The sequence below is a fragment of the Pleurodeles waltl genome, chromosome 7 (genome assembly GCF_031143425.1).
Source record: "Pleurodeles waltl isolate 20211129_DDA chromosome 7, aPleWal1.hap1.20221129, whole genome shotgun sequence".
Lineage (NCBI taxonomy): Eukaryota > Metazoa > Chordata > Amphibia > Caudata > Salamandridae > Pleurodeles > Pleurodeles waltl.
The window spans coordinates 1,352,320,792-1,352,392,880 of NC_090446.1; positions in this window are offsets into that span (position 1 = coordinate 1,352,320,792).

The window sequence follows — 72,089 nt, forward strand, 5'->3', positions numbered from 1 at the left end:
CTGTATCATAACTATGAGATTGGTGATGTACAGGACAGCTGAGAAAAGCCACTCCCTGGCGGTGAATGGGAAGCCCCTTGATTTTTCAGTTGTATGGTAAATGCCATCAACAGGAACGGGCCAATGCAGCGATCCAAACATTCTCTTGGTGCTCCAAATCTTTACAAGTACTCTGCACTGTAGAAAGCACAATCCCATTCCTGCTTAAGAACTGGCCACGCACAAAATGAAGAGGGCTCTTCCCCCTATCGAAAGAGGAGGCATATGATCCACTGTAAACTAAAATAATATGGCCCGCTAAACACCATAAGGCATGCCACTAAGGCTTCTGCCTCTCCCATATTGTGGCCATCTGTATAACAAAAAAAAAGGCCAAAATACAATGGGAAAAGCGGGCTCTTATCTTTCACCAAATAGAAGAAACATACCAAAATCAATAAGTACAGACCCATACATTGTTAAAGCAATCACACAGGCCCCCGCATTGTGCAAGGAAGGGGCTCACAACATAAAACAAGAATTTGCTGCGCAATAGGTCTCGCATTTGCGAGAAGTAGAGCTATTGATGTTGTAATTGGCAATGGCCCTCATTACAACCCTGGCGGACGTGGGAGAAGTTGCGGTAATACCGCCAAAAGGCCGGTGGAAAAAAATGGAATTATGACCATGGCGGTTGCCGCCATGGTCATCCGACACTTCTCCGACCGCCAGGGCAGTGACGACCGCTGGGCTGGAGACTTCGGTCTCCAGCCCGGCGGCCGTCACCAGACCGCCAGCGGTATCACGACCCTGCATACCGCCATGGATTTTGGGTGGTTTGGAACCGCCATGAAATCCATGGCGGTAGGCACAATCAGTGCCAGGGAATTCCTTCCCTGGCACTAATAGGGGTCTCCCCAACCCCCGAGTCCTCCACCCACACCCCTCACCCCCTGCCACCCCCCAAAGGTGGCAGGACCCCCCTCCCCACCCCTAGCCCCAACATGCACAGACACACACCCCCTCCCCACTCCCACCCCCAACATGCACAGACACACACCCCTACACGCAGACATATACTGCAACAACACATACCTGCACACATACAAACAGACATGCACACAGACCGACCAGCACACATTTCCCATACACACAACACACCCCGCATGCATACACACACTCACACACCCCCTCTACATACTCACACACACACCCCCATGCACGCACACAACACTCCCCCACCCCACCCTAACGGATGATCAACTTACCTTTTCCGTTGATCCTCTGGGAGGGGACGGGCTCGACGGGGGCTGCTCCACCGCCAGCTCCCCGTCACCAGAACACCGCCACACCGAATCATGGAACGTGATTTGGTGGGTGGTGTTGGGCGGTGTTCTGATGACGGGGCAGTGGAGGTGGAGCAGCCTCCACTTCCCTGCCGACCGCCAGCATGGCTGCTGGCGGCCGGAGGGCTGCCAGCAGTCATAATATGCCACGCGGAAAACCACCTGCACTGGCGGTCTTCAGGTCGAAATGAGGGCCAATGTCTTTTACCCATGTATTTTGGTTTAGAGTGGATGTATGTGGTGTGCAGTGGAATTTTGTGGGTTGGATTGGAATTATTAGTTGTGGAATTGTGTGGGATGGTATTGTGTGATGTGTAGTGGAATTATGTGGTATGGTAAATAGATAGGGGTGAGAGCAGTTGCACAGAAAAGATATAAAGAAAGATAGACAGGGATAAGCAGTTTGTTGGATGGTTGGAGTGGTATGATTTGGCATGGTGTGGAGTAGTATTATGTGGTGTGGCATTATGCGGCATTTTGCAAAGTTTAATTTATATATTATAACAGAGGTGGGAAAGCCAACAAATGAACAGGGAGTTCTGTGCCATACTTAAACCGAAGATTGGCTCTGGCTCTAAATGCCAGTGTTTCAGCCGAGCTATGAAAATATTTGGCATGAACATCATGACACAAAGATCATGTTAGAGTATGATAATATATATTCATAATTTTAAAAAGTATTTTTCTTCTATCATGTTATCACATCAAATTATACCACTGTATTGAGAAGTATTCATTAATAGTGAAAGTTTTAAACAAGCACTGGTAAACATTTCTGTCCCCTTTGAATATGACTGCATTTAACACAAATCCTAATAGGGTTCCTGGGAATCATGTGATTACAAAAAAGAAAATTACTTGAAAGCATGATGATCACTGCACACAGAAGCAGCTCAGTGATTTTTACAAATCCCCTGTACAAAATCTCAGCACATTGTTTAAGGACTTTAACTCATACAAATGTAATAGTCAACAGGAACTCTGAATGGGTGAGTGTGTGATGTGAAACAAGGGCTGGACGGCCACTTCAAGTCACAGCAGAGGGTGATGATGGGGGCAAATCACATGCAACCATGTCTTCACAAGAATCCCAAGCCTTGTTATATCTAAAACAACCTCACCACTGTTCTAATCCGGGGCTCACAATCACTGCCTGCACTGTATCACTGCAGTTGGACATCTCCTGTTGGCGCTTTACCTTGAGTAAAAGCAGGCACTGTGAACCTCTACTTGCGTGACTTTGCCTTTCAGTGTGGAACATTTTGGAGTAGCACGATTCGCCTGCAGAAAAGGGCCTGAATGTTCCCCCTCTTCCAAATAATGTCATATCGCTGCATTGTTTTTAGTAAACATAGAAGTGAAGAGTCCAATTTGATTAATGGAGTGATTAACAAAATAACTCAATTGTTTTGTCGGTTGCTGCTGGAGAATAGAGTTTTTATTGAAAATTGATGACGGGCAACCTTCCCAAATGCCACTTTCGGCCTTACGCTCCTATGCATTTTAGAGAGCCACAATGCTATTTATCGGAAGAAAATATATTAAAAAGACCAACTTTGTGCCCAAGTCAACATTAGAGAGAAGCAGGATTCTGATGTGTGCCCTGTAACAGTATGTTCGTGCTTGGATAGGTCCTCTGATGTTGACAACAGTAAGGTGGACATCTAAGACTTCACAAAGTGCACCAGAAACAGTAAGATGGCATCAGGTGGCTTCTGAAGATGTTTCAGGAACATGAACAAAAAAAGCAGCCATTGTGCATAACATAACAAGATGAGAAGGGGGAGAGTGCTTGGGGATGTCCAAGCAAAACAAGGAAATCTTTTGTATTTTAAGTCCAAAAAAGAAAATAAAGATGTGTTTGAAAACAGCATAAAGACACATAGAAAGTAGCTGCCTGGCTTGGGCATGGAACAGCTTAGCAAGCGGGCGTTGTTTTCAAATTTACAAAGGTCTTACAGGGTACGCTGTTACTATGTGTACTCACTTGTCTGATTCCATCACCCCAAAAGTGTACTGCGTGATTCCGCCCAGGGGGCAGAATGGTGGGTGCATGGTGGGTGTGCGGCAACTGTCCGTAATGTTAAAAAAAAGGTTTGTGAGCAGCGCGATGGCCAAGCATAAAATAAAAGAAAGGCTTGCTAAGCATGCCATCCTTAATGTGGGTGCTGTGCTAATTAAGCCCAAAATACACAAACACTTGAGGGAAATGTGCGTTTAAAATGAAACCCGATGGCCATGAGCCGGGTGCTGCACTGAGCTGGAAATGCTCGTCCAGAATGTAAAGGAGCAGGAAAGAAATAATAAAATAGTCCTTCCAAGAGACAGGTAAAGATTCAAAACACAATGACACAGAAGTTGGCCCCTGCTCCCTGGGTGTAAACGAAATTCAAAAAGGAGGGACAGGGAAGAAGGTTCAGCCATTAGCAAGCAGGTATTTTTAAAGGACACTGACATAGACAAAAGACAAGCAATGGGTGGAGTTGAATCCCACAAAGCATACACAACAGTTCACGAAGCGACAGTGGAAATGCTGACTAGGCTCGATCTAAAAAAAAACTCTACTGTGTCGTCTTGTGACATCTGGTGGGGTGGCGACTCCGGTCCAGGCTAAGTGCACAGCCCCATGACCTCGATTTGGGAGAGCATGTGCAAGAGCACCTGTTGGTTCCTCTGCACCCGAGTAAATCTGGAAAGTACCAGTGGCTACAATAGAACAGTCACCTAGCACTTCCAGTGTAAAATGGCAGCTTCCGCAGAGCTCCGTCTTTACAGGGAAATTTCTGTATATGACAAACCCAAAGTAGGGGGTTAGACATAGCTCAAACCAGTTTTTATTATTATTTAAAGGTACACTCTAAAGAGACATGACATTATGTTGAGCGAATGTAAGCTGTAGTGTTGCATTGTATTGCAGCATTTATATAATTCATATTACCCCCATGTGTGCTTACAGACCCCTTCTAACATGAGGTGAAAATATGGTAAAGCAAAGAAGAAATAATGCTTGCATTGTGGTTAAATGCTAATAAAAACAGATCTGGTGGAGAGTCATTGTGTGCACTGTGAACAGCACCATTGTGACTCTTTGTTTTGGGCAATGTATGAAAACCTCGGCCTCCTACCCAATAAACTCATAAACTCGAAATAAATATCAAGGAAACGATAACCATATTTTCTGGTTGAGGGTTGTGGATGGACTGGCTTTGATCTACAGTGGTGTGTGGGGCAGAAGGGAAGATGAGAAGGTTTCGAGGTTATTCAGCCTTGTATCTTTGATGAGGATCACATGCCAAGATACCAACTGGCGTATCTGTATGCACTATAAAGGCCATCAATTTACACATTTAATAAAATGAGCAATAGGGGAAAATATAATAGAAACAAATATGTTAATGATTAGTACTGATCTTTGTGGATCGATGTGTTTATCAATTGGTAAGGTATTCAAATGAATATTTTTACTCAACAATTTGACTAAGAGGAAGCATCAGTGTGAACAGCTGGGTGCCCTGAAATCTAACAACCGCTCACAAGCCTTGCACCAAAAAAGGTACCATTCATGAACTCTGTTTGTGTTTTTGTTATAAAAACAAGTTTCTGAAATATATGTGCATGCCATTAATGTGGTTCAACTGCTTGAAACTACCGCAATCGCGGCAGTGATTTAAAAGGTACAAATTTGTATAAGGCAGAGTAAACGCAGACTTTTTCCCCAAATTAAGAATCATTCAAATGAGTTATAGAAAATGCACTATTTAAAGCACTTAAAAAAACAGGGGTACATGAAGCGCTATATAAACATGCATTCTTTTTTGTTAGCTTTTCATGTAAACCGAAGAGAGTTCCAAAGTAAGAATCATAGCTCGAGCAAAGTATTTAATTAGCAAGAAAAAAGTGAGCAGCAGGCAGTGGTAGTGGGCAGTAAATATACCTTAATCATGTTGGGAGTGGCGGACAGGCACAAAATTAACTTGAATTAATCTGTGCTTGGTCCCTGCTCCACAGAAAGGAGTGGAACTTATGTTACGTCTGCACTGGCCAATACAGGAGGCAGTAAAGAATGGGAAGCGACAGGCGTGCTCCAAGTTCTTTGTTGTATACAACAAAGTCTCACAAGCAAGACACATGCACTAGCGTATGCACTCACAGGCCCAGAGGTAAAAAAAAAGCAGGATGTGCTGGAGGAGTAATGCCCCTTTAATAGTTGCAGGAGGTGGCACTTGTTTTAGGAAGAAGAAAGTGCGTTTAAAGGGTGTGTCTGGGGTTAGGTGGGGGCTCATTACTGAAATCAATGAGAAAGGGCCCAAGTAAGGGGATGAGGAGGTAATGCTACCCATTCTCTTCCGAGCAATGCTTGCTGAGCAACCTCACCAAGGTCAGCCCTTCTACCAAGGGATAATGAAACTCCTTCTTCCACTAAATCGAAACTACTGAAAAAAATTGAAGGGCGACGCAATTGGGCATTCAAGCGGACACACCCATGTTTAATGGGAAGCACACTACTGTCCTTGCATAGCTCGGCCAAAACAGTGCACACAGTGCAGCAAGCATGGGCATAGATATCAATAGTGCAGCAGGTGCAGTGGCACAAGGAACCAGGGCTGTGAAGGGCCTATTTTTTGCCCTGGTTAGCAAATGTTTGTTACTATCAATCTGGTAAATTTCCTTGCTGGCCCATGGTGCCCTTGCTATGCCACTCGCAGAAAGTGCTCGTGAATCTGGACTTTAAGCACCCCACTTATTTCAGCACTGTTTCATCCTACATCAGGCAAAGCATATCTCCGGTCCACTTCTTCTTCTGCATCTGGCTACTCCCTACCTGATTAAGAGGGACTTGAGGTCCACCAATCAGGAGCCGCTGGTTGTTCCCAGAATCAAAAAAGCTAGGCGTGGAGGGCAGTCTTTTACATAGGTGGCACCTAAGCTGTAGAAATTTCTGCCCAGAAGTCTTAGAGGGGCGAACAACCGCTTGAGCTTTTGAAAATAACTGAAAACATTTCTTTTTCTCGTATCCCCTGTTTAGTCACCCTCTCCACCTGTCAGCTAGTGCTGGGAAACCCAAAGTTTCGGGTAGCCATGCGCTATAAACAAACTGGAAACTGGGACCCACACTTTGTCAGTTCAACTTCTAGATTTCCTGAGCTACAGCGTTGTTGCAGAGAGCACACCACTCTTCCGGTGCTGATCAACCAGGAGCTGTAGCATTCCAGGCTACGGACCCAGCTACAGCTCTGATACTGCACCTCACTCCTAATGCACTGGAACCTTCTATTTCCCAGAACTGGGAACATTTATCTCTACAGCGATCTCTCAGTCCTAACCTTTATAATTCAGTGAAGCAGCCACATACCCCCAATTACGTCAGATCCAAAACAGACATCCAGACCCAGTAGATCTGACAATCCACCTCAATCTTAAAGTGCAACACTCCAGTTGTGTTAACCAATGTTAGATGGAATACCCCCCCGACGCAAGAAGTGTGCTGTACAAATACATATAACATAACAAAACATTAACAATGACCTGCAGAACCCACTCATTTTTAATAAAGATCCACAGATAGCTCTGTCAATGCGCATACACCCTGAATTGCAGTCAGCAAAAAGCTCATTTTCGCGTAATTACTTGCGCCTGCAGAAATCATAATGTCATGACAAGGCTGTCTTCTCTTTTTATGAGTTCACCATTCTCTGCTTATCTGTTGTTTTGTATCTGTTGTGCACTGAACTGTAGTCACAACTGGCCCTCATCCCTTGCACCATCACACCCAGCAAGGGACGCCATTGAGGCAATCTCCTAATTGCAGCTACACTTAGCATAATACGGTTGGAGCCTGCTTCATCTGCCTGCAGGAACCAAATCTATGGTTTGTGCATATTGACGTGTACATAACACGAACTAAAAAAAACAACCCACTGTAATGTTAATGGATGTAATACGATAAGCAGACGTAATACAATAAATACCTCGTTTTGATCAATAAAATGTGTGCCTAAGAATGAACACCAGTAAGGGCTAAAGTGTTACCCTGAAGTTTGGAACTGTTTAATTAGAATTGCGATTTGAAGTGTAGGCCATGCGATAAAGAAAGCTAAGTAAGAAAACCTAAGAACTGAAGAAACAAAAATAAAGTGGCTTACTGTGGGCAAAACAATGGACTGGAATGTGGTTCGAGCAGTTCCCAAAGTCTGAGACTTTCACAAGTAGTCTAAGTATCACTTTTATGTTTTCGTCTTGATAAATTATGGATAAGTATAAGGTAAACTGGGGACACTATCCAACACCTATTGTGTCAGCAATTATAGAAAAGACTTCACAAAATGCTGAGCCATATTTCTGAAGGTCCTAGCCACCTTGCGCCACATTAGCTTAATTTTTTTTTTTGTAATGTGACGTTAGGTTGGCAAAAACACTGCACCATATTTACAAAGGGGCGTAACGCATGCATGTTTTAAATAATTATACATTAAATTACTCAATTTTACTTAATTATAATTAAACATGTATTTGATGGGTTAATTCACTGGAATATCATATGTTTTTAGTTTTAGGGTAAAAGATTTTTTAGGATACTTTTCATTTTACAATAAAATATGTTTTTGTACTTTTTAAAGAATTTTTACATTTTGCTACTTTTCCCGATGCTTTACCTTAGGTAACACAGCACCCTGATGGCAGAGACCTAAACCAATGTGTTACACTTACTAGCAGTAATTTTACATTATTGCATCCTTTTCTGGCAAGCTGCACCCTATGTTTTGAGGGGACCGTGACATATAAGTCTGCACCTGATAGTACATTTACGTTTGTCAATGGTGAGTAGCAAAAAGTTTAAAGTTAAAAGTAGATGCGGTAGTACATCTACACGAGTAAATCTACATGTGCAAACTTACCTCTGCAGACATGTATTATGTGTCTTACTGGGAGACAAGACATAATTCAAGGCATAGAAATTTAACAAGCATTGGCAAAGCCAATCGGTCTTGGCCATCAAACATATTGGCTTTGCCAATATATTTTTCCCTGAAACGGCCATGCCAGATATATGCGCTTCCACAGCTGCCATCTTTTAATGCATTGTATTATATTTTTTAATCAAGCCCATTCAAAGATGATGACCAATGATACAAAAGCATCTACAGCACACATCCAAGAGGAAAAAAGCACTGGCAAAGCCCATCCAAGACCTATTGGTTTTGCCAATGCTTGTTCGTTCAGAAAACAAAAAGAGACACTGCTCGGTTGTTGGATGGTTGGAGTGGTATGATTTGGCATGGTGTGGAGCAGTATTATGTGGTGTGGCATTATGTGGCATTTTGCAAGTTTAATTTATATATTATAATAGAGGTGGGGAAGCCAACAAATGAACAGGGAGTTCTGTGCCATACTCAAACCAAAGGTTGGCTCTGGCTCTAAATGCCAGTGGTTCAGCCGAGCTATGAAAATATTTGGCATGAACATCATGACACAAATATCATGTTAGAGTATGATAATATATATTCATAATTTAAAAAAATATTTTTCTTCTATCATGTTAGCACATCAAATTATACCACTGCATTGAGAAGTATTCATTAATAGTGAAAGTTTTAAACACGCACTGGTAAACATTGCTGTCCCCGTTGACCATGACTGCTTTTAACACAAATCCTAATAGGGTTCCTGGGAATCATGTGATTACAAAAAAGAAAATTACTTGAAAGCATGATTATCACTGCACACAGAAGCAGCTCAGTGATTTTTACAAATCCCCTGTACAAAATCTCAGCACACTGTTTAAGGACTTTAACTCAAAAAAATTAAATAGTCAACAGGAACTCTGAATGGGTGAGTGTGTGATGTGAAACAAGGGCTGGACGGCCACGTCAAGTCACAGCAGAGGGTGATGATGGGGGCAAATCACATGCAACCATGTCTTCACAAGAATCCCAAGCCTTGTCATATCTAAAACAACCTCACAACTGTTCTAATCCGGGGCTCACAGTCACTGCCTGCACTGCATTACTGCAGTTGGACATCTCCTGTTGGCGCTTTACCTTGAGTAAAAGCAGGCACTGTGAATCTCTCCTTGCGTGACTTTGCCTTTCAGTGTGGAACATTTTGGAGTAGCATGATTCGCTTGCAGAAAAGGGTCTGAATGTTCCCCCTCTTCCAAATAATGTCATATCGCTGCATTGTTTTTAGTAAACATAGAAGTGAAGAGTCCAATTTGATTAATGGAGTGATTAACAAAATAACTCAATTGTTTTGTCGGTTGCTGCTGGAGAATAGAATTTTTGTTGAAAATTGATGACTGGCAACCTTCCCAAATACCACTTTCAGCCTTACGCTCCTATGCATTTTAGAGAGCCACAATGCTATTTATCGGAAGAAAATATATTAAAAAGACCAACTTTGTGCCCAAGTCCACATTAGACAGAAGCAGGATTCTGATGTGTGCCCTGTAACAGTATGTTAGTGCTTGGATAGATCCTCTGATGTTGACAACAGTAAGGTGGACATCTAAGACTTCACAAAGTGCACCAGAAACAGTAAGATGGCATCAGGTGGCTTCCGAAGATGTTTCAGGAACATGAGCAAAAAAAGCAGCCGTTGTGCATAACATAACAAGATGAGAAGGGGGAGAGTGCTTGGGGATGTCCAAGCAAAACAAGGAAATCTTTTGTATTTTAAGTCCAAAAACGAAAATAAAAATGCGTTTGAAAATAGCATAAAGACACGTAGAAAGTAGCTGCCTGGCTTGGGCATGGAACAGCTTAGCAAGCGTGCTTTGTTTTCAAATTCACAAAGGTTTTACAGGGCACGCAGTTACTCTGTGTCCTCACTTGTCTGATTCCATCTCCCCAAAAGTGTACTGCGTGATTCCGTCCAGGGGGCAGAATGGTGGGTGTATGGTGGGTGCGTGGCAACTGTCCGTAATGTAAAAATAAAAGGTTTGTGAGCAGCGCGGTAGCCAAGCATAAAATAAAAGAAAGGCTTGCAAAGCATGCCATCCTTAATGTGGGTGCTGTGCTAATTAAGCCCAAAATACACAAACACTTGAGGGAAATGTGCGGTTAAAATGAAACCTGATGGCCATGAGCCAGGTGCTGCACTGAGCTGGAAATGCTCGTCCAGAATGTAAAGGAGCAGGAAAGAAATAATAAAATAGTCCTTCCAGGAGAGAGGTAAAGATTCAAAACACAATGACACAGAAGTTGGCCCCTGCTCCCTGGGTGTAAACGAAATTCAAAAAGGAGGGACAGGAAAGAAGGTTCAGCCGTTAGCAAGCAGGTATTTTTAAAGGGCACTGACATAGACAAATGACAAGCATTGGGTGGAGTTGAATCCCACAAAGCATACACAACAGTTCACGAAGCGACAGTGGAAGTGCTGACTGGGCTCGATCTAAAAAAAAACTCTACTGTGTTGTCTTGTGACTTCTTGTGGGGTGGCGACTCCGATCCAGGCTAAGTGCACAGCCCCATGGCCTCGATTTGGGGGAGCATTTCCAAGAGCACATGTTGGTTCCTCTGCAGCCCTGAGTAAATCTGGAAAGTACCACAGATCGGAAACCCCATCCTATGGGTCCAATAGAACAGTCACCTAGCACTTCCAGTGTAAAATGGCAGCTTCCGCAGAGCTCCGTCTTTACAGGGAAATTTCTGTATATGACAAACCCAAAGTAGGGGGTTAGACATAGCTCAAACCAGTTTTTATTGTTAGTTAAAGGTACACTCTAAAGAGACATGACATTATGTGGAGCGAATGTAAGCTGTAGTGTTGCATTGTATTGCAGCATTTATATAATTCATATTACCCCCATGTGTGCTTACAGACCCCTTCTAACATGAGGTGAAAATATGGTAAAGCAAAGAAGAAATAATGCTTGCATTGTGGTTAAATGCTAATAAAAACAGATCTGGTGGAGAGTCATTGTGTGCACTGTGAACAGCGCCATTCTGACTCGTTGTTTTTGGCAATGATTGAAAACCTCGGCCTCCTACCCAATAAACTCATAAACTCGAAATAAATATCAATGAAACGATAACCATATTTTCTGGTTGAGGGTTGTGGATGGACTGGCTTTGATCTACAGTGGTGTGTGGGGCAGAAGGGAAGTTGAGAAGGTTTCGAGGTTATTCAGCTTTGAAGCTTTGATGAGGATCATGTGCAAGATACCAACTGGCGTATTTGTATGCACTATAAAGGCCATCAATTTACACATTTAAATAAAATGAGCAATAGGGGAAAATATAATAGAAACAAATATGTTAATGATTAGTACTGATCTTTGTGGATTGATGTGTTTATCAATTGGTAAGGTATTCGAATGAATATTTTTACACAACAATTTGACTAAGAGGAAGCATCAGTGTGAACAGCTGGGTGCCCTGAAATCTAACAACCACTCACAACCCTTGCACCAAAAAAGGTACCATCCATGAACTCTGTTTGTGTTCTTATTAAAAAAACAAGTTTCTGAAATATATGTGCATGCCATTAATGTGGTTCAACTGCTTGAAACTACCGCAATCACGGCAGTGATTTAAAAGGCACAAATTTGTATAAGGCAGAGTAAACGCAGACTTTTTCCCCAAACTAAGCATCATTCAAATGAGTTATAGAATATGCACTATTTAAAGCACTTAAAAAAGCAGGGGTACACGAAGCACTATATAAACATGCATTCTTTTTTGTTAGCTTTTCATGTAAACCGTAGAGAGTTCCAAAGTAAGAATCATAGCTCGAGCAAAGTATTTAATTAGCAAGAAAAAAGTGAGCAGCAGGCAGTGGCAGTAGGCGGTAAATATACCTTAATCACGTTGGGAGTAGCGGACAGGCACAATATTAACTTGAATTAATCTGTGCTTGGTCCCTGCTCCACAGAAAGGAGTGGAACTTATGTTACGTCTGCACTGGCCAGTTCAGGAGGCAGTAAAGAATGGGAAGCGACAGGCGTGCTCCAAGTTCTTAGTTATATACAACAAAGTCTCACAAGCAAGACACATGCACTAGCGTATGCACTCACAGGCCCAGACGTAAAAAAAGCAGGATGTGCTGGAGGAGTAATGCCCCTTTAATAGTTGCAGGAGGTGGCACTTGTTTTAGGAAGAAGAAAGTGCGTGTAAGGGGTGTGTCTGGTTTAAGTTGGGGCCTCATTACTGAAATCAATGAGAAAGGGCCCAAGTAAGGGTATGAGGAGGTAATGCTACCCATTCTCTTCCGAGCAATGCCTGCTGAGCAACCTCACCAAGGTCAGCCCTTCTACCAGATAGCTCTGTCAATGCACGTAAACCCTGAATTGCAGTCAGCAAAAAACTCATTTTCGCTTAATTACTTGTGCCTGCAGAAATCATAATGTCATGACAAGGCTGTCTTATCTTTTTATGAGTTAACCATTCTCTGCTTATTTGTTGTTTTGTATCTGTTGTGCACTGAACTGAAGCCACAACTGGCCCTCATCCCTTGCACCATCACATCCAGCAAGGGACGCCAGAGAGGCAATGTCCTAATTGTAGCTACACTTAGCATAATACGGTTGGAGCCTGCTTCATCTTGCCTGCAGGAACCAAATCTATGGTTTGTGCATATTGACGTGTACATAACACGAACTAAAAAAAAAAAAACCACTGTAATTTTAATGGATGGAATACGATAAGCAGACGTAATGCAATAAATACCTCGTTTTGATCAATAAAATGTGTGCCTAAGAATGAACACCATTAAGGGCTAAAGTGTTACCCTGAAGTTTGGAACTGTTTAATTAGAATTGCGATTTGAAGTGTAGGCCATGCGATAAAGAAAGCTAAGTAAGAAAACTTAAGAACTGAAGAAACAAAAATAAAGTGGCTTGCTGTGGGCAAAGCAATGGACTGGAATGTGGTTCGAGCATTTCCCAAAGTCTGAGACTTTCACAAGTAGTCTAAGTATCACTTTTATGTTTTTGTCTTGATAAATTATGGATAAGTATAAGGCAAACTGGGGACACTATCCAACACCTATTGTGTCAGCAATTATAGAAAAGACTTCACAAAATGCTAAGAGCCATATTTATGAAGGTCCTAGCCACCTTGCGCCACTTTAGCGTAATTTTCTTTTATTGTAATGTGGCGTTAGGTTGGCAAAAACACTGCACCATATTTACAAAGGGGTGCAACGCATGCATGTTTTAAATAATTATACATTAAATTACTCTATTTTACTTAATTATAATTAAACATGTATTTGATGGGTGAATGCACTGGAATATCATGTGTTTTTAGTTTTAGAGTAAAAGGTTTTTTAGGATACTTTTCATTTTACATTAAAATATGTTTTGTACTTTTTAAAGAATGTTTACATTGTGCTACTTTTCCCGATGCGTTACCTTAGGTAACACAGCACCCTGATGGCAGGGACCTAAACCAATGTAACAATGTACACCAGTAATTTTATATTCTTGCATCCTTTTCTGGCAAGCTGCACCCTATGTTTTGAGGGGACCGTGACATATAAGTCTGCACCTGATAGTACATTTACGTTTGTCAATGGTGAGTAGCAAAAAGTTTAAAGTTAAAAGTAGATGCGGTAGTACATTTACACATGAGTAAATCTACATGTGCAAACTTACCTCTGCGGACATGTATTATGTGTCTTACTGGGAGACAAGACATAATTCAAGGCATAGAAATTTAACAAGCCTTGGCAAAGCCAATCGGTCTTGGCCATCAAACATATTGGCTTTGCCAATATATTTTTCCCTGAAACGGCCATGCCAGATATATGCGCTTCCACAGCTGCCATCTTTTAATGCATTGTATTTTATTTTTTAATCAAGCCCATTCAAAGATGATGACCAATGATACAAAAGCATCTACTGCACACATCCAAGAGGAAAAAAGCACTGGCAAAGCCCATCCAAGACCTATTGGTTTTGCCAATGCTTGTTCGTTCAGAAAACAAAAAGAGACACTGCTCGGACTGCGTTGGGCTGCAAGATAAAGTTGAGCTAGTACCATTTTCCTCCATCTGTGTTTGTGACTATCTGGACTTGGAACCAAGATGTACAACTCCTGATCCATTTGAGCTTGACACAATTTGTTATTGAAAACTGCAAATTATACAGCAAATGGTGGAATATTTGGTTAGCATGGTATTGTGTGTGAGGAGGTTGCTCGCAATCCCTCAACGAGTTGAGATCTATTTTCCTAATTCATAAATTTTAACCCATTCATGTATTATGCATGAGAGGAACAGTTGAACCTATCAGTGGAATCTGCATATATCTGTGTCATATGCTGAAGCCTGCATGTTTGTGTGAATATATCCAATATTATATGCCTGTTCATCTTTTTGTGTTTTGCTGTCAGCATTGTTGTCATGTGCACCTGTGGTATATGTCCTAAATGTTAAGGTTTTTATATTGTTTTGTCCAGCAGTAATGGATAGAATATCCAGTGGTGAAAGAAGAATTTTGTGCCAGAGGGGATGAAACAGGGGGCACTTGTTTAGAGTACTTCTATAGCTTGATAAATTATAAGCTTATGTGTATATTTGAATATATTTATTCAACTCCCCTGCACAGGGAGCCAAACGGGTGGGAAACTAAGTTTGTTTTGGCAAGCTTAGTTGGTAACACACTCTATACTATTCCATGACATACTGATGGTATAGAGCACATAAATACTTTTTCAGAGCACAAGGTAGCAATTTCCTGGAAACACAGATATGTGACCAGGATATGCCTCGCCGAGAATATTTTTATCACTGAAATCTAATACTATCAACAAATCCAAGGGACTGCAATGGGCACCAGGTTTACCCCCAACTGAGCAAATTTGGTCATGGGCTTGTGGGAGAAGTAGGTGTTCGGGACACCCCAGATGCAGCAATGCACTAACAATATTGTAGTTTGGCTATGTTATATAGACAATGTGCTCTTTATTTGGAAAGGACAGGAAAAGGAACTCAGGACATTTTTGGTTACTATCAACAACAATCAACTGAATCTTAAATTCAGTATGAGTTTCAGTACAGAGAACTTATAGTTCCTTGATTTAATACTATTGACAGTTTGACTCTTGAAACACCATTATTCAGGAAAAACACACCTAGAAACTTTATTTTGCATGCTAAGAGCAATTATCTGCCAAATTATAGGTGGAGGAGTATCCCATATAATTACTTTTTGAGCCCCAAGGGAAACTGTAGCTCAAATGAGACTGAAGTCAAAACCTGAACAAAATGACTTAGAGATTTAAAAATAGTGGCTATTCCAAGAAAATGCTGAAAAAAGCATTAGTCAAGGTTGATGAAAGCAGCTGTGAAACTTTACTGTCTAGAAATCGATCTAGAAATATGAATGAGACACACAAAGGACAGTAACCTACCTGATGTATTACTACCTACACTACACAGTCAGGACAGCTAAGAAATTTACTTCATAAACATTGTCTTATTATTGACTATTCGACTCTCGAAACACCATTATTCAGGAAAAACACATATAGGAACTTGATTTTGCATGCCAAGAGGAATCATCCACCAAATTATAGGTGGAGGGGTATCCAATATGATGACGTTTTGAGAACCGAAGGAAACTGTAGCTCCAATGAGACACAAGTCAAAACCTTGAAAAAATGACTTAGAGATTCAAAAATAGTAGCTATTCTGAGAAAAGCATTAGTCAAGGTTGAAGAATGCATCTGTGAAACATTACTGTTTGGAAATTGATCTAGAAATATGAATGAGACACACAAAGGACAGTAACCTACCTGATTTATTACTACCTACACAACACAGTCAGGACAGCTAAGAAATGTAATTCATAAACATTAGGGTATTTTACAGCATGATGAGTTGCTAACAGGAGCTATACAACCGGGTGCACCAATAAAATATAGAAAGAATGTCTCACTTTGGGACTGATTAGCACAAAGCTATTTGAGTCCAATGCAAAAATCTGGACTATGTACCACTCCTGATTTTAATACATGTAACTATAAGGCATCCCAATACAGTACATCAGCCAAAGACTTCCATTTGCAGTTGATTAATCAAAAACGTAACATTTAAAAATATATATCCTGCAAAATCAGATTTGTAATTTATGTGATATCATGCCCATGCAGCAAATGGTATACAGGAAGCACCACCTTTCCCATTAAAAAAACTCATCCTGGAGCACATTTGTGCCATTACTGACAAATATATCATTTGCAGTACTGCACAACATTTTAATGAGATGCATAATGGCTACTGGACAAACTAGTAGTATTTTGGGATTGACTCTATCCAAAAGAACCCCTGAAGGAGGGATAGAATCACAACACTCCATAGACTAGCATCCATGTACATAGTTTAAGCTGGATGCAAAATGCACAGGGGTATGAAGCAGGGAGAGGAGTTATATGTCCATCTATAATACAGCCACCTCTTACGGGCTACAAATGTGATTTTCATGATGAATTTATGATTATTTATTTGTGTGTTAGAGAGTTCTCAATGTCAATGCTGAGAAAAATTATACAATGCTCATTAAGGACTACTTACTTTACATAAGGACATTTCACCACTTCAAATATTTCTAAGTATTAACCCTGGCCCCCTGTGCCACATGGCTTCATAACATGATTGTGAAGAAGTTGTAATGACATTCATAGTCTTTCTTTGTTGCTCATTGGATATTTTGACCAATGCTAAGGACTGATCATTTCATTTATTTGAGCATAAGTTGTTTTTTAAATTTTTTAATATTTACTTCTTGGACTCAATATTGCACATGATGGATTTTCAGTGTCCAATTTGAAACAATCACAGTCACCACTGGGCGGTTGTAGTTAGGTCAACATTCCCATTAGGAATGCTTTTTTGTGTAGCTAATAACTTTGGCACTGTTTGCTGAATCTTCACGAAGCTTACTAAAAAGTGCTTTGTTTTACCAAGTTTATGCATAGAAAGTTTCGAGGTCATCTGTCAAGCGGAGGCAGAGGGAAAAAGGTGGTCCCAAAACACAAAATGCCTATGCATTTTCCATAGACTTCTCTAGGAAGGGCTATAACACAACTGCGGAGCAAAATTACACCAAATTTAGCAAAAACTATGGGGGTCATTTTGACTCTACCGCCGCAGTGACGGCTGCCAAAAGACCGTCGCCGTGGCTACTAGATGCCGCCAAATTATGACCACAGCCAGATTTCCGCCAGAAGGATGTCGGAAACCCGGCTGTGGCCATGCCTGTGGATGATGGTAAGGTGGCACTGCTGCCACCAGCAGCGCCATTCCATTAGACCACCGCCGACCGTATCATGACACATGATACGGCCTTGCGGTGTTCTGCTGGCAGACGCTGCTGCTGGCAGCAGCACCCCGTCCTGTCTCCTGCTGGAGGACCCCTCACAACAGGTAAGTCGGGTGCTCTGACAGGGGAGGGGGTGGGGGGTGTTGTATGTGTGTGTGGGTGTGTGTGTGTATGTCTGTGCGTGCGTGAATGCGGATATGTGTTGCATGTTGTATGTGTGTGCATGTATGCATGTGTGAGTGTGTGTATGTTGTGATGTGTGAATGCGTGTGTGCTTGTATGTAAGTGTGTGTGGATGTGTGTGAATGAATGTGTGCGTGCATGGATGAATGTGGGAACAAGTGTGTGAATGCGTGTGTGAATTAAGGTGAATGCATGGAGGGGGGTCTAGTGAGAGGTGCAACGAGCCCAACTGTCAAACTGACCCAGACAGGGAATCCACAAACAGGCAGAGTCACAGAAATGGTTTAAGCAAGAAAATGCTCACTTTCTAAAAGTGGCATTTTCAAACACACAATCTAAAAATCAACTTTACTAAAAGATGTATTTTTTAATTGGGAGCTCAGAGACCCCAAACTCCACATGTCTATCCGCTCCCAAACGGAATCTACACTTTAATCATATTTAAAGGTAGCCCCCATGTTAACCTATGAGAGGGACAGGCCTTGCAACAGTGAAAAACTAATTTATCAGTATTTCGCTGTCAGGACATATAAACCACATTACTATATGTCCAACCTCAACCATACACTGCACCCTGCCCTTGGGGCTACCTAGGGCCTACCTTAGGGATGTCTTACATGTAAGTAAAAGGAAGGTTTATGCCTGGCAAGTGGATACACTTGCCAAGTTGAATTTACAGTTTAAAACTACACACACAGACACTGCAGTGGCAGGTCTGAGACATGATTACAGAGCTCCTTATGTGGGTGGCACAACCAGTGCTGCAGGCCCACTAGTAGCCTTTGACTTACAGGCCTTGGGCACCTCTAGTGCACTATACTAGGGTCTTACTAGTAAATAAAATATGCCAATAATGGATAAACCAATGACATAAACATTTTGTATAGGACCACTTGCACTTTAGCACTGGTTAGCAGTAGTAAAGTGTCCAGAGTAACAAAAACAGCAAAAACAGAGTCCAACACACATCAACAACCTGGGAAATAGAGGCAAAAAGTTAAGGGAGACCACACCAAGGATGCAAAGTCTAACATTCCCTATTTCTGCAGAATCATTGTCATGTCTGTATTATAATACTTTTGTAGTCAGAGCTTAACATCTATTATCTGTGATATTGTTAAGTTTTTTGATCAAAGACATAGATACAACATCTAAGGTGACAGTCATCTTCGTCAGATGTTGATTCCCCATTATGTCAAGGATAAATAACAACCAATGTAAATTTTGAATCAAAAGAGTGCAGTCTAGGTTGCAATCTTTTTATCCATTATACAACATGTTAAATATATACTTTGATGTTCATAATCTAGATCACTCATTCCAATTTCTGCTAAGATTTAGGATATAATGACTGCCATTGATTCACAGAGAGGTCCTTCATCCCAGATTATCACATAAAATTCTGAGAGAGATAATCTCACATACTGCCAGCATACATCACTCTGCGTAGATGATCCATCTCACCTGAAGCTGATTGAGCCCAATCCCAGAAGAAGATCGTCCCTTTCTGCAGGGTTGTCCCCAAACTTCCTATTTTTCTGTCCATCTTTTTGTTGGCTTTAGGGCTCTGAGCACCTTACTACTGCTAACCAGTGCAAAAGTGCATGTGCTTCTCCCCTTAAACATGGTAACATTGATGTATCCATAACTGGCATACCTAACTGACCTGGTCAGTGTCTGCGTGCTCCCCTCTGCGCAGCTCCACCTGTTGCTGCTGCTGCTTCTGATGCGATCAAACTGAGAGTCTGCCTGACTGTAAATTTGAGGTCCACCTCCACCTGGAGGCATCTGCCTGCACCTCATCCCTGGTGGCCTAGTAGCTATCTGTCTGTTTGTGTCTTTTGCTTCTGTTATCTATATTTTTTCTTGTCTCTTTTTCTTTTTCTGTCTCGTTTTTCTCCTTTTTTACTTTTTGTGCCTTTTTCTCTTCCCATGCCAGGGACCTGCTTCTGCTGCCACTGTACCCTACTCCTGGACAGTGTCCATTGCCACGAACCCTGGTCCTCTGACCATCCAGTCGCTACAATGCGGAAACCCTCCCCGAGCTGAACACAGGATGCTCCACCGCCTGCCGTCTCGCATCTCCCAGAGACACCCCTGGACTGTTCTCCTGCTTCTGCTGCCACCACACCCTCATCCTACACCAAACACCGGACCCCCTGCCATTGGATCACTCATCCTGAGCACCTCAACTGCATCCTCCTCAATACTCTCCCTCTACAAACACAGCGTAGAACTCTGGGACCTGCTAAACTCCACCCGTTCGGACATTGCCTTTCTCACCGAAACATGGACAAACCCAGCACAAGCTCCAGACATCGCCATCGCCACCCTCAGCGACTACAAACTGCTCCACAAAGACCAGCCCGCTCGGCCAGGCAGCGGTCTATCCATTGTACACAAGTCCACCCTACGGCTGACAACCAACGCAGAAGAACACTTCCCCCTCATGGAGCACCTCCATTTCCAGATCCACGTCACCCCTAAGTCCACTTTTCTCGGCACCCTCATCTACAGGCCACCCAGCACCAACCCAGCCTTCATCGACTCCTTCGTTGACATCATATCTCCCTACGCACTCGCCTCCACTAGCTACTTTCTCCTCGATGACCTCAACTACCACATTGACAGCTGCAATGACCACAACACCGCTTCCCTGCTAGGGAATCTTGCCACAATAAGCCTCAAATAACCTGTCACCTCGTTAGCACACATTGCTGGACACACGCATCCTCGACCCCATTTTCTCCATCAGCAACAACATCACCGTTGACAACACCTCCACACTACACTGGACCGACCACCACTGCATTAATTTCTCCATCACCACACCTCCACCCACATCTGCACCCTCGACTTCCCGTGTAGGAAATAGAACCAGATCACTGAGGAGCAGCTCACCAACACCCTCAGCAAGTCACCTCCTCCCCTTGCTACAGATGCAAACATCTCAGCACTGAATTTCCAGCAATGGATCTCTTAATGAGCCAACACCTTACAACTGCTCCAAACACCGTCAGCTGAATGTGACCTCAAGAAGGCCAGCTGATTTCCCCCTGCACTCCAGGACTCCAAGCGCACCTGCAGACAGCTAGAAAAAAGATGAAGAAACAATAAGTTCCAGGAAGAACTCGCGGCCTTCATATCTGCCATCAAATTCCAGCACCATCTCAGCAGATCCACTAGGAAAGCCGCCCTGCAGGACCACATCAGCGCCACTGCACAGAACACCAAATAGCTCTTCTCTGTGGTTTCAGAAGTTTGCCAAACCCCAATCAGAAGTGGCAAACATCCCTCCATGTCAAGACCTCTGCGACAGACTAGCCACCTTCTTCCATTGAAAAATCAAGGACATCTATGAGAACTTCAGATCCCAAGACCCTCCGAGCCTACCAACAACTCTTCAGCTTGAATCCTCGGAACTTTCACAGATCCTGCAGTGTTGGACCACCCTCAACATGGGGGAGATCCGCTCCATCATGAGCAGAATCCACTTCAGAACCCCTACAGATACCTATCCTTACCACATTTTCAACAAAGCCAACACCTACATAGCACCTGAGCTCCACCACACTCTCAACTGCTCCATGGAAATGGTGACCTTCCCAGAGTACTGAAAGCACGCTGCGATCTGCCCACTCCTGAAGAAAACCCACAGCCAACCTCCTGGACCTAAAAAACTACTGCCCCATCTCACTACTGCCTTTCTCAGCCAAGGTCATCAAAAAGGCCATCAATGCACAGCTCTGCAAACACATTGAGGACAAAAACATCCCGGACATCTCCTAATCCGGCTTCAGGAACAACCACAGCACGGAGACTGCCCTCCTCACCACCACAGATGACATCCGCTTGCTCCTTGACTGCAGCAAAACAGCAGCCCTCCTCCTACTGGACTTATTGGCCGCCTCCGACCCGGTCTCCCATTGAACCCTCTACTCCAGACTCCATGCAACTGGCATCAACGGAACGGCCTTGGATCTTAATGCGATCCTTCCTGACCGGCAGAACACAGAGAGTCAGACTCCTGCCATACCTGTCAGAACCCATGGAGATCAGCTGCGGAGTACCCCAGAGCTCCTCCCTGAGCCCCACACTCTTCAACATTTACATCGCCCCGCTCACGTCCATCGTCAGGAACCACGGACTGAACATAGGCACTCATTACAACCCTAGCGGTAAATGCCGCCTACCGCTGTGCTGACGGCCGCCAAGATACCGTGACGGTGGCGGTATACCGCTACGGGTATTATGACCCACACAGAGAAATCCCCCACTATATAGACACCCACACATGTCCGCCAGACCAAAGGTCAGTGATAAATTGGCGGTACCAAAACCCACACTGTTACGCCAACAGGAATACACCCACAGTATCAGGACCCATGAATCACCGCAGCGGTCTTTCTTCCGCAGTAAACTATTGGCGGTACACACCGCTGCGCTCAAAATACACACACACTTACAAAAATACACAACATTGGACAATTCTGACACTCATACACACACCACACTCACACACCAAATCCAATATAAAACACACACCCACATTACCCACAACCCTTTCAAATGAAAAAAAAGATTGCCATCAGAGAGAGACACAAGCCAGGAGCACCCACTCAGTCTGAGCCACAGAACACCATCAACCATCCACGCACCTCACAGCACACACCACAACACATCACCCCACACATCATCCCACACATCCTCCCACATATCACTCACACCACATCCATGGCACCCCAAAGACACCCCAGGTTTTCAGAGGAGGAGCTAAGGGACTTGGTGGAGGAAATCATCGGGGTAGAGCTACAGCTATTCGGATCACAGGTGCAGCAGACGTCCATTGATAGGAAGATGGAGCTATGGCGGAGAATCGTGGACAGGGTCAACGCCGTGGACAGCACCACAGACCAAGGGATGACATCAGGAAGAGGTGGAACGACCTACGGGGGAAGGTGCGTTTTGTGGTTGTACAGAGGACTGGCGGTGGATCCCCACCTCCTCCCCCACAACTAACAACATGGGAGGAGCAAGTCTTGGTGATCATGCATCCTGAGGGCCTGGCAGGGGAAGTAGGAGGACTGGACTCTGGTAAGTCAAATCTTTACTACTACATCCCCCACCCTACCTGCATGCCATCACAAACTCCTACCCCTACCCTCACCCCCATCACTCCACCACCTCACATATACCCCACCATCATAACCCACCCATCCCACTACCAAGCCCTGCATGGCACAACAATCCATGGACCCCCATCACAGACCTGTGTGGACACCCATCACCACAGCATGCACACCAGTGACAATCACTTAACCAACCAAATCACAAATCACACAAGCCAAAGCTGCCTTGCTAAAAACAACCATAGAGGGAAACATACCCATGCACAAGATGGCACACACAGAAACAATAACACTGCATTTACTTCCCCACAGGACCCCTACTCAACATCACCGGAGAGGAGTTGCCAGCAGCATCCAGTCCCCCCAAAGGAGACCCACAGTGATGACAGCAGCTCTGCACGCCTGGATCATGATGACCAACCTGGCCCATCATGGACCGCTGGACAGTCGGTTACCCTGCCACAGTCCCAACCCAACCCACCACAGAACCTCCCCCTCAGGAAACACCAGCAAAGCACCCACCCAGCAGGCCCCGGCTACTGTCGCCAGGACACATCAATCAGCAGTGTGTCCACCACTACAGGGACCCCAGGCAACACCATAAACACAGGGTGGTTAGGGACCTCGGTCAATGGCAGTGGGCACACGGTTCAGGGGACAGAGGCACAGGACAACAGGGAAGCCGGGAGGACTGCTGTGCGACAGGGGGAGGACAGGTCCAGGGAACCCACTCTACAGGAGGCACTCACCAACATCCTGGGAGCATACCACCATTCCCAGGAGACAGTGGCGTCCGGCAGCTTTAGGAGGGAGGGGGGGCGGGCGGGAAGCACACACACACACACACACTCATTCTTTCACACATAGAGAAGCACGCACGCACATCCATTAACAACACTCATAACATTCAAACAAGCACGGACGCACCAAACATTCATTTTAAAAGTTCACACACACTCATTCTTTCACACACACATGCACACATGCACATCCATTAACAACACTCATACCATTCAAACATGCACGCACGCACCAAACATTCATTTTAAAACATCACAAACACACACACTCATTCTTTCACACACGCATGCACGCACATCCATTAACACTCATAACATTCAAACATGCACGCACGCACCAAACATTCATTTTAAAACATTACACACACACGCACACACACTTACCTTCAGCCGTGAGGTCCCAGGAGGGTTGGGACTGCTGCCTTCCCTCATTGGCTGACCTTAGGTCACTGGGCTTAAACCTGAAGCGCCCAGGGTGAGTGTCAATGGGTGACGCTTTCCTCGTCACCCAGGGGAGGGCCTTGAGGCCCCTTTGCTGAGCCAAGGAGGTCACGCCCATAGGAGCTGTGACCTCCTCAGCCCAGCAAAGTTCAGCTCAGGCAGCCAGAAGCCTGCACAAATTGCGCATGTCTCACTCCTGGCTGTCTGAGCTGAAAATGAAGAGTGTCTGTTAGGCTGACCTTTGTTCAGCCTGACAGACACTCTTCATGAGGGGCAAAAGGTAGGGGGGCATGGCCCCTTCGCCCTAAAGGACGGGCCGCACCTGCCAGGAGACCAAGGGCCAGATACTGGCCAAGTTGCAGGAGATCAAGTGGCTGCTGGAGGGACAGTACCTGGGGATCAGGGAGGACCTCAAACATATCTACACCATCCTGGTCACCATTGCAGGGGTGCTGGCTGACATGGGCAACACCATGAGGGAGGCAGTGGCACACCAAAGGGCCCCTGACACTAGCCACACCGAAGAACAGACCTCCACATCTGTTGTCGCTAGTGGACAGGAGGCCCCGCCATAGGAACAACAGGCCACCAGCACCCCACGCCCTGCAGAAGGAGAACCACCCTGCAAATGGTGCCTGCGATCCAGGCAGAAGCCAGAGAACATTGCCAAGACCCCGCCAGGAAATAGGACTCTCCTGATTGTCACCCTTCTGTCCCACTCTGTCACCCTGTACACCTTGAACTGCCATTACTCCCCTTCCTATGCCCCATTGGACAATGCACCTGTGATACCAAGAGACTGGACTCTAACTGGACATTCCTCGACCGTCACCCCAGCCCATTGCACATCCCCCTCTACGTATGAGCACTTAAATAAACACACTTGGAACAAACACAAATCTGGAGTCTGTCAAATGATTGAAATATGTATTAGTACAACTTTCTGAAAACATTTCAAGTCATATGTACAGTTATATATACATTGGTATGACCTTTAGTGGGCAGCAGTAAACATACCAAGAGCCAGAGTGGGCCACAGAGATCTAAAAATAGAGATGCCAAAGGGTACAGTAAGTGGCCATAGACACAGGGAAATCAGGCTGCCATGTACAATGACCAACAGAAAACTGAAAAGTAAAGTGAAGTTACGGTGTCTTACCTGTGTGTCACTAGAAGTACTGCTGTATGATATTACTTCTGTTGTCCACATCTTCTTTCTCTACCTCCTCTCCTCAATGTTCACAGGCTCTACTGCTGCCTCAAGACCATCTCCAGGCTCATCCTCCTGCAGAAAATGCACCTGGCATCTCAAGGCCAGGTTGTGCAACATGCAGCATGCAACGATGATCTGGCACACCTTCTTGGGTGAGTAATACAGGGATCCACCTGTCAGATGGAGGCACCGGAACGTGGCCTTCAGGATGCCAAATGTTCTCACAATTATCCTCCTTGTTCGCCCATGTGCCTCATTGTAACGTTCCTCTGCCCTTGTCCTAGCATTCCTCACTGGGGTCAGTAGCCATGAGAGGTTGGGGTAACCAGAGTCACCTGCAAATATCGAGGGACAACTGTTAGACACATACTAACCCTTAGGGACAACCCCATACCCAGACACCAACATATACTGGGTGGGGATCTTGGGCTCACCTATTAGCCACACCTGGTGCCTCTGGAGTTGGCCCATCACCTATGGGATGCTGCTATTCCTCAAGATAAAGGCATCATGCACAGAGGCAGGATACTTGGCATTCACCTGGGAGATATACTGGTCTGCTAAACACACCATCTGCACATTCATAGAGTGATAGCTTTTTCTATTCCTGAAAACTTGTTCATTTCTCCGGGGGGGACAAATGCTACATGTGTACCATCAATGGCACCAATGATGTTGGGGATATGTCCCAGGGCATAAAAATCAGCTTTCACTGTGGCCAAATCCTCCACCTGGGGGAATACAATGTAGCTGCGCATGTGTTTAAGTAGGACTGAGAACACTCTGGTCAACAGGTTTGAGAACATTGGCTGAGACATCCCTGATTCCATGGCCACTGTTGTTTGGAGGGAACTACTTGCCAGGAAATGGAACACTGACAGGACCTGCACTAGAAGGGGGATACCTGTGGGCTGGCGGATAGCTGACATTAGGTCTGGCTCCAATTGGGCACACAGTTCTTGGATTGTGGCCCGATCAAGTCTGAATGTTAGTGTAATGTGTCTGTCCTCCATTGTCGTAAGGTCCACCAGGGGTCTGTACACTGGAGGATGTCTCCATCTCATATTAATCCTCAGCGGTTGAAGCCTAGGGAGGAAAACAGTGAGCAGAGGGTCATAATCACACATCACTTGCAATAATGAAGCATTTCTACATTTACAGAACCAGTATGTGAATCCAAGAGTCAGTTGCTGTGCCAATGTCTGCTGTGACGCAGTTAGGTGCCATGGCCTGTGCCCAACTGAAATGGTGGCTGTCTGACCTGTGAGGATGGACAAGTGGAAATGAGGTAATTCCGCTGACGTTGTGCACCGTTGCGGTAGGCGGTCGATGACCGCTGCGCAACTTTGCATTGGTTATCATTGGGCCCTATGGGTTCCAGGAGCCAATGGCGATGTATGCCGGCGGTGACGGTATGCACCGCCACGGACGTGACCGCCATTTACTATCTATTCATTCACTTGCTACCTGACCTTCAACAGGAGAAGACCTACATTGCAAGTGCTGCTGTGAACTGTGTCTGGAAGCGACAATGGGTCATGTGTCTGGGGAAAGGGCCCTTGCCTTCACTGCAGAGGAGTTGGAGAGACTGGTGGATGGGGTCCTACCCTAGTACACGTTACTCTACGGTCCTCCAGACAAACAGGTGAGTACACTGTGAGCATGATGCGTGGGCCATGAATGTATGGAGCACTGGGTGTGTAAGCCACATGTAGGGGGGCTGAGGCATCCCGGCCAGAGTGCTGCATGTATGGTGGTCAATGTATGTGCGTCAGGGGATGGGAGGGATATGGTTGCAATGAGTGTGACAGTCCGGACAGTTAACTAATTCCCTTTTCTCCTGTCTTTTTCCTGCAGGTCAGCGCCCATCAGAAAAAGGGTATTTGGCGTGCCATCGCCAAGGAGGTGCGGACCCTGGGGGTCTTTGACAGGTAGAGCACCCACTGCCGCAAACAGTGGGAGGACCTGCGCCGCTGGGCAAGGAAGACGACGAAGGCCCAGCTGGGGCTGGCCTCCCAACAAGGAAGGGGTGCCCGTCGTATCCTGACCCCACTGATGTTCCGCATCCTGGTGGTGGCCTATCCGGAGTTGGATGGGCGCTTGAGGGCATCACAGCAGCCACAAGGGGATGAGTACAAAATCGGATTCATTACTTTGCGCGCGTTAAGGTTTTACCTGGGTAGGGATGTGGACTAGGCCAGGGCGAACATGGCAGGGTAGGTCCCTTGTTGGACAGGCTCTGAAGCACTCCAACCTCAATAGTGTTAGTGGGCATCTACTACTGGTCAGGGCCCTCTTTGTTTCAGGTGTGCAGCTGATGGGGTTAGGCATTGTACCCCAGGGGCTGGTGACTAGCATTGTAACTGGTAGTGCATGGAATAGTGCATAGGGCTGATCCATGTGAGTTGTGTACGCCAACTGTAGTGTTATTGCTAGCATTGACCAAGTGTATCCTCTGTCTCTCCCCCCCTTTTTGTTTTGTAACCCTGTCCTTGTGTGCATTAGCATCATCTGGCAGAGGAGCAGAGGCACTGGCGACGGAGGGAGCTGCATCCCACATGGGCCTGGAGGCAGAATCCACCGCCGGTGAGGGCACCAGTGGGATGGAGGGTGAAGGGAGCACCACGATGGGGACAGGAGGGGAAACCACAGACAGCGACTCCTCCTCCGATGGAAGCTTCCTGGCAGTGGCGGACACCTCTGTGCCCACCCCAACAACAGGTACAGCTGCCACCCCCCCTACCAGCACCGCCCTCCCAGCAGCCCCTCAGTGTGTTTCCCATGCCCGCTTACCCAGGAGGGTGGGCATCTCCTTCGCCCCAGGTACCTCAGCCCCTGCCCCAGTCAGCCCTGCTGCCCTCAGTGAGGAGACTATTGACCTCCTGAGATCCCTCACTATTGGGCAGTCAACCATTCTGAATGCCATCCAGGGTGTCGAGAGGCATTTGCAACAAACAAATGCATACCTGGAGGGCATTTACTCTGGTGTGGCGGCCCAACAGAGAGCATTTCAGGCTCTGGTCTCTGCACTGATGACAGCCATTGTCCCTGTCTCCAGCCTCCCCCCTCCAACTTCCTCTACCCAGTCCCAATCTCCTCAACCCCAGCCTATTACAAGCACACCTTCAGACCAACATTCACCCAAATCAACGCACAGAAGTGGCTCAGGCAAACACAAGTACCACATCTCATTTCACAGACACTCACACAAGCACCATCCCCATGCAGACACAAACATCCACTGCCTCCACTGTGTCCCCCTCCTCCTCTTCATCCACCTCCCTCCCAGTAGCGTCTCCACTCACACCTGCATGCACTACATCCTCATCCACTACCTCCATCACCAGCACACCCATCACTACACACCCCTCACTGGCAGTCACTACCCCAACATCCATGCACACATCCTCTATGTCCTCTCCCACTGTGTCTTTGACCCCTCCTCCCAAAGTACATAAACGCAAGCACCCACCCATCCAACAGCCATCCACCTCACAACAGCACCCAGCCCAGCCCATGCACCTCCACCCAAACTCAGCAGGCAGACACCTCCCACAACCACTCCCTCTTCCTCCACTCCCAGACCTTCTCCCTCTTCCCGCCCCAGTGTCCCTAAGAAGATTTTCCTGGCAAACATTGACCTCTTCCCTACCCAACCCCATCCTTCCCCTTGGGCCAGGGAGGCCAAAACCCAGCCCAGCACCTCAGCCACCAAGTCCACATCCGCTGTGGTTCCTGCAGCTCTTCGAGGATCAAAGGCAGCACCCGTCACCCCAGCCAGTGTGCCACAAACCCCTTTCAAGGCAAAATCTATTCCACCACCTGGCGAGGTGAAGTAGGGGACAGCATCCAGCAAGGGGAAGGAGCCACAACCACCCAGCGAGGCCACCTCAAAGACTCCAGCTGCCAGACCCAAGGTGATACCACCATCTGCCAAGGTGAGGAAGGGGCACAAAACACCAGGCAAGCCACTTCAGCCATCCGAGGCTACAGGTGAAGGCCTGGTGGCTACCAGCACAACCGCCAGCACCGGCACCTGCACCGTGGCCAGCACCACCAGCAGCCCTGCCGCTAGCACTGCCGCAAGCACTGCCACCTGAACCGCCACCTGCACTGCCGCAAGAACCACTACTGTCAGCAGCAGCAGCCCCAGTGGGCAGCCGTCCCAGGCTGCAGGAGAAAGGCAAGAGCCTCCCCCCACCACTGGCAGCACCCCCTCCAGCACCGGCACTACCACCACTGTGCAGACGTAGCTGCCACCAGATAGACTGTAACCCTGCCTCCATGGACTATCATACATCCTGGTCACTGCAAATCTCGTGGCTCAGACACCCAGGTGAGGGACTGTGAACTGCCACACCCCAAGTGTTGCATCACTGGGCACAGAGCCCCATCCAGAACCAGTGGAGAAATGCATCCACTCACCCTATCCTTGGCAGGATGAAGCACACTGGGCACAAAGCCTCCTCCAGAACCAGTGGAGAAATGCATCCAGTCACCCTATCCTTGGCAGGATGAAGCACACTGGGCACAAAGCCCCCTTCAGAACCAGTGGAGAAATGCATCCTCTCACCCTATCCTTGGCAGGATGAAGCACACTGGGCACAAAGCCCCCTCCAGAACCAGTGGAGAAATGCATCCAATCACCCTATCCTTGGCAGGATGAAGTACACTGGGCACAAAGCCCCCTCCAGAACCAGTGGAGAAAGGCATCCACTTGAGAGACTGTGGCTTTGCACTCCCCAGGAGCAAGCAGTGGACAAGCCACCAACTTGAGAGACTTGAGAGACTGTGGCTTTGAACACCCCAGGACCAGGCAGTGGGCAAACCACCCACTTGGGAGACTTGATAGACTGTGGCTTTGAGCTCCTCAGGACCAGGCAGTGGGCAAACCACCCACTTGGGAAGCTTGAGAGACTGTGGCTTTGAAGTCCCCAGCTCCAGGCAGTGGGCACAACACCCACTTGAGAGACTTGAGAGACTGTGGCCTTGCACTCCCCAGGACATCGATGTGGGCATGGGGCCTCCTCCAGTAGCAGTGGAGTTGTGCCATCTTCCTGCTGAGGTGCCCCCTTCCCCATCCCTCTGAGGTGCCTGTGTGTTTTCGACCTGATACTCCTGCAGTGTTCTCTCCGTATTGAGGCAGGAGTGAAGTGTGGGCTTGGCCTATGTGATATGGCCCTGTGGCCCACGGACATTATGAGTGGACAATGTACCGTCTTATGTCCATATTGTATATATTGTAAATCCTGTTTTTGAATTTGTAATGTATATCTGACTATTTCTAATATGACACTCATTTGACTCAATTCCATTTGTCCTTGCGTTCTTCCAGAGGGTTACTGGGTGTATATGTAATGTTGATGCATGTGTTTGTGTGTATGGTATTGGGGGTGAGGGTGGGGGTATTGTGTGTTGCGTGTGTGTGTCACTCTCTTTTTCCTCCCCCTTCCCCTGTGTGGTAGGTGCAGTACTCACTGTGGTCGTCGCCGCCGCCGTTCATACTCCTGGTAGATAAGAAGATACAGCAACATCGGTAACACCTGAAGTTCGGGCTGCATGGCATCCTAGTTCTTCCTTGGGTGTCGAGAGGTAAGTGGTTTCTCTTCTGTGTACTGTTTCTGCTGTGCTTTTGATGGCGTTGGTACCGCTCCAGAAAATCTGGCGGATGGGCGGGTTGTAATGTGGTGGGTGGTACATTGACTTCTGCCTGTCTGTTGGCGGTTACAGCCGCGATAGTTGTTGCTACTGCCGTGGCGGTCGTCGGAGTGTTAAAGTGGCTGTCTGTGTTGGCGGTTTCCGCCATGGTTGTGATTCAATTTTATTTACCACCGGCCTGTTGGCGGTATTACCAACGCTTTAACACCAACCACCAGGGTTGTAATGAGGGCCATAATCTCCTTGGCCGACGACACCCAGCTGATCATCTCACTGACCAAAAACCCGACAACTGCAAAGAAGAATTTCCACAATGGGATGGAAGTCGTTGCCGCCTGGATAAAGAAGAGCTGCCTCAAGCTCTCAGCTCTGACAAGACCAAGATCTTCATACTGGGACCCTCCACATCAGCCTGGAATGACTCCTGGTTGCCTGCTACACTCGGCTCCCCCCTCACCCTAACAAACCATGCATGCAACCTGGGCTTCATCCTGGATTCATCGCTTACCATGACCCGCCAGGTCGATTCTCCTGTTTCCACACACTCCAACTTCTCCAGAAGATCTTCAAATGGATCCCTAGTGACTGACGCAAGACCATAACACACGCCCTGGTCATCAGCAGTCTTGACTATGACAATTCCCACTACACCGGCATCACCCAACTGAACCTGAAGAAACTACAACACATCAAAAGCGCCTCCACCAGACTCATCCTGGATGTTCCCCACCGCAAACACATCACCAGACACCCAAGAGACCTCCATCGGCTCCCCTTCGAAAAAAGGATCAACTTCAAATTCCTCGTCCATGCATACAAGGCTCTCCACATCCTAGTACCCACCTACCTCAACCACTGCATCACCTTCTACTCCCCCGTCAGACCTCTCCACTCAGTTCAACAGGCACTAGCCACCATACCCCGCATATGGAAGACCTCGGTTGGAGGAAGATACTTTGCCCACCTTGAGGCAAAGAACTGAAACACCTTGCCTCTTCACCTCAGGCAGTCACCATCGTTACTGTAGTTCGTGAAGGAACTTAAGACCTGTCTCTTCGAGTAAAACACAGAGGACCGATCCCCCCGCAGCACCTTGAGTCCCTTACGGGTCAGTAGCATGCTCTACAAATTCTGATTGGATTGGATGTAAGTCCCTTGTAAAGTGGTCGATCATAAATCTAGAGCCTGTAAAGTGCATGCTACTGCAGCACTGACTGTGCCACTGACTTAAGTAGCCCTGTAAACATGCCTCTGGCCTGCCACTGCAGGGCCTGTGTACGCAGTCTCGCTGCCACCCGAATTGACATTTAAAATCCCTTGCCAAATCTTAAACTCTCCTTTTCTTGCATATAAACCACCCCTACAGTAGGCCCTTCATAGCCGATAGGGCCGGGTGCCATGTACGTAAATGGCAGGACATATATTTTTAAGTTTTCATGTCCTGATTATGAAAAACTTCCAAAGTCGTTTTTCATTACTGTGAGGCCAGCTTTGGGAAATCCTTATGTTACCTTCAAGCTGTAATTCCTGATCTGAGAGGAGTAGCTGCATCATGTTTAGTACCATTTGAATGGTAATAATAAATCCTCTTTACTGGTAAAGTTGGATTTATTATTACTATTTTAGAAATGCCACTTTTATAAAGTGGCCATTTCTCTGAACTCACTACCCTTCAGCCAATACACATGTGGCTTGGGCTAGGTGACAGCTACACTTGTGCATTCCCTTCAGACACCAACAACACAGGATACTCAGCTCCATCTGTATGCATCTGCCTACTGATGGGTCTTCCTGGGGAGTAGGTTGGGAAGGGCTCACACTTATACCTCAAAGCATAGTGACAACAGCCTACACAGAGGGGCTGATTACCTCCCACTGGTAGTCTGGAAGCTGACCTGAAAGGGGAGACCTGTGAACTTCACAAGAACTCTTTGTAGTCACCACCCCCAACATCAAAGGCACTTTCTAGTATAAGTACTGGGGGGCATATTTATACTCCATCTGCACCAATTGTGCGTTAAAACGTTTGACACACAATCAGCGCAAACGTTGCCCCATATTTAAACTTTGACGCCCGAGCCCGCGGATGACAAAATTCCACTGTTTGCGTCATTTTTTGGATGCGGCAACCCGCCTTGCGTTAATTATATGCAAGGTAGGCGTTCCCGTCCAAAAAATGGCTTAAAGGGCAGTGCGTCGTATTTATGCTTTCGGGCAAAAATGACGCATGGCAGCGGAGCTAGAAAATGACACACAGCCCGATCAGCGTAAAAAATGTATGCCTGGGTCAGGGCAGGCGTTAAAAAGGGGCAAACACACCTGTATTTAATCAGAACACACAGAACAAACAGCAGAGCAGCAACAGGGAGCCATGGAGGTGATACTAATCCAGCGTGCACGCAGACGCAGAGCCCAGCAGCAACAACAGCAGCTACAACACCACCAGCAGGGACCCCAAAGGCAGCGCAGAAGGCAGGAGAGGATATTCCGCCCAAGAACAACCCGTCAGGGCCTCAGGGAACATGACATCATAAAGAGGTACCGGTTGAACTGGCAGGCCATTCAGCAGCTGCTGCGCAACATTGAACCACAGTTGGCCCCCAATTTGCTGACACCCGCACCATCCCAACAGAAGCCAAGCTGCTTGCCGTACTTCATATGCTGGCAAGTGGCTCTTTACAAACAACTGGTGCCCTGGTTGGCGGAATATCACAACCATCATTCTCCGCCTTTTTGCCCAAAGTACTGGATGCCATCATTCGACTGACACCCCACCACATCTGCTTCCCTAACACACTGCAGAAGCAGCAGGAAACAAAACAGGGGTTCTACCTCATCAGTGGCTTCCCACACGTCCTTGGTGCAATCGACTGCACACAGGTACGCCTTGTGCCACCTGCTGCAACTGAACACCTCTACAGCAACAGGAAGCACACACATTCCATCAACGTGCAGGCCATAGTCGATCACCAGGGATTGATCACCAACATCGTGGCTAAATATCCTGGGAGTGTACATGACTCATACATCTTCCGTCACTGCACCATCAATGAACACCTCCAGGATGGACGGTATGGCAATGGACTACTTGTTGGTAAGTACAAAAACCTACTTATATACACACTGCACAGCAACCCCTAGGACACACAACACATACACCACAACAGCAACATGTCAACAGGAACACACTGAGGTCGTGACATCACTAGCCATGTTTCTTAAGTCACCATTGAACCTGTCACACATCGGAAATTACTGTACAGCCTAATGTTAAGACGTCAATGAGTGTGGTTGCGTAAATGTCACCTTGCAAATTGTAAGTGTCACAATGACCTTTACATTAATACATTGCATAAGTTTCAAGGTATGGGATGTCCAGGGTACTTTGATATGAACGTGTTAACAACACTTTCAATTTAAACTGTGCATGGAACTATCATCTCACCCCCAGTGAAGACACACGGACACCTGTATCACAAGTCACAATGCTAGGGAGGGCACACTGTACTGCAAATCCCAAAACATACTGCTGACAAACGGTTAGCAGACAAACACTCGTTCAGCCAAGGAAACAACACAATGCAGATGGTACATCCTACAAGCATAGGATGCCACATTAGTACACAAAAGAGTCACAGACAAAACAAGACAACTACTGCCATGAAAGGTCTTTTCAATAGTGCCAGCTACATCAACATGATCCCATTCATTTTCTTTTGCAGCTGATCAGGGGTATGGCATCCAGCCATGGATTATGACACCATTTGGCAATCCAAGTACTGCTGCAGAGCGTGCATACAATGATGCCCATAGGAGGACACCCAGCATTGTCGAGCGGACCTTCGGCATCCTCAAGTCAAGGTTCCGCTGCCTCGACATCACTGGTGGTAGCCTCCTATATTCCCCCGAGATGGTCTGTAGGATCATCCTCACATGTGCAATATTGCACAACATTTGTATCAAAAGAAACATTCCCCTCCTGGAACCAGAGCCACACATGCCTGAAGAGGAGGAAGAGGAGGATGCTGGCCTGCAACAGGAGGGGGAACTACAGAACACGGCCGCTGGTATACGCAGGCGGCAACAGATTGTAAATAATTTCTTCTGAATATGATCACCTTCACCACTTTAATGAACTAATTTAAATAAACACCTATTCTAATCACCATATCATGGTCTGGCTATTACTTTTTGCACACCTTCATCTCTACTTATCAGAATAAGAGTGTTGCCTCATGGAGCATTGCTGAGATACTGAGTAGGACACAGAACATCCCAGAGCTAATGTGATGCCTAACATACAATGGTCACATACACACACACTCTTAATGACATATATCATGTACATATCTCCTTTGAAGGCCAATAGCAGAGGACCACAACTATTTCACACATGCATGTTGAAAGCAAGGTCTATCGCAGCATATGGCACACAACTAAGACACCATCACTCAATAAGGGGAAAACAAGCCTCATACATGAGGCAGTCAATGTGCTTTGGCATCACTAACAGGAATGCCTGACCAGACCCTTGACAGCAGTTAGTCCAACTGCATCCAATATTTGCAAGGACTATCTGTGACTAGAGTTCCATAGAAGCAGAACATAGTCAGCACAAGTGCCACACATATGACATGCATTGCCCACATGACATTCCATGTACATGTCAGCCCATTTCCTAACTCATTACACACCCATGCACCTGGTCACAACCCACTTGTCGGAAGAGGTCCCTGGAATACTAAGATGTGTACCCTGATAATACTTCCTCTACACACACAGACCAACATTAGCAAACCAGTGTGCTACACCCTTTCCTATGGTATGCCATTGTAATAGAACATCTGACTGCAAGGACGTCAGGTCAATTTATACACTGGCTTCTAGTTTCAAAGCCCTGTTATCACATGTAGATTGCTTCCCCTTGTGAAAATGTCTGTTGGCCCTTTGAATGCAAGTCTCACCTACAGGACTGGTGAGAAACAGATGCAGCCCACACCTATGATCACCTCCATGCACACCACCCATTTAAAAAAGCACTGCCCCTGATGATGCCTGGAACAGCATAGGAGTTGCCATTATGTCAAAAACACCGTCAACCATTGATACTAATTAAGCCGTGTAACACAGCCACTGGGTTCATTTGTCACCTTCAAAAACACAGGACATACACAGTTTGACATGTCAACTGTCTACTTTGTCCTCAGTACAGTCTCAGTCAGACCACTAATTACGTAACTTGTCAAGTAACTGGATCCTGAATCACCTTACATTCTGTCATCCTGACTGGCAACTGTCTGTGCGTCACACTAAAGTATCCCTGTGTCTACATATGTGCCACACTTGCGTTAGCAAACCTCCCATTCATCAGGGGACATTGGGCATGGGCTTCTTCCATACATACCCAAATATATTGTTAAGCATCATCTGCCTTTAACTGTACCATTTGAGTTACATCCTCTTGGAAAAGCAAAATGCATGGCCCATCCCTTGTCTGGGTTGCATTTAAGCATGAATGACAAAGTGTGACAGTGTCCCAGGGTCCTAGGAAGGGATTGGGTATGGGGCTTTCAGCACAACCAGCAACCTCTGATAATGTCCATGAATAATACACAAATGTCAGGACCATGACAGTTCACACATATCATCACAGTGTGCACAACATAGTGATGGGCCGTGTGTGGTGAATAGCTGCGAGAATAATCAGCACAGAGGCTATGATGTTCCCAGATGCAGTGGGAAGTGCAGAGGCCAACCTGTGTACAAATGTTGTAATGACACCTGGCGGAACATGACACCTGAGGCATTATATCACTCAGCACACCAAGGTTGCCCTGTTGACTGTCTCATTACACGTCTTTAGTGACAGGGTGGGACCATCCACATGTTGGTTCACATGTCCTCATCCACTTTACTCACATTGATCAACCAAGGATACTCAATAGATACAGGAATAGCTGCCACTGACTCATTATGAGTCCTGGACCGAACAGTGACAAATTACACCCCAAACAATCTACAGGATCATCATTGGACCACGCACATGAACAAGACACCTATGTGCCATTGATCACTGGAAATATGTGGACACGTGCTGTCTTGTATGCTGGTCCACCACAGGCACTTGATATTTGGGGCTCACTTCTATGGCCTCAACTGTGGTGTCATCATACATATGAGATTCACCCTTGTCTGTCTTTGCAAACAACATGGTACCCACTTCCTCAATGCATGTGTATGACTCACTGTGGGATTCACCTACTAGTGCCTAGGAAGCTCTTACCAATACTCTAGGACATAGGATGTAGAAAATGTGGACCATTGACATGAACATGCGTCTGCCATCCATCTGGTGCACGCTATGTCACATGTGGTGTCTACGTGACCCTAAAACTTGGAAGTACACTTTACGGGTGTTGTTACATGTATGACTAACACATGCCCTTGCTCATTTTCAATTTGACTTGCATCTAAGGATTGGACACATGGACGTCACATTCATACAACAATATGTACAATTATGCTTCATGTGATACACACACACTTGGTCAACCAACACATTAGTTGTCAAAGCACACACTTTGAGCCAAAGGCATTTAGGTATTTTACATATGTGCGTCACATTTCTATCCTCTCCTTATGCCAAACATCCACAATTTGTGCAACACATATATGTAGGCCACACTTATGACCATCTATTGCATCAGCCAACTGTAAAAATACTGTGAAGGGTGTAGTGGATGATGTTCCGATGCAGTATGATGTCACACATGTGAACATACACCATCAACACCATACTGTCTTCAATTAGCCAATCTCTGATGTGTTCAAAATGTAAAATAACCAAAAAACAAGTAAAAATGCCCCAATCCAGTTAATGCACTGTAATTTTGACGTCCCTAGCGGTGTGCGTCATTTTTTGTTTACCAAAACTGTATTTGCGTCATTTTTTTTGACGCACAGGAGTGAAATTTAGCCCGCATCCAGATATTTGTACAGTCCATGTATCATTATGTGGATGCGGGTTAATATTCCCGTCTGTGCGTCAAAAAAAAAAGACGCAAATACAGTTTTAATAAACAAAAAATGACGCATAACTCGAAAAAGGTGGAATTTTTCATACAGGAAGTGATGTAATAGGATATCCTGTTTACAGATCATGTGCAGTGGGTGTACTTTCACTTTCACTTTGCAGTCTATGATCCTTCTAGACTGTGTTGCTGTGTAGAGCGTGTTGTCCTGAGATTTTGTGCTGTTTTTGTCCTATGTGCTATCTGTAAAGTCCTTTTGTGAAATAAATATTGTTTGTGTATACTGTAGTACTGTGTTTTGTCTACATTTGTCCATTTATCGTGTGTTTTTCTTGTTTGTGGGAGTCTGTTGTGGGTAGTGTTAGTTTGGGGATAGTTGGGCTCTTTTAGTGTTTAGGTTTACTTTTTTTCTGTCTTTGTACTCCTACTTTCAACCTTTTCCCCTTTCTATTTCTTTTTCCCCTATTCCTTATCATCACTTATAAGTATGTCTGGTAGGCCACGTCTTGGCAGGATGGGGGAAGAGGAGTTGGGGGGCTTCATCTGGCTGGTGACACATTTCTTGCCGCTCATAATCCAGGCAGGGTCATACAGGGGTATCCGACAGAGGCGCCCAGAATCCGGTGGGGAAAGGTGCTGCATCACCTGCAGTGTGTGTATGCCAGCCAGAGGACTGACCACCAGCTGAAGCACCGGTGGGCTGACCTCATCACCAGGGAGCAGGATCTCTTTGACCACCTGGGAATCATGATTGGTGGCACTGTTGGTGAGTACGACTTATGTTAATGTGCACAATTACATTTTCTGTAGTGACATCAGGGGATTAGTGAAATATCTGCCAGCTAACATGCTGACTGTGTGTAATGCTGGGGAAATATAAGGGGATCATTGATGCACCATAGCAAGGATCACAATTGCTAGCTGTGAGTAAGCACGTGCTCAGCAAACTTACAGGTTACTTTTCCATGAAGGAAATTGGTGCGGCCTTTTTGTCAGAACAGCTAAAAAAAATAGAAGCCATTCATGTCTATATATGGTACTATTGACAGAGAAGTACAGATGTACCAACATTTAGGCCAACTATGTTGAAGCAATTGCTAGACTGACTTTAGAATCACTACATAATGCAGAAAATGAGTGCTGCCTTCATGTCAATAGATAATAGCAAAGTGGCTCAGACATATGTCTCATGTGAGTCTGGTGAGTGTGGAAGGAAAGTGCTCACAGAAGTACTATGAATGTGTGGGATTATTGTGTTCCTTGATCTTTTTGGATACATGTCAGTTCTTGATTTGATAACATTGTGAAAAGGTGTAAGGTGCCCTCAGCTAACATCTTAAGATGTTTGTTGGAATTAGTTGAGCCACAATCCAAATATGGATGGCAGTCCAGGTGTATGCACATGGCTTCACATCTCCATGGTTGGTGCAAATCACCATAGCTGGGCCACATCAATTGACTATACTGTAACAACAGGGTGGCTTACAAAAGTCCCTGCCCCTCTCTCTGTACATTGGGCCTATGTGCAATAAATGTGTCATGGCCACAAGGCATGTTTGACTGGTAATGCAGTCCTCAAGTAACCAGGCTTTGGATGTCTCTCTTGGATGCACATGATGAGGCGATTACACTCCATATTTCTTACTGCTCACCAATTATGGGGCATGTTTGCAACCACATGATAGTTAGGGCCAATGTATGTGTGCAGATATGTGTGTAACTGTCACAGGAGACCCATGCTATGTGCAAGTTGGCCGTGATATATCAGATCCAGTACCATCATGTCTGAATGGCTGCCATTTCATTATTAAGCCTACACATTGTAAATGATTATGAAATTGTTGCACTGTGCACAGATTTTGAGCACATTTCTTCCTTCCATACCTTACAGGTGGACCGGCACCCAACACTGTGGGAGAGGTGCCACATTTGAGGACCCCGACCACTCCAGTAAGTGTTGATATGTCTGTTATGTGTTGTGTTTGCTGGTTATGGACTCGTGTGAGTTGAACGCATAGCAAGGTGTGATGCGTTGGGCAAGCTTTTCACTTGTTCCATGAGTGGGAATGCAGTTCTCACATGTTTTGAGTTTGCCAATGCGTATCCAATGGTATCATGTAGGGATTGTAGGACATCCCTGTAGGCCCCACTGTGAGTACAGGGGATAGGCAATTTTTATGACACTTGTATAACCAAGAGTCGCAATGGAAGTCAGCCCCAATTTAGTCAGCCTGTCAGACCCACATTCTCTAAGATTGGTAGAGCTAATAGCTTTCCAATAGACATCTGCTTCCCTATTTACCTACGTAATTTTGAAACAGTAGGTAGAACCTCCTACCAGCATGTACTTACACATGTAGTGCATCAAGTCTGTGGAACCTGAGTGCAATGGCCTAGGTGTGCATGCAATTCGTGATCATGGATGTTCTAGCAACTCTGTGTCTGATGTAAGTCAGGCCTCACTGGAAGTATATGTTGTGGAGAAAGTTCTGCATTTGCTGACATGTCTGACCCTATGAGTGCTCTAGGGTTTGCTGACTCCTAATTGTAGATAGACCTTACCTGTGGTGTGTCTGTAGAGACAAACATGTGTGGAGTTTCCTATACACTCCTCGGTGTACATGTTGTTGGAAAATTATAGTTGTGTATCCACCGCCCCCCCTCAAACACGGCCATGGGTTTGTGAATGGGGTACCTAGTACTGATGCTACCAGTATGTTACACATACATGTGAATAAGTGACGGTTTGGTTGCATACTAGTATACACACTCAGGTTTGGCACTTGATACTATACTGGCAAGTCCAGTTACAACTTGCAGACCATGTGGCTTTAGTTTTGCTTTCCGTACACTGACATTTGTAGCCCAGCTCTTGGCAGAGGATATGCAGCATGATTCTTAGATGATAACTGTCAGAACTCAGATTGCAAGTCAAAGCCAGTTATTACCCATCTTGTAGGTTATGGATGTGCTTTGTGTGATGTGACCTTTGTAGTCTGGCCTGCCATGTACTTCCTCAGGGACATGACTTAGTTATCCCCTGAGGAAGCATTCTTCTGTCCAACACAGCATGATGGTGTATGGTTTCTCACTACATCAGATTTGTCCCTCAGGATGGGCAGAGTATGATGCATCATGGGCACTGTGCAGATTTGACTACATATTATCAGGACAGTTGTATTGACAAGCTACGTAATTTGACAGTAGGCACATTTCAGTTATCTACAGCACAGTTGATATGTCACATTACCCAGGGACAGATTTGTTCTGTAAGTGCTATTTATTGAAAAGTGCTGTAGTGCTATCTGTACATTGTCCATGATTGTGAGTCCATTATAGTGACATCTTACATTGTGATCCAACACAAGGGTTTACCAAAATGCTTTGGTCATGTTTGGGTTGCTGTTTGAGACAGTGCAGAGGGACAGACTTAGCCAATGAGTAGGAGAAGACAATCACTGGGCTGGGTGACAAGATATACAGTGGTTTGCAGAACAGTGCTTGAGTACAGTCGTTTCAAGACTGGCAAGTTACAAAGCGCAGGGCCTTGGTAATAGTTGGCCATGTGTCAGGGACTAGTGCTTCCGGGTACTTTTCCTTGTGAATGTGATCTGTTCCATGTCTTCTTCTTCTGATGTGTGTGTTGCCTGCTTTGTCCTTGTTGTTGTTGGTTGTGAAGGGGCAACACACACCTCAGTGTTAGAAGACGTGGAGTCAGACATCACGGTCGCTGCTCCCTGTGAAGGTCTTAAGGGCAGTACTGCAGCAAGGAGGGCCTGCTGGTTCTTGAGAATAGCAGCCATATCACGAGCCAGGTCGGCTCTGAGGGGTTCAATGTTGCATTCGTGCACGCGTTGACAGGATTGCTGTTGTAGGTGTTGGGTCAACTGTATTACAGCTGTGCTGATTTCCTTCTGGGTTTTCTGCAGTTCCTGCAAGATAGATGTTAGGGCTTGCATAGCTGCTGCCTGATCTGCAGATGAAATCATGCACAAACGCATCCCCTCAAGGCTGGCTGCCATATTTTGCATCCCCACCCGCACCTCCTTGGCCAGCTCCTGCTGTACTCCAACTACAGTTCTCTCAAAGCTGGTGCCAATGTCGTCTGAGTCCTCAGCTGTATTGGAGCTGGCAGGTCTTACAATTGGGGTGGTGGGTGGTTCCTCTGCGTTGGCTGCTTGTTCTGTGCTCCTCCTTGTGACAGAAGGTGGGGTCTGGAGGGTTTCAAGGACCTTTTGGATGGTCTCCTGGGGAATGTTTATTGGCTTGTCATCCATGTCATCAGGGAAATCTGGGACAGGCATATCTGCAGGAGATCCGTCTTCCTCTGCAATGAAACATGGTACAATTAGTGTGTCTGTGTTGTGGCAATTTTGATGTGACGTGCCTGCCTTTTGATGAATTCATTTTGTGATCTTGTTTTGTGTTAATTTCTCCTGTCCTTCAGATGGGCATTCTTCCAGGCCGATGGCCCATCTGTGTGTCACATGTATGTTATTGAGTTATCAGACTTGTCAGCCTCATCGCCTCTAGGTGTTGATTTATGCCAAATAGAGAATTGCCACCTTCTTTTCCTACTCGACCCTCCGTGTACATCCATTCTCATGGTGAGACCTTTCACTGGCTGTGGGTGTACTGATGGCCCTGGCAGCACACTTAACAATCTGGACCTGCCCCAAACTCTGATCGGTCACATCCACTTAAATGTCATTGACAGGTGGCATATCCTATGCATGGCAATGTTATGATCCGATATGGATGTTGACATTGTTAATGTGTCCTGCTGATGTTGGGGAATGTGTGTTACATTGGATTGCCCTGATAGTCGTATCAGTGTCCTATTTCCTCCTTTGACTGTGGAGGTGTATTTCAGTGACCAGTTACATGTGTCCCCTCCTCAATGCTGTTGTCTGAGCAGTATGACATTTGGGATGTTGCCTTTTTACCCAGGCACAGGATGGACCCTGACATATGCAGCATGGGTGTGTCCTTAGTGCTTTGTAGCTCCTATTGTTGTTTACATTGGCTGATGTTTGTGACAACTATGGGCATTGACATTTGAGAGTACTGGGGCCTTTGTCTTGTTTCTGGGGATTGTTGCAGTTGTCATCCTCACCCTCTAATTTAAGTTTGTATGATCCATGGGGAGGTTACTGCCATTGGCTACTTGAGCTGCACACAGAGCAGAGGTGGTAGTGGCAACTGTTGTCGCAGTTACATTGCAGTTGTCGGTATGGCTAGAGGATTGCTAATAGGGCCCTAGTTAATGTAGGGGGTATGTTGGCTGATGTGTGCCAGGATGTCAGTTTGACGTAGTGGCCTTCCCTCCCGTCGTGGCTTTCCCTTTGCTCCATCGTTGGCATGACAGCATGCCCCCATGGGACTGTTGTTGGTGTAGTGTAATGGTGTGCCCCAGCTTCTGTCTGTGCAGGCCATGCCCCCATGCCGTGCCCCTTTACCCATGCCACTCCATGTATTAGATGACTTCCATGCATTTAGTGGTCGGTATCCCCTCCCTGCTCACAGTTGACATTAGTGCATTTTAGTTTCCCACGCGACTTACCCTGCATGTGCGTTGTCTCTTGGTAGTCTGCGCTGTCCTGTCCTTAAATCCCTGTGACGATCTCCTCAGGGATGACGGCTGTGACCATCTCCTCCATGTGGTCCAGGGCCTCCTGGTGTGCTGGACTCCCACCTCCAGTCTGCAGCACTGCCTTCCTGTTCCTGGCCATCTTTTCTTTTGTCCTGCGCTTGCAGTCATGCCAGCGTTTCTTGCACTCGATGACTGTTCTGCGTACTTCAGCCACACTGTTAATCTTGTCGACAATTTGTTGCCATATTGCCTCTCTCCTACTGATTGGCAACTTTGATGTGACAAACAGTTGGTGCTGGTGTTCCGTCACCTCTTTAACCAGAATGTCCTGCTCCTCTGCACTGAAGCGACACTTTCTTTTCTTCTTAAATGTGTCCTGGTTCTAGTGTGGGTCCTCCTGGCTAGTTCCTGGTCTGCTGTCATCTTCCTGGGGTCTGTAGTGGAATCTGGGATCCATTTTGGCTCTCCTCTGGTGAAATGGCTGTGTTCACTGTTTTTTTTACTCTATTGCGTCAAAAAAAACGGCGCATATCCGGTTTGCGGTGTCGTAAATCGACCCACAGTCATTTCCGCCGCGTTAACATCGTTTTCCTTTACGACTTGACGCCGCGGTGTGCGTCAAAAATAATGACTCCCATCTGTTGTTTGCGCCGCCGTGCTTCAAAGTATAAATATGACGCCCGCATGGCGCACCAAAATGGCGTTAGCCGGCTGTAATATTTTTGACGCAAAACTGCGCTGGCGCAGTTTTGCGTCAAAAAGTATAAATATGGGCCTCGGGGTCTTTGGCCCACTAAAATCAGTACACTTCTGGATTCAAGGTAATGTTGCTGGAGTAAAGACTGCAGTGTGCCAGGATTGCCAGTCTGCCAGAACTGACTGCTCTCAGGAACTGCTGCCTTTCTTTGCTGTGGCGCCCTGCTGCCTGCCAATCTCTGCCCAGTACCCCAAGATTAATTCTTTAATTCCCTTTGCCACTCACTTTTTTCCATCAGCCTGAGCAGCTCTGCCAAATTTCTCTGCTTGTATTTGTGAACTGCCCAGAGGGGCCCAGCTATTCTTTGCTGCTTGCCTCTTTACATCAAGCCAAGTGGCTTTGCCAAACTTCCCCACTCACTTCTGTGAACTGCCCGGAGCGGCCCTACTTTTCTTTGCAGCTCACTTTTATGCATCAACTTGTGCGGTTTTGGCCAACTTCGCCGCTCGCATCTGTGAACTGCCTGGAGCAGCCCTGCTTTCCCTTGCTGCTAGCTTCTTTCCATCAACCTGTGCGGCTTTGCCACACTTTGTTGTTTGCATTTGTGGGCTGCCCGGAGCAGCCCTACTTGTTGTGGCCGCCCGCTACTTTAAACTCAACTTGAGCGGCTTTGCCAAACTTTGCTGCTTATATCTGTTAACCGTCTTAAGTGGCCCTGCTTTCCTTTTGCTGCTCGCTGCTTTCAAGCCAACCCGAGAGGCTTTGCCAAACTTTGCCGCTTACACTTGTGAACCATCTGGAGTGGCTCTGCATTTCTTTTGCAGCTGGCTACTTGCAGTCAACCCAAGTGGCTTTTCCAAACCGTGCCGCTCACTGCTGTCAGTGAACCAGCACAGCCTTGTCCAGCATCGCTGCACACCGCTCCACTAGAGGAGCACAACCAGGACAGTGCAACAGTCCATAAAAACATCAGGCGTCCCAGCACCACCCATTCAATCTCTGCATTTGCTCATCATCCTTGCTTTATTTTTGAGACTGCAAAAGCAAACGTTTAGCAATTTATGAGTTGGATCTGTATCATGCTGGATTAAAATTAACTGGATAAGCTTTATTTTTCTACATCCCTGATGAGTCTCCTTTTGTGATGTACTTTCTGAGGTTATGGTGTGTGTGTTGCACAAGTACTTTTCACATTACTACCAGAGGGTGAGCATAGGCTTATTTATGTTGTGTCACTGACTAGCCCTGACCAGGAATGTGGTCCATACTTGAACCGGGTGAACACTAAATGACTGCTGCCACAGTGGATGTTTGCCCTTCATTGGAACACTATCTTCATGCCTCCAGTGATAAAGACAGCCTTTGATGTCAACAAGGTATGCAGTGCGTCCCTTCTCCCTAGGAAACTCCAGGTTGCAAATTTCTCTGCCTTTCATGCTCTTATGGTATAGTGCATAGAAATAGGCAAATGGGTGCCATGTTCTAAATTATATTCTAAATGACGGTTTAGCAATTCTGGAAAGTTCAGTTTATTCTTGTTACTTGTAACGTGTCTCATGATTGTTTTTATAATATTCTGTAAAGTTGTTTTGAATGTGCTAAGAAACAGATTGTTTCTGTATTAATAAATACTTTAAATATAAAAGTGTTTATTCTCTTTAGGGCAGTGTGTGTGATAGTATGAATAACAAACTGAGGTTGATGATGTTTCCATGGTGCCCCTGATGCCTTCATGTGATTATTAGTAACCTAAAAGCAATACGGTTATGTCAATTACACATTGAATAGTGTCTTGTGGGGCTACAGTAACTTATTTTTCACACTCAGTGCTGGTGTATTGAAACAAGTTCACCTGTGCCCCCCGTGGGTGGGAGAGCCTCCCCTTGTAGAATTATGCCAAAGCCATACCTTTCTCAACAGTTGGCGCCCTACCTGGGGCTCGTATCTTACAGCAACACATTTAGTAGTTTTTCACTTATCAAACACATCCATTATTACATCAGTGCACAGACATCTGTAGTAATCATTGGGAATAAGGGAGCACCTATTTCCATAGGTTTGTCGAGCTTAGCTTATAAAAGGTTATTCCCCATCCTCCCAATATTCCCCATCACAGGGGACAATTGCAGGGAAGGTGCTACTCAACAACTCTCAAGGTGAGGATGGGAAGGCACTTACTTTCATAATACCTGCACATCCAGCATATGTCTTTGAGACTTTTTACACCTGGGTTGGAGTTCAAGCCTATTTTGATGCTGCCTCAGGGGAGTTTCATAAATATACAGTGGTAGGCCACCTATACAATATAGGGCTTACCAGGAATTGGAAGTCTCCTTGACATGTCAAGTACACCGAAATTGGTTTGGTGGTCTTTTGTCACACATGCACAGACATGTTAATCTGGGGCCTCTTAGCAATGAGGGGGCTACGAGGCCAGTCTTTGCTGGTCCAACTCCCGTCTCTCGCCCTGAAAACTAATCCCAAGCAGAGTGTAATAGGTGTTTTAAATTACACAGAGCTTAATTTAGAGCTTGGTGGTAATATTGCCTTCCCGCTCCAGCAACAGTCCCATGCACTTCCGCAAAGTCAACGAAGTTCCAACCCCCGTGTTTAGATGTATTGCAGGTGAGCCTAAATGTTGGAATGCTCTTCCCAGCCATCAGGCTGGTGGGCTCCCACCAACCTTATTTAGATCTTACAGTTCTGCAGCTGGTGTACTGTGGCGGATGGCTGACAGAGTGAGCCAGTCACGGGAGCCAATGTACAGTGTACAATGGCAGTGGCTATGGAATAGAGGCAAGTTACACTCACACCTCATGTAGTTTAGCCATATGTATTCACCTGCATAACATACCACACAACACACTATATACACACCATGGTCATTTGCCATTTCACCACAAAACAACATTAACATGCAGGAAACCCACAAAGCCATACATTCTCAATACAACGTAAACACACTATTGATACTACAACCCCATACACACAACCACAAGTACCAACACAATGATACACTCATCCACACAGACACACTCACATAAAGCACAATTACACACTTCACAACAATGACCACAACCAAACAACAACACTAACCTTAATGTCACCCACAGCAACACAACACACAGCCAAACATACATAACATCAGACCCACATGCAAGTGGCACTCATACAGACACAACCATATCACCCCCTCCAGTTCCCTCCACCTCAACCAACCAATCCATTCACACCCCACTCAAGTAAAAGCTTAGATGTGCCAGATATGTGCCCAATAGATGCCCATTCATGAGGAGGACACCCCTGGACTACAGGCAGGAGGCAAGTGAAGGGCAGCAGAGCCAGGGGAAAATTGTACCATCCAAACATTTTTCACTGTCAAGTTACGTCTCCAAAATAATATACATGAGAGTGGGTGTACTTCTGATGACCTGAGTCCAACTTTCACACAATGCGTTCTACATTGTGCATTGCAGGACAAATCATTGTGTCATTGGAAAGGAATTGCTGTTTCAGTCATTTACATGTACTAACTCACATTCACAACTGGAAGCACTATATTACACTTAGAGGCTCCATTGCAAAGTGCACACATGGACATGGCTTACAATTGTGCTGGTCATTTTATTTGGTGCAAGCATTCATTTGGTAATTTATACATTCAGCAAAATATAAATTGTGCATGTCATAATCTTTTTAACATACAGGTGTGTCTCCATTAATGTCTGACACAGATGTTTACAGACATATGCATGCCCCAATATGTTTACAAAAATATTAGTATGACATGCATACTACTGCACTGATTCCCGAGCTAATGTTAAGTGACGAACAACTTTTATTACTTATATGTAATGCTTACCTTCGAGGCCAGCAACAACGGCAGGTCTTGTCCATTTGGGTCCAGTCAAAAACAGAAGTTTTAATGGAAAAAAAGTAGGTTTGCCAATCTGCCAGCTCAGGTGTGGCGGTAACACCACCACAGTTGCCTTGGTGGGAAGGTCCATTGTAATTTGCTTGCCGTGAAAAGTGGCTAAGATTCCATCGCCAGCCACTATATCCAAATGTGCAGTTAATGTCAAGATCTAAATCAGGCTCACAGTCACCATATATAGGAGACTCGTACAGTTTGTGGAACATACCCTGAGCTGTCAACCTGCTGTAGTAGCAGGATGTGTTGCTCTTCCACAAATACAGCTGACTATTAATGCCATCAGGGACAAAGTGCCATCAAAGCATGAAAATGGCTTTCTAGATTGCTCGCAAGACCTGTTTGAAGCAGTGTATCTGAACACTATCCCCCAAAGCAAACACAGAATACTCACTATATGTCTACCTCTTTGAATAGTGCCCCATGTAGAGGAGTGTAACTACTGGGGAAGTATCTTTGCATGCATCTATATTAGTATACATGGTATGCCTTATTTTGTGGTTCACTCTGATTTGCTTATACATTAAAAAAAAAATAGCACGGAGCAGCACCATTTCTGGATTTAGGAATGAAGTTAATGATGAACTTGTCTATAATATCCTCTATCATTCTAAGCAATATAAAAGGAGAAGCTTCCATTCTGGTTATACCTCAGAGATTAGAAGCAGTTCTGGTTGAGGATCGAGGAAGGGAACTACCAAAAATACTTGTGAAAGCTTACACCTCTGTGGGTAAAGATACTTTTGGTACTTGTCCCGTTAAGCCTCACTTAAAACCTAAAAATGGCATAGAGGGTTCCCTTAGGAATAATTAGCAACAGAACGGAAGAAAAAAACAGCATGACGAAGAAAAAAGATGGACTGGATCACCTACTTTTCTGGAATAGGGCAGTTATGATTATAATTTATGGGAGCATGACATTTAAAAAAAAAAAGAACTCATTGTTATCAGCGTTTTGACAGCCGTTCTTTGCGTTCTTTTCATTGCACTGAAGGTAAAAGGACAGAATGTGGAGCCAATCTGAGTAGTGAAGAAAGGAAGCGTACTGTAGAAAAGGTAAAGGCTGACACAAGACTGCAGTTAGCGTAAAGAGAGAAGAGAAAGCATTGGGCTCTAAAACCCCAGTAAAAAAGGAGTGGGTTGCAGGACTTTGTAAAAAACATACAGATTTAACTACGAGTCCTATTTAAAAACATGACTTGGGCGAAAGTGCTTCTAGACAGCGCAGCTGAAGTCACAATAGTACATCAGATAATTGAAAAGTTTCTCAATGCAAATCCAACTGAAGGTTTATAATTTAAAAATACAATTTGAAGGGGACATACCAGGTATGATCAAACCAGTTTTCTGATCCCAATTATCAGATGATTATGATATTATTCTAACAGAAGACTGGCCTCCAACCTTTATTAGTGAAGCACCCCAGGGGAAGGAAGTTATAAAGGTAACCTTCTCTCCCATGGTACCTAAGGACATGAGGGAAATTTATGCCGGTGAATGGGCATCAAGACAGGCTCCGACCTTATATAAAAATCAAGCAGGGTGGGATGAACCCTTTAGTCCACACATTATTACCCTACGAAGTGAACCACAACCTCAAGCACAATACCACTTAAAACCAGAAGCAGACCATGGTATTAAAGCAATATTAGAACAATTGCAGGATCATGGTACAATCAAGCCTTGGCTTTCACCCATGAACACATCCCTTTTTCCTGTCTCTAAACCATGTGGTTCTTATAGAAAAGTCTCAGACTACAGAAATTTGAACTCGCATACCCAAACCTATGCAGTGCAAAACCACACAGCACATGTTTAATGACAAACCTAGTGCAGAAAGAACGTTTCTGGCTATCTCCTATGAGTTCTTCAGTCAAAACATAGCACCCACAACTGACTATCCACCTGCTTTCCATTTTGACAGAGTACAGTTCTCATTCCAATGACTTTCTATGGGCTATAAGAGTACTCCTGCCTTGTATGCAGCTCAGATAATGAAGATCTTACAACCAGATCCTAAGGAATTGACATATATTGATGATGTTCACTTGACTGACAGTGACTTGAATTTACACCTTACAAGGTTAGACAGAGTCATGTCTATGCTAACAAATCATGGTTACAAAATACATTTTAGGAAATCGAAAATCACCTACCTGACAGTGGATATCCTTGGATATGAATTATGGAGCAAGGGTTTAGCTCAGGACATCCTCCAGAAGTGCCCTACCCTACAGCCTCTTGATACACTGAAAAAGTTGGGGTTTCTGAAATTTGGACATATCTATATGTATGACTATGCAAGGAGTGAAGCATTTATATGACCTGATTTCTCCCACGTTTTCCTCTAAACAGTGGATGAACATGCATACAGATATCTTACTTGCTCTACAAGCGGACATGCTTGAAACAAAATATTAACAAACTAAAGATAATAAAACCAAGCTAGTTATCACAGTCATAACAGTCACTATGGTTACACCGATGTGACCTACAGAGAAGGACAGACCGTCTCCATTGCTTACAAGTTGCACCTGTATTCTCTGGCTAAAGTACAGTTTGCTTTTACTGAAACAAATACAGACAACTGTACAAACAGCTATTCTAAAATTGTACTCTTTGGCGCAGGGAAAACAAATCTTTATTGTTTTACCCGTACCAGCACTAGGGGCAGTCACTAAGGCAAGTATTCCCAATGCTCATGCCCTGCACCCAAGGTGGGTATAGTGGGCCTATCCCTTGAGTGTACTGGATGTAAAGTTTCAGTATGATCACTCTCTTTGTACACAAGCTTTTCTCCAATATGAACAGGAGACTGTTCCTACTCTAAACACTTAACCTATTAAGTCATACCAGACCATCGTTTACACAGATGGCTCTTCCCAACCTATAGTAGGAACCAAACGTAAGTATTCTGTAGCCTGTGCAGCAGTGCAAGGTGTGATGAACAATGGCAAGTTCATTTCACAATGCACCCACACTAAACTCGGTTAATAGCACTGTACAACATCCAGAATTACATGCCCTGCTACTTGCATTACAAAAGGCTGACCCAGCAGTTCCCACACTCATAGTGTTCGACTCAGCCTTCTTTATGCAAGGTTACAAAGTTGATTTGCGACACTGGTGATTGAATGGATTCAAAGATTCAAAGGGAAAGCTTATAAAGGACAAACAGACTTGGGGAAAGGTAGCTATCTTACAAAACATGCTGCCATTGGTCCATGTGAAGCACGCTTTCGGCCATGAGCCTAGTGGTAGTAACTGTGCAGCTGACAAAGCAGCAAAAGCTGCAATCTAGCCTGCCTGCGTAGCAATCTTAAGCAGAACTCAAACAAAGATTGACACTGACATATTAATAGCAATAGAAGCAACCAAGCAAGCTGGAACCCTCCAGAAGGTTTTCCTCCCAAGTACTCCCGTACCTTTAATATGGAAAACATTCCTATAGTTAATTCCAGGAGTAGAAGACAGAGAAATACCTAATATTCTGTCTGGATTAAAATTAATCAAAGAAGCACATGAGGGGTTTTACTACACACACACAAGAATAAATGCAACTGTAGCAATGCTACAGCAACACTACTGGTGGCTTAATCTATATTACCAAACTAGGGACTATGTTAGACAATGTAATGTTTGTCAACAGATTAAGCCCTCTGCTGTCAAAAGACCTTTGCCAGCTCCCCTCATGACCTCAAATAACCCTTTTCAGGTGAATTATTTGAACCATGTCAGTCCCCTAATTTAGCTAACTGATATAAATACATATTGGTAGCTATTGATTCATGTTCCCAATGCCTATGGGTTTGACCACAGAGAAATGCAAATGCTTCAGCATTTGTAAAAGACTTGCAGAGACTTGTGTAAATGAAAGCAGCACATTCATTCTACTCCAATAATGGTTCTGTGTATGCCTCCAAGGCTTAAAAGGATTCATTGTCTGCTCTGGGAGTTTGTCTGCAGTTAAGCAACCCGTTCAAAGCCAAATCAAACGTCATTGCAGAGAGCGCAAATGGCATGATTAAGCAGGCTCTGTCTGCTAAGGTGTTAAGTTTAGGTCTGAATTGGTATCATAAGCTGTATGGGGTTAAGAAAATACAGGATAATTTGCCTAGACGAGTATTGGGAGGACACACTCCATAAAAGGTGCTATTTGGCATACCTATGTATGCGCCTGGCTAGAAAAGTCTGGCAAGGTGGTGGATGAAGATAAATTTAACTAGGAGAAACTTTTAAATATTTTGCAGAGTATCAAAGAAGTCACAGACAAACTGTCAAACAAAAAACACTCTGACACCGCCACCTGTGAAGAAAAGGTTATCATTGCTTCTGACAGATGGATTTCCAAAGTTGGGGACCTAATCCTGGAGAAAATCCACAACAGGCATACTTTTGAGCCATCCTACAGAGCACCCATTACTATTCTTGGGGTGAAAGGCAAGACAACTGTTATCCCACTTTGTCTTCCTGGATCAAGATAAAACAGAGAGGTGTCTATTGATCATGTTAAAATACACTATGTGGCCAGTCCTATACAGCTGTCCACTGTAGACACCAAGGAGGGTTCAGAGTAGTGCCTCCCAACCTCTCCGCACTCTGAATACCCTACACCCTGAACAGCACAGTAACATTGCCTTCTCGACTTCCCAGCCAGGGTGAATGAGCTTAACACTCTACATGGAACACTGAGTGCAATAAACACAGCTGAAGCTGCCAATATGACAGGGGCTCCTGTCCAATGTAATTCCATGGTATACTATGAAATACCAACTGATGCTGTGCCATTTGAATTGGTTACCTTTTGAGAGTCCAGAGAAACCAAGGATACTGAAATTGACTCTGGACATTTCTAAGAAGATTTTTCAACTCTCTTCAAAGTCACTTATTACCAAAGACTTCTTCACTCCTGTTAGTGGTTCTGTGATAAGTATTTGATTTCTCCCCTCCTCCTATACCTGGATCGCTTAAAGAACTTTTCTTCTCATCATGTGGTTGTTAGTAATATTAGTAGTTCTACTGATACTCAACAGACAATGGGGGTCATTCTGACCCTGGCGGTAAAATCCGCCAGGGCCAACGACCGCGGGAGCACCGCCAACAGGCTGGCGGTGCTCCCATGGGCATTCTGACCGCGGTGGTACAGCCGCGGTCAGAAACGGAAAACCGGCGGTGTACCGCCGGTTTCCCGCTGCCCTGGGGAATCCTCCATGGCGGCAAAGCTTGCTGTGCCGCCATGGGGATTCCGACCCCCATTACCGCCATCCTGTTCCTGGCGGTCGTGGCCGCCAGGAACAGGATGGCGGTAAGGGGTGTCGTGGGGCCCCTGGGGGCCCCTGCAGTGCCCATGCCAATAGCATGGGCACTGCAGGGGCCCCCGTAACAGGGCCCCACCATGATTTTCAGTGTCTGCCATGCAGACATTGAAAATCACGACGGGTGCAACTGCACCCGTCGCACCCCTTCCACTCCGCCGGCTCCATTCGGAGCCGGCATCCTCATGGAAGGGTGTTTCCCGCTGGGCTGGCGGGCGGCCTTCTGGCGGTCGCCCGCCAGCCCAGCGGGAAACCCAGAATACCTGGGGCGGTCTTTTGACCGCGCAGCGGTATTCTGGCGGTTCCAGCCAGGCCGGCGGCTTCCGCCGCCGGCCGGGGTCAGAATGACCCCCAATGTGTACTTGCATGGACAATTACCCCACCTGAGGTTCATGAACTACAGTCTTACTCTTCGTCCTGCAGAAGAGGTTTTTACACCACAAATATTACAGAGTATCCTGTGCCCGAAGCACAGCCTGGGAAAATATTCCATATCAGATTATGGGTTCTACTGAGACATTGCTATTGTCTTATGTGATAAGGTGTTTCAATAAATGATGTTATAATCCCTGGCTCTCTTTCGGAAGATTGTGACATTGAGACTGTTAAAAGAATTGTCTGACTTGCAGGCATATGCTACTCTGAATAATGAAGATCCTTATTTGAATTCAGCAAATTACAAAGAATTGTATTGCTATCATCATCATGCAAATGACTTTGTACACAGAACAGAAGTTCACAACTAAACACAATATGAACATTGTGAGGCTCTGTATCCTGAGAGTCAGTTTAATGTCTTAAAGATATTCCCTGAATTTCAGAGAACTGATAGGTCGTACCCTTCAGCTTTTTATTTTACATAGAGGTCACAGCAGCTTCCGAAAAATCTAATCACTACCTACAAGTCGATTTACTCTATTGAGTCAAAACTTGGCTATTTAAGGATATGAGTATTGAAAAGACAACATCAATGAAGTATACTTTGACACTCATAATCTAGGTCAGACATTCCAATCTCTGATAAGATTTAGGATATTAGGACACAAATTAGTTCATTTGGTAAAGGGAGTCCTTCATCCAGATTATCACCCAAGATTCTGATGGAGACAAACTCACCTACTGTCAGCATAATTCACACTTTGCAGATGACTCACCTCGCCTGAAGCTGATAGAACCCAGTCCAGGTGGAAAACCAATTACAGGCTGCCACAGTGGGTATCTGCCCTTTGCAAGTAACACTGTCTTCATATCTCCACTGATAAAAGCCTCCTTTGCTTTCCACAATGTATACCATGAGTCCCTTCTCCCTTAGAAACTCTAGATTGAAAGTTTCTCTGCCTTTCATGCTCTCCGGGTGCAGTGCATAAAATAAGCAATCAGGTGCTTGGTTCTAGAATGTATTTGAAATAACGATTTAGCCTGTCTTATGGCTGTTTTTATAATATTATGTGTTGGTGTTTTAGATGTGCTAAGAAAGAGATTGTTTCTGTGTAATAAACACTTTCATTCTTCTTAGTACAGTGTGTGTGTGATATTGTGAATAATTAAATGAGGTTGATGCTCTTTCCATGATGCCCCTGATCCCTTTATGGATTTGTTAGTAATACTTCTATGTCATTTACACATTGAATAGTGTCATGGGGGCTAAAATAACTTGTCTTTCACACTGTGTCACTTTTTGGTGGGAAGTCACCCTTTGTAGAGTTACACCAAAATTGTAACACGCTCACTTGCTGGGTCCTGGGGAGCCTACCCCAGGTGCACAGTAGCTTCCTGCCTGCATCAGCACAGACAGGGAAACATGCATTTGCTCCCATCTGGTAAGCATATTTAAATCACCCACCAAAATGTCTGCTCCCAGCTGGCAAAAGTTTTAAAAATGCTACCCCCCCAGCTGGGAGCAGATTTCTATTCTGAATCCATTGTCAGACTGATGTGGGCAGGGAAACAGAACAAAATATTGCTCCCAGCTGGAGGGCATATGTAGCTGCTTCTTCTGGGAAGGAACAGTGCTAGCTCCTGCACCACTCGGTGTGCCAGCTGGGGGCGCATGACCCTGGGGCTCCCCCCAATGCCCAAAACGTGTACATGGTGGGTACACTGGGTGTGTTACAGGGCAGCCACCTATAATAAAGGCAGGCCCTGGGGATGGGGTCCGCAGGGCCCAATACAACTCAAGGAGGGGGGGGGGTCACACAGTTCCACTCCCCTCTTTAAAATGTTTAGGGATCTGAGAAGGCTCAGGGAGATTTCCACTTAAATAAAAACAATGTGGCCTGAGGGATGGGTCCCTGGGGCCTACTAAGGCTCAATGGTGGAGGGCATTAATCTTCCCTCTACTTTTAAATAAGTCATGGGCCTGGGAAATCGGGCCACCTCCTCTTTCATATACATTTTGGCTCTGGGGCCTAATTACACTAAAGGAGGGGGGCTATGCATCTCCTACCTTTCTTAATTACTCTGCCCAGAAAGATGGGGTCCCCCAGGACTAAAGAAGTCTCGGGCAGGGGGTCCCACACCCTCCTCCCCGATTTGTATTAAATTTGACCCCGGGGACAGCGTCCCTGGGCCCTAAAAGTCTCAGGGAGGAAGGGCTGCACGTCCCCTCCCCTTTTTAATTGACTTTGCACCAGAATAGGATCCCTTAAGACTGATAAGGCACCAGAAGGAGGGTTTTCACCCCCTCTCCCCTATTAGACAAAACAGTCCTGGGTGATTGGGTCCACTGCACCTAGGCCACACAGCCCCCTTCCCCTTTTCTGTTAGATTAGTCATGGGGCATGGGATCACAAGGGCCTAATAAGGCTCGGGATGGGAGCTGCATGGTCCCCTCCCCTCTTTTATTATATTTGGCCCTAGCGGATGTGATGCCATGGGCCTAATAAGGCTTGTCTTCAGTTGTGTCACACTTTTGACATAAATACCGTATTCAGAAACAGTGGGAAACTGCAGTTAATTACTAGAGAGAACAGTTGGAAGTAAATGTTTTGCTCAGGCATTTCATCATATATGATTGGGGCAAGGGACTCCTGAGCCAAGAATGACTTTTTTAAATCTCTTTCACACCTAGAATCGCGTCCCAGGGGAAAATACATTTTCAGAATCTCCCACTTTCCAGTTTTAAAATGTTTGCATGTATGGTTTCACTCTGCATGTAAAAAAGATTTAGTGAAATAGATCAGGAAAATATTTTTGATTTCTATAGATTTAACTATAACTTCAGTGACAAGAAAAACCCCCTCATTTTGTTTATTTCTAAAAGGAATGCATTACGTTTCACAGCCTTGATTCATCAAGATGGCTTCAGTGTGCCACAGTTTTATCATGAATACGGAAGGTTAGCACTCTAGTGTTCATCAGAATACTGTGGAAAGATGCAGTAGAACACTGGGGAGCTGTAGAGGTTCATTGACAGACTGTTTCTGGTGTTGGAAGTAAGTTTCATTGTGCATGTCAGAATGTTTTACTCACATGGATGATGACTATATTTAAGAACTAAAAAAGTAGGTGTTCATTGTAGTTTTCTAGAGCACTAATCATTCTTTCTATAACAAATGGACCCCCTCATATTGTTAATTTCTAAAGGAAATGCTTTATGTTTTACTGCCTTGATTCCATCACGATTGTGTTGGTGCTTTGCACCAATAAATTCTTAAGGCCAAAGCAGAGGATTCGAAGTCCAGGGGCTGTAGTTCATATAAAGAAAATGTTCACAGGACACTATTCAAAGTCAAAGCCATAAAGGTTTGTTTACAATTCAAAATTATTAAAGAAGGCAAAAAGTAGTTAGTTAGTTAGTAGTATTCAAATCAGTACCTTTGATACATACAGATAGAGCCCATTGAGAGATGACAACACGGGCCCTCTGGTTTTGTTGCCAAAGTTTCCCAAAGCAGGAACATTGCAATGAACTTTATGGTTGAGACTGCCTGTGTGGCTCGATGTACAATGTCCTTTTAGTAAGCACAATATTAAACACTGCTATGCATCTTCTCTGCTGTATGTATAATTGGGATTTGGTGATATATATAAGTTGCTTGATTAGATAAGTGTGAGTCTCTGTTTTATTTATCTATCACAATAGGTAAATATTATTATACTTGTTTATCTACATGTGCTTTACTATTGAAATACGGAGGAAAAGATAACAAAATTGAGTTATAAAAAATACACAAATAAATTACCTTCAAATACTGCAACACCTGAAAGTCGGTGTTCATATAATACAAATTTAAATATCTCAATATAATTTCTTTCTCGTACATATATTCCATTTCTATGTAATCATGTATCAAACTTTTATTACTTTACTCCTACTGTACAAGAGAAAAAATCCCTCTTTTCAATGCACTACTCTCTCAACCTATACCTCTCTTAATGTATCCTCTATCTCTGCTCTCTGACTCATATCAGACCTCATTCTACTTGTATGGTCTTCAAAGAAACCCTCCCTAAATTGTTCCCTCCCCTATCCCTTCTGGCTCCCCCTAAGCCTCAGTTTACCACTATGATCTACAAAACAACCCTGCTAAATTCTTCCCTCATGTATCTCTCCTTTGACTCATCTCAAATCTCATTTTACTACTATGATCTCCTTAATCCCTTTCTACAGACTATTCCCTCTTTCATTTCTCCTTTTACTCATCCCAAACCTAATCATACCACTTTGATGTCCCACTTAACACTTTCTAGATTCTTCCCTCTTCAATCCCTCCATTATGCTATTCAATCAAACTAACAGACATGTCCACCACTCAAATTAACTAACGTTTCCCTATACTAATCCAGGGTCTGTTATTTTGAAATATAGTTATGTTTAACACCCAAAACCGTGCATGTGATCCGCTGTCTCACCCCTGCCTGCCATATCAATTGTGAAACCAAAAGAACCTTTGATTGTCTCTAGGGCGAGAGAGAGGCCAAGGCAAGGGGACTGGGCTGAGGTTGCTGATCGCACTGGATAATACTAATATGACTCACAAAAGCCTGGGGTTGGAATGGATAGCTGCAACCATCAAGAAGGGCACTGCAGCAAGATAACAGAAAGCGTGTAGGCCTCTCCTTAAGCTTATCTGTGCAGGACAGGTGTACTGACTGCAGGGGCACGGATAGTAGGTGAGTCAGACATGGAAAAAATGGACACATGCCTACATCCCACACTTTCCTGGGGCCATCTGATATCTGAGCGAGACCCTCTCACAACGCAAGTTTTCTATTTAACAGCTGTACTTTAAAAAATTAACTTTTCAAACAAGGCAAATAAATCAAAATACTGTCACTGATAGTCGCAGCCAGAGCCCTGCTTTGTTACAAGCAGTATGCCTGGTGCATAAGGCACTGCATCAGACAGGTTCTGGATACCTGAGATCCATTCTTACTTGGTATGCCCCAGTAGAGCCTTGAAATCAGTTGGGAACAAGAATGTACATATGCTCAGATTTAGGAATGCCAGATGGGGAGACCCTTTTCAGTGGCAGCAAGCAGGCTCTGGAATATGCTGCCGCTGGACATCAGAAGTTTGAATTCATATTTGGAATTCCATAGGGCAGTCAAAACGTGGTTATTTTAGTCAGTCTAGGTGATCCCTAGGTTAGGGTTGTAGCCTTGAGCTGAGGGCTTTCGACTCACTCACTTAGCGCTTGGATACCCATTGCGTTTGACACGCTGTATAAGTGCAAATAAATATAAACATAAGCATCCCATTGTATACCACTGTGTGCCCCTTGTTATATATCGCCCTGTTTTCCCAGATGCACAAAATCCAATGCTCCTGATGTACATCGGCCTGTACTTCGCTAAACTGAAGCGCATTATCTTACACTTCCATCTTGTTAAACACCATGCAGTCCGTTGCTGCATATCATCTTTGAACCTCATGTTGCACGCCATCCTATGCTTTCCTGGTGCACATAAGGTTTACGCTTTGATGTCTATCAACCATACTCCTGGATGCACTCATGTCCCACGTCATTGTGTGAGTAATTGAACACTTCAGATCTTTTTTGGATTTCTGGTACTTGTTGTAGAACTGTTTTAAGGAATGGGCATAGTGGGAAACTACCCAAGACACCCAACATCCAACTGCCCTGCTGGGAAAGTGATCAAGATATCCAGAAGAACTGCCATAAAACATTGTGCAAAAAATCAGTTTCCTTTTTTTAGTTATTTTAGCATGCACACTTTGCAGAATCTTTAGAGTGCATACCTACCCGTTCAACTTTTAACCCTCACGCTCTCAGGCATTTTATGTCAATTAAATGAAAGGATATACTTTCTGTTTCATTCCATCATCACCGCATCTCTTCATCAACCTCTACAACCATAGGTACATATCACAATTCTCACTCTATTTGAAAGCTCACCATCATCTTAATATACCCAACCTCACTATCAATACACCTCTCTCAATGCCACATCTGTCTACCTCTCTCTCATGACCTCTCCTCTATCTCTCTACCAATCTCTATCCCAATGTCTACTTCCTTACCCCTCTATATTACCCAGCTGGCCAACTAAACCAGCTTGTAGGTACTGTTTTATTTCCATCTCACATTTCTGTGTCTCTCCTCCATTTACTTGAAATCTCTCTTAACCATATAATTCTCTTTACCTATCCTCTGTCACTCTCTATCTGTATATAAAACCTCTTTTGGCCTCATGCTTAACCCACTTACTCTCTCAACCCTCTGACTCTACCTCATTTCTGTCTCACATCTCTCACCATCTCATCTATCTCTATATAAATGCCCACTATCTTTCGCTACAGACCTCATCCTTTGGTTTGATACCCACCTTCTCCACTGCTTCTCTTTCTTCCTAGCCCTTTTCACTCTACACTTAACTATTTCTCGTTACCCTTCCTTCTCTATCTTTTTTCTTTATTAGCACCTCCCCCCGTGTCATTTCTCTCTGCACCTTCTCTTTTCCAGTTTACCCTCTCTACTTTACCTCACTCTCTCTACCGCACTCTTTCTACATTTCTCCAACACACATCTTTGTTTCTACCTCTTTCTTTATCACACAACACACAATATTTATCACCCTCTGCTTCTCTTACTCTCTCACTATCACTGTATAAGCCTCACCTCACCTCCCTTCTGTGCCTCATCTATGTATCCCTCTTTTACTCTTTTGTCTCAACACCTCATATCATTTTATACCGTTTAATCCTCTCCTTTCTTCCATTCTCTCCCTCTCACTACTCCCTTTACCTGGCTTGTCTTTCCATATACCTCTTAACATTTTGCCCCTCTCTTTTTCTCACTGGTCTCTTCACCTTGCATCTCTTTATAAATCTCTCACTACCTCATCTATTATCTACCTTTATCTCTCTGCCTTTATGTGTAATTAATCTTTCTTTCTTCACTCAGTCACTTACTGTCAAGCCACCCCTCTGCCTAGCTCCGATTTTCCCTTTCCCTTTTTTTATCCCTAGCAACTTCTCTACCTCAATGTAAAACCATGCCTATCGCTCTACCTCTCAATCTGTACATCCTGTAGCCACCTCTTTTTTTAACTGTATATATCTTTCTGACTACTCAGCCTTTCTCTTTTTACCCTATATTTCTCTCTACTTCACCTACTTCTATATGTCATGTTTCTCTGCCTCCTGCCTCTACTTTGCCCCTCTTGCTACACCATTCTTCTAACTCTATCTTTTTGCTCTCTCCAACCCCCCTTTCAGTTCTCCTACTCAACAGAGTCTGAGGTCACTGTCTAGCTAAAAAAGTAACAGAAAAAGAGGATAGAAAGGGAGGAGAATTAAGGAGAAAATTATCAGATTTCATTTAATAGAATAGGGGAAGTACTTGTTAGCGCGTCAGAGCCTTAATAAGTAAACTTACAAGGAGGCGCGTTTAGGTCGACAAAGCTTTGGACCATGTTTGGGGACTTCCCAGCACGAGATATCTTCTTGGCAACACAAATCAAGAAATCAAGAAACAATCTATAATAACAATCACTATTCACACCATGACCTTTCAGTCATGAATAACCACGCCAATTTAGTTAAGCGTTAGGATATTTATTTCCCTATTGGTTACAATCTAACATCATGTCAGTTAATCTCAACATCAAGAAACCTCATTAGAAACTCTTCTAATTAGCAACTAAAACGCAATAAGTCAAAGCATAGAAAATATTCATTCAGTATTTAGGCACATCATTAATATGAAGCAACTTAGCAGAGTCTCATTAATACATGATTCAACAAACCGAGAACTCAGTCATTTGTCTATTTGCCTAAGATATTTGTGAACACCTTAACTAACCTCAAATCAGCATTAGCATGTTGGGCTTCATGCAAAACATTTTAGTAAACACAAATTTAGAAAACATCTAAACTATGGCCTCTGTCAAAATAGCAGTTGGGACCTAGAAAGAAAGGCAAACGGACAATCATAATTTTGCATCGGATAGTTACCAATCCAACAGATCAGCAAACAGCGTCAGTCTTCGTCCTCAGGACATCAGTCGATTCACCATGAGCAAAGATAGGGCGGGGCAAAGTCTCAAGATAGCATAGCTCAGAAACAAATTACTTCCCTCAAAAGGAAGCGAAGTAAGTATCAGGCAAGAATGGGTAGAGGATGGTTTAAAGTATCAGGACAAGACTCTAAAAGAATAGCAGCTCAGAAGCTCAAAAGGGAAAATCGGAATGGTGAAGTGGCAAGGTGGCAAGTGTCCTCTGGGAAGTGAGTGAGTTTCCTCTTGGATCATGCGGTTAAGTCAAAACTGTCTAATTAGTCCCTAATTCCTCATTGGACAATATTTGGTGCATCGTTATCTCTGTCCAATAATTTGGTAAGCACCTTGTTAGAATTTTTCACAAACCACAGTTCTCATGTCACGGATTGGTCCATGTTATTGACGTCTTCAATGGTTGGAATGTCAGGTAGGAAAAGTTACACTTTGCGCTCCAGTCAGTATCTTCATTGTCTTCTCCTAATACCGTTAACCTTGCACCTGTTACGAATTACACTGTTGCATTTAACAAGAACATCGCCTTGAGCAAGTCGGTTCTCATGAGAAAGAATTTACTACCGCTACACACATACAGCTCCTGGAAAAGTACAGCTTCGTGTCCTTCAGAAAACAGCACATTACAAGTTAGAAAATGCAGTTTAATATGAGGCGAGGCAGCTAGGCCCAGAGCTTTGCTAAGCTAAGGCCCTCTGATTTAATAAAGCAAGCTCTTAACACATAACTCTAATTATCATATACTAATACAATTTCAAAACATTATTGCATAATAATTCAGAATTATTAAGCTTTTCATTAATCTTCGTATACATTGGTAGCCACTCCCTGTGGGCACATTTCAAACGCGTGCATCATTTTCTATGTTAACACATTTTCTACGCAGCTCATCACACAATATATTGCAAGCTTTTCATAGTAATATTGCTTCTAAAAGACACACTACAACATACTCGAGCAGTTCTAGGATATACTCGGTTACAGTGAGAATGTCAATTGAGGAGGTGGATTTAATTGTTATTATGTACAGCTAGCACATAAGCTTGTGCATGTCTTATTTTGATAGTGTTCATTAGTCCCCTAAATATCCTACACATCAACATTTAATGTTTGCTCCCTACAATGAGGGGAAGAGGTTATTGGTTTGTTAGTGAATTTCATGAAAAATGTTAGTGAAAGACAAACAAATCTATTTCCAAGCGCAAAAGAAGTGCCTTTATCAATGTTTGTTAAAGCTTTCCTTTAGTAATATTCAGATGATGGGCTCTTGGCACCTTCAGATTTTGGCTGTGTTTTCATACCTCCTTTTCTGAAAGTTAACATATCATTTAGTATGTTTTGGTATCATCAGGCTTTGAGTTAGCTGAAATGGGTAATACATTTTTTTTCCACTGGGAAAGCCACCAGCAGCTGACTGCAATGTGGAGAGGAGGAGTAATCATAATTTTGTACAACTTGCTTTAAAATCAACTTTCTTTTAAACTATGCATTTCAAATACATTGTTGGAGAATACACCATTTAGTCCCACTTATTACGTTTGAGTTCCAGCAATAGGCCCTCTTGAATTCTCAGCAAATCTATAAAGAATTACATTCTGTATACCTTTCTGAGACTGGTAGGTCTATTTAAGAGTTCCCCATGCTTTAAGTCTGTTTTAATCCCGCCCTCCTGCTGCCAGCTCAGTTTTAGGTGTTTCCTCTCCTTTTTGTTCTGTTTTAGCCCTCTCCATCCTTAGTTCTAGTTTAGTTTTCCTCTCGTTCCTTCATTTACTTTAGGGTTGCTCTTGGCCTTTAGCGCACTTTAAGCATTCCTGCTTCCTTTCCCCTAAAGAGCAGGGACTCTTATTCATTATAACAGGAAATCGTAGTCAGTTAAGAAAGGTTCAATATCACCTGGTACCACGGATTCGAGTTGCACATTTATAAACTTGTGGGAGGGACTTTCGAACTATGGCAACTGATGTGAAAAAGGTAAAAAAAGATGGCAAAGAACTTGAGAAGTTGTAGGGAGAATGTGAACATAAGGAAAGGGAGATGCTAATGGATTCACTGAGAGCAACAGAAAGGGGTAGGCAAATGAAAGGGAGAAGGGTAGAGAGTCTGGTGCAAGATTTTCCTGGTCTCAATTCCTGTGTCGTTTTTGCCCTTCCTTTAAAGCAGTATTTCTTGAGCACCTCCAGTGTTCTGTGATTTTCAGGCCCTGGTGTTGAATCCCTGTGGGCCATTTCAACCTTTCAGCTTCTGAAGTTTAATGCGATGAGTATTATCAGATAGGGTGATAGGAGCACCTCTTTTTCACAATACTTCTGAACTACAATCTGTGGTATTAGGACCTATATATATATAAAAAAAGTTATTATCTTGGAGTGGGTCCTAGTCTGGTAGTTCATTGCAGTAATATGTCCACTATCTCACATTACACAGTACACAGTCTCTGTCGAACTTTATGGGCAAATTCCAGAGGGTCCACTCAGTCTTTCAGTAGGGTTGTGTGAAATTCACATAATCTTCTTTGCTGAAATTAACAGGAAATTATGTGAGATTATTTTATCTGGGTATAGTCTTTATCCATCTAATGTCCACAGAATGAGCACCCCTGAGTTTACTAACAGTACAGCTTACCATCAGCATCGAGACACAGCTTCAGAATAGGTGCACGCTTCATAAAGCAAATACTCCCACACTGTCCTTGTTGAGATACTCCAACCACAAGTTCTAGCACAGAGATGACTCACTTCATGTGGGTTCATGCAGTAACTCATTAGAATTCTCCACACTTTACTATGTCTAAATTTGTGTAGAACCGCTTCAGCGCCAGACCCTCAGAGTGAGAAGAAACAAAAAAAATGCATATGTGAATGGCCGACAATCTGCGCTCAGACTATCAGACAAGCAATATTTGTGTTGCATAGTTTGCTGACATGCTTGCACTCCATTAGTCATCAAGGGCCTGAAAAAGCAGTCTGCAGCTCTCCAGTAGACAGGTCTCCAGTGGAGCATTGTATGCCAATGATCGAAAGGCAACTACAAGGCTTGCATCATGTTTAAAGTGTGATTACCTGTGTAGGGTGTGTTACACAGCCATTTACTATGAACACAAGCAAGCCACATGTGGATCTCTGTCTTATAGGTCCTGGCACTGTGAGTCACACTGTAAGTAATACAGGGCACGGACAGGAACCAAGTGAGGACTCAGAGGCTTCAAGAGCAGGACTCTTAACATGGTTAACATACATATATATTGCTATAGTTTCTTCCGATAAGTGTAACTTTGAGTATAACTACAACTGTTGAATTTCTGTGGTTTTGTATGGCTAAAACATCAACTTAACTATAACACCCCTGAACCTTTGTTTTTTTCAGTGAACTTCTATGGTTTTTTAACACACATGTTAATATAACCAGCGCAGCACACAGTCTTTGGCTGTGCGCAGTAGGGGTTAGCCATAGGCCAGGCCCTTCCGCCAACCCTCCCACATGCACCCAAACCCATGCTTCTCATGGTCTTCGGCAATAATCAGCATAGGGTTAGACGCAATGAGTGCTTTTTTCCAATTTTTCTCTGGGTCCCTGGATCCACCATGGAAATACACAGGGTCCGTGCTAATCCCTGAGGATCAGATGAAAAAAATATTGGGCAGTTTTTTTGCTCATGAGTGGTCCATAAGGAACCCCTCAATGTGCCCCTTATATGGTTTTGCACAGTTTTTTCCCCACCTCCCCAGCTGATGCGAGGATCCGCATCCCTATATATATATATATATATATATATATATATATATATATATGTATATTTAGTTTTTTTAACCATAAATAACTCCAAATCTCCTGAACAGCTTTGTACCAAATCACAAAAAAGCACAATCTGCAGACCAAGATCTACCTTCCTTCTAAATTTGGTGTAATTCCATTCAGTGGTTCAGGCTGCAACCTTGTCTAAAGAATGCAAAATCTGCATAGAAAGAGAATAGGGACAAAGGGCCTCATTCCAACCCTGGCGGTCCATGACCGCCAGGGTGGAGGGCCACGGAAGCACCGCCAACAGGCTGGCGGTGCTTCAGTGCCCATTCTGACCACGGCGGTAAAGCTGCGGTCAGAAAAGGGGATCCGGCGGTTTCCCGCCGGATTACCCCTGGCTGGGCTGAATCTCCATGGCGGCGCTGCTTGCAGCGCCGCCATGGAGATTCCGACCCCCTTCCCGCCATCCTGTTTCTGGCGGTTTTTACCGCCAGGAACAGGATGGCGGGAACGGGTGTTGTGGGGCCCCTGCACGGCATGGGCAGAGCAGGGGCCCCCTAACAGGGCCCCACCATGATTTTCACTGTCTGCTTAGCAGACAGGGAAAATCGCGACGGGTGCAACTGCACCCGTTGCACCCCTGCAACACCGCCGGCTCCATTCGGAGCCGGCATTCATTGTTGCAGGGCCTTTCCCGCTGGGCCGGCGGGCACTCCTTTGGCGGGCGCCCGCTGGCCCAGCGGGAAAGCCAGAATGGCCTCCGCGGTCTTTTGACCGCGGAGCGGCCAAGTGGCGGTTCCCGCCTGGCGGGCGGCACCCGCCGCCCGCCGATATCAGAATGAGGCCCAAAGTGTTTTGGGACCCCCCCTTTTTTTCTTGGCCCCCACTTGACAAATCACCAATGCCAATACTTTTTATTATATATATATATATATATATATATATATATATATATATATATATATACACTTTGTATTGTATTGTAATATATCTAATTTGTTTTGTAATATATATTATTATTATATATATATTTGGGACAAAAAATGGTCTTAACTAGAACTACCTACTTGCTATTGCCAATAGCTTTTATATATATATACATATATATATATATATATATACATATATATATATATATATATATATATATATATATATATATATATATATATATATATATAAAAATGTCTTTCAGGCTTAGAATGGCACATAAATTATGCAAAAAAGGGAGCAGGCAACTCTGGGTAGTTCCCAAGTTTCGATGGAGAGCACAGCTTGTTTAGAGAACACCCTAGGACACCACCAACATGCTGGATTGGCTCACCTGAAAGGCCCGTTTTCAAGCAAAGATTTTAAGCATATGATTAATGCAGTGCTATCCATGCCAATCTAGAAAGTGACAAAAACATTTGCCATTTTCACTGCAAAATCTTTAAGCATGGGATTAGCTACTGGCATCTATGCCGAGCTTTGAAATGACAAAAGCCTTTAACCAGTCAAAGCACTATATTAGAGCTTTGAATTGCTAAAATACCACCCAAGCCACTCTGGAATGAATTAAAGCAACCCCTGATGCATGTTTCACTCTTATTGGAGTGCGTCAGAGAGTTATAGATTTGTTGAAACACAAGGCAGCACCCAGTACATGTTAAAACAATTCTCTTTCAGGCTTAGAATGCCAACTAAATTATGCAAAATAGGAAGCAGGAAACTCTGGGTAGTTCCCAAGTTTTGATGGAGAGCAGCTCCTTCAGGGAACACCCTACAACACCACCAACACTCTGGATTGGCTCACCTTAAATGTCTGTTTTTCTAGCAGAGATTTTAAGCATATTAATAATGCAGTGCCATCCATGCCGACCTAGAAAGTGACAAAAACACTTGCTATTTTCAGAGCAAATCCTTTAAGCATAGGTTTAGCTACTGGCAACCATGTTGAGCTGAAAAATGACAAAAGCCTTTAATCATTCAAAGCACAATATTAGAGCTTTGAATTGGTAAAACACCATCCAAGCCACTCTAGAATGAATTAAAGCAACCCCTGATGCATGTTTTGATCTTATTAGAGTGCTCCAAAGAGTTATAGACATGTCCAGACACAAGGCAGCACCCAGGATATGCTAAAACAATACCCTTTCAGGCTTAGTGTGCTACATAAATAATGAAAAAAAGGAAGCAGTGAACCCTGGGTAGTTCCCAGGTTTTGATGGAGAACACTTCCCTTATTGATCACCCTACAACACCACTGACATTGTGAATCTTCTCACTTCAAATGTCTGTTTTTCTAGCAAAGTTTTCAAACAGGATTAGTACAGTGACATCCATGCTGAGCTAGAAAGTGACAAAATGTTTTGCCATTTTTACAGCAAAGTTATTAGGCATGGGATTAGGTTTTGCAATCCATGCTGAGCTAGAAAATGATATAAGCCTTTTACCACTCCATGCACAGTATTACAGCTTTGGATTGGTAAAATACCATATATATATATATGTATATATATATATATATATATATATATATATATATATATATATATATATGTAGATATATGCATATGTATATATATATGTATACACACATGACTGCCGCCTGGACAGCAGTTCGAGGCCCTCCTCCACCCACAGGCACCTGCCTGCGCCTCATCCCTGGTGCCTAGTGGTAGGCTTCTCCGATCTCCGACGACCGTGTAAGTCATCATTGTGTGTTTTTATTTCTGAAATTCCTTGCATTCTGTTGTAAGCCTTTTATGCTCCATAGTACCCTGTCTTTGCCTTTTCATATGTGTTTATAGATGCCATATTTTACTCTTTAGTTTTCACTCTTTAGCTTGCTTTGTTTTTGCCCGTTTTTTGCCCTCTCCTCTCAGCGCTCTGCTCTTTGCGCTTTCTGCCCCACTGCCCCCCCGCCCTCCCGTGCTCACCTCTCACGTTGCTCTCTCTCTCGCCCGTTTTTTTCTGCCCTCCGGCCGATCTCCTTCTCCCCTGCCGCTGCCACCTCTGCGGCCCCGTCCACACCCATTGGCCCCTCCCTCCTCCAAGCTCCTCCACCCCCCCACCCCACCCTCTTAATGGCAGCTGCTGCGCAGCCTGGCGTAGCGAGTGCGCCGCCAGTGCGCCAGAGGCACACCAGAGGCAAGCCTGTGTGCGCCTGTCCGTGCTTGGTCCACGCCGAGCGCCAGTCACCATGGCCCCCCCAGCCAAGACCCCCCCTGACAATGCTAGTCCCCTCTCACCCTCCAGTCCCTCAACCCTGGACCCCGCCCCACCTGCACCCAATCCAGCTACACACAGGGACCCTTCACATGCAACACCTGCCATTTCTCCTGCTCTACACCCCACACACCCCACACCACCCTCAGCCCCCCCACCAAACACAATACCTCAACGCAATAAACACCCGCACAGCCCCCGCGCCCACCAACCGACCACTCCACAACCTGAACGCACCCCAGAACAACACCACCACAACCCACAGCAACACCATCCTACGACACAACAACAACACCCACCAAGACCATCTCAACTGCCTGCTCCTAAACACCCGCTCCCTACACAAACATGCCATAGAACTCTGGGATCTCATCACATCACACTCACCAGACATCGTCTTCCTCACGGAAACCTGGACGAACCACTCCTCAGAGCCAGACATAGTCACAGCCACCCCTATGGGATACAAACTCCAACGCAAAGACCGCCTTAACAAGCCAGGAGGTGGCATCGCCATCCTGCGCAAAGACACCATTAAAGTCACCACAAACTCCCAAGACACCATTGACAGTGAAGAACACATGCACTTCCTAATCCACATTAACAACAACACCACCCTCAGAGGTACACTAATCTACAGACCCCCAGGACCATGCCCCACCTTCTGTGACACCATCGCCAACGCCATCAGCACGCACGCCCTCACCTCTACAAACTACATCCTCCTCGGTGATTTCAACTTTCACTTGGAAAACCTTTAAGACCACAACTCCTCCTCCCTCCTAGACAACCTCGCCAACCTAGGACTCAAACAACTGGTCACAGCACCCAGCCATGCATCAGGACACACACTCAAGGTAATCTTCACCTCATGCCAACACATAACCTACACCCACACCACCGAACTCCACTGGACAGACCACCACTGCATCCACTTCTCCTTCGCCAAAACCCCCACGCACCACCACCAACACACCACACCCTACTGCATGTGGGACAAGATCCCTGCAGAGCACCTGAACTCCCAACTGACGCATAACCCACCCCCCAACACCGACGACCCCAACACCACGGCCCACAACCTCTCTAAATGGATCATGACCTGCGCAAACACACTAGCCCCCTTCAGAAAAAACATCACCGCCGGCAACATCAAGAATGCCCCATGGTTCACCACTTAGCTCCAAGACTCCAAGCACAAATGCCGCCAAGCAGAGAAAGCCGGGCGACAAGAACCCTCAACAACCAACTTCTCCACCTTCAAAAACTCCATTCTCACCCACCACCAACTCATACGCACCACCAAAAGAGCACACTACAGGGATCGCATTGAGAACAACTCCCAAAAGAGCAAAGAACTCTTCACCATCAGAAGAGCTATCCAAACCCAGAGCCAGCAACATAGACCCGACACACACACAAGCCCTCTGCGACTCCCTCCCCAACCACTTCCACCACAAAATCCTGGACATACACAACAGCTACACACACCCACCACACACGCCTCTCACCCACCCAACTCAAACCCCTCTCAGGCCCCCCCAAACCTACTTACCACCTAGGCCCCAACCACCAACGAAGAAACTGAAAAAAACATGAATTCCATTCACTCCGGATCCCCCTCCGACCCTTGCCCCATCGCATTTTCAACAAAGCCAGCCCAACCATCGCCCCCAAACTCTGTGACATAATCAACACCTCATTTGACACTGCCACCTTCCCTGACTTCTGGAAGCACGCAGAAATCACTGCACTCCTAAAAAAGCCCAAAGCCGACCCGGAAGACCTCTCCAACTACCGCCCCATCTCTCTCCTCCCTTTCCCAACCAAGGTCGCAGAGAAACTAGTCACCACCTGCCTATCCCACTTCCTTGAGGAAAACAACACACCTCTTAATCCGGGTTCCGCAAGAACCACAGCACAGAAACCGTTCTCATCGCATGTACCAATGACATTAGAACCAGAGTTGACAAGGGCAAGACAGTCACATTCATCATCCTAGACCTCTCTGCGGCCTTTGACACTGTCTGCCACCACACACTCCACACACGCCTCCACAACACAGGAATTCGACACAAAGCCCTAGACTGGCTCACCTCATTCCTCACCGATAGAACCCAAAAAGTCTGCCTCCCACCCTTCCACTCCACTGCCACCAAAATCATCTGTGGATGATTTTGGTGGCAGTGGACCCCAGGGTCCTCCCTCAGCCCCACTCTCTTCAACATTTACATGACCCCTCTCGCCAACATCCTCCTACTGCACGGAATCACCAACCTCTCCTACGCAGATGACACCCAACTCATTATCTCCCTCACCCGCAACCCCACCACCGCCAAAACCAACCTCCACGCTGCACTCCTCGACACCGCCATCTGGATGACAACAAATCACCTCAAGCTCAACTCCAACAAAACAGAAATCATCATCTTCGGTTACACCTCCCTCTCAATGACCCAACAAATCAACGCAGTCACCTCCTCCTGTTTCCACACACTCTGCATGCTAAAAAAAAACCTTCAAATGGATTCCCACAGAGACCAGTAAGACCGTCACCCACGCACTCATTAGCAGCAGGCTAGACAACAGTAGCGCCCTCTATGCCGGCACCACACTCAAACTCAAACGCAAACTCCAGAGAATCCAGAACACAGTCACACGCCTCATCCTGAACCGCCCCCACCACAAACACATCCACCACACCTCAAATCCCTTTACTGGCTCCCCATAGACAAGAGGATCACCTTCAAGATCCTCATCCACGCACACAAATCCCTCCACAACACCGGCCTAGCCTACCTCAACGAAAGATGAACTTCCACACTCCCACATGCCACCTCCGATCCACCGACCTTGCACTGGCCACAATCACCCGCATCCAACACACCACCACCGGAGGCAGGTCCTTCTCCTACCTCTCCCCCAAGACCTGGAACTCCCTCCCCACCAACCTTTGCAAAACCCAAAACCTCCTGCTTTTCAGAAAAAAACTCAAGACATGGCTTTTCGAACAGTGAACCCTCCTCCCCCCCAACCCTCACCCCCCAGCGCCTTGAGACCCTCACGGGTGAGTTTCGCGCTCT